Genomic DNA, 69,602 nt, shown 5'->3' on the forward strand with positions numbered 1-69,602 from the left:
CGCGAAGGTTTATTAGGTAGATAGAAAGCTTTCCGTGCCATGTGACATCGAATCCGATTTAATTACCGGAGGTTTAAAACGAAAGTAATGACGTGTTGATTAGATTTATTGATACTACATCATAATGTGTGCCATCTTAAAGACGTATTCGATTGAATACAAATGAACAATGTGCAATTTCGTTATTTTACCATGGCCAATTAATTGTTTTTCGTGCGAAGCTTTCGAACATACGCGTGAGTGGTTTAAAATGAAATAAAAAAATACACGCGTTCAAGAAAAAAAAATCGTGTAATACTTGTAATATTTATATTAGAATAAGCAATAATAGGATCTCGATACTAAAAACTGCTGTATTCATAATGTCACCACTCTGTCGACGTTTGTACTACCTACGCACTGAAACGCGAAAAACAGCGATGTAATTAATTAGTCGAATCGAATTTTTCGTTCACGAAATTGCGGTCGGCTTTATCGTAACACATGAACAGTAGACTACCGAAAATGTATTTTTACAGAAATGTATAAATACATATTTTATTCAATGCGAGTGCTTTCAGTGTTGAAGACTTTCCCTTAAAAATACTCTTTCCATAATAACTTTTCCGTTTGTTCTTTTCGTTTCGAGATACAATATATATGTAAAAACTTATGGTTTTAAAACGAAACCCCGACTTTGTGTTTGTAAATTCTACATTTCATGTCTTCTACAGATGCATTGTGAATTTCAAAGTAGAAGTTAAGTTATTAGAAGTTTTAAGAGGTATAATGAACTTGAAAATCTCTGAAAACATTTTCCACGTTGGTAAACTCTAAAAGTACTTGAAGGGCTACGAGGATAACAATAATAGTCAATATTCCTAAACTATTTAGTATAATAGTTTTAAAGTTTCAGAACTCAAAAAACTACGAGTATCAGTGTAAAGTGTTGTACACATCCTATGGGATTTGAAAATTCTTTTTTTTTTTACAAAACACTGATCTTAAATACGCCAAATGCAACATAACTATAATTATGATAAAACTTTGATTAATTGTGAACAGCAGTGGCGGATCCAGAGGGGTTAACTCACCAAATCAGGATAAATATATATTAAAAGTCAATAATTTTATGAATTAAGATTTTTTTTTTTTTTTTAAAGTATGAGGGAAAATACATAATTTATATTTTTATTCATACGAGAAATTATTAGCCTTTGATTTAAATTAATATATTATACTATTTACTATTATCTTAATTCATTATCAATTACTGACTAAAATGTTATAAAAAATATCCTTAGGTAAAACATTTTTCAACCCCCCCCCCCCCCCAAAGAAAATCCTGGATCCACTACTGGTGAATAGTTAGATAATATAATTAAGATAATTTCACCCACAAATATAGTATTCAATCGAGTAAATATCTACGGTGCAAACTAATTGGGATATATATATATATATATATATATATACATATACATATAGTTGCACGATTCAATAGTTCTAGTTTATACTCATGTTTGGTCCGTATATATTTATTAGTAGAAAATTATATCAGTTCATTTAGTGAATTTTGGTGAACAATACTACGAACAAATTGGTTGCGCATATTTGCGTCTTTTCATAAATGAAATAAATGAAATATAAATGGTAAATGAAATTACCATTAAATTGAATTGTGGATACCTGGTTATCGGTACAATATTTCTTGTGAAATAATATACTTAATTATTAACTATACTGAACTATTCAGGATAAAAAAAAATATTGCCTTAAATTATGTTTTAAATATTTTAAAAATCAACAAAGGTGATATTGTAAAAATTTATATTGAAGAAGTTATGAGTTATTTGGCTACTTAATTTTTAATAGGATAATATTTAATAAGCATTACATATTTTTTTATTCATTTATATTGACGTATTTATTTTGTTTAATTCAAATACTAATGATGGGTAAATCGTATATAATTATAAATATTTTATTAAATGAAACAGTAGCAAAATAAAGTACGAGAGATTTCGTATCGAAGATGGAGAGGAATATTGATTTGTGATCGTGATTATTAAAACGAATTTTTTACATTTTACCTCTTTCGTTACTTTGTATAGTTAACACTCATTCATATTTGTTGTATAAAACAAATAGTACAGCATCCCGAGGTCATGACCGCGGTCCCCTGACCATAACAATTTACGAAAGTATTGAGCGATTAAAACGACGATAATGTCAACGTCTATACAAATCACCATGTTTAATTGAAATTATTGAGACAACTTCATATGCGAGATAATTCATAACATTACAAGAAGGTTGTTTAAAAGTTATAAATTTCGGTAGAAATTACAGGCATTTCTGAAAACCCTTATTTAATAATATTACCTTATTTTTAAATGTTTATATTCTGGTTAAAGTTGAGAAATAGCAGAGTTGTATATCAATCGATTTGGATGGTCACCAAGTGTCCACAAGATATTGGTAAATGCCTCATAAATATTAAAATAATTTACATTGCCAGTTAGAATTTTAAGCGAGGAAGCTCAAGAATCATACAATAACGACACTAAGAAATAGAGTTTCACTTTAATTAAATGTATATAGTTAATAAGTATCAATACAAATATATTTCAATGATAATTATACATTTATGAGTATCAAAGATAATTTTTTAATTTTTACCAACTTTTTAAGTTTTTCGACCACTCTACGTCGCGGTGACGTATTTAGGGGTACGGTTATAATTTTTACCAAAATATTTTCCCAACGGATCAGTGTTGATCATTTTTTTTAAGCTGAATAAAAATTTTAATAATATCCTGTGTACGCTAAAAAAAAGTCAAGCAACATCATGATCGAATCGGTTCGTTGAAGACGAATGAAAATCCGTGAGAGAAAAAAAGTTCAACTAACGACAGGGACGGATACAGAAATTTTTCACGGGGAGATTATTTTACACAAATAGGATGAAGGTACAATAATTTGTAACGTTAGGAAAAAATTACAATTTTATAACAATTAAAGAAATAAAATTACATACAATTATTATTTTACAAATTAATATTATACTTTATTTTTATAATTCAAAGTCAAGTTTTCGCTGTTTTCCCTTAGAAAATCTATTAATTATATTTTCTTATGTTATTTTTGCTGTCAATATTTGTATCCTAATGGATATTTCAGGAGAGCCGATTTTTTCAATCTTTTTTATCCCATGTTTAACCTTAACCACGATTTAAACAGCCTTAAATAGGAAAAACTTCTTTCTGCTGTAGCGACAGAAATTGGCAATACAACTAGAACGTACAATTATTTATTGGACAGTTATTTTGATCTAAATGATTTAATGTCTCATGATCAAAATTTATATTTTTAAACTCATGATAAATAACTACCTACTAATTGGTAAATAACTAATGTTTTTTTTTTTTTTTGCAGAAATGAAACAATGACGTGCGACGGTCAACGATTTTTTTGCATTAACAAATATAACGTTTCAGTCATTTGTATAATATTATCGATTGATACAAGATATAATGCAATTATTAGTGTGCGTTTGTTTATACAAGAAATGTTAACCGATTCTGTATGATGTAGATTGTTTATATTAGTAGATAAAAAGTCAAGATTTATTAATGATCAATTAAAAAAAAATTGAAGTTTTTCTTTTTGTTACGCATGAAAAAAAAACATTTTTGAGGGATTTGTGGATGGGATTTTCATCACCTATTAGATTTATGTCCAATTAGTAATTGTGCAGTTAAAATGCCAATAACTGCGATCCCATATGCACATAAGCATCAGTGGTTCAGTGGTAGAATGCTCGCCTGCCACGCGGGCGGCCCGGGTTCGATTCCCGGCTGATGCATGCAATTTTTTCTTCTTATCACCACATAAATGTGTATATTTTTAACTATAACAATATATATAAAATATATTCATCAAATTTATTGATTTTTAATTTTGTCGCAAGGTGATCATCGGCAAATAAGCCCTTTTTATATTAAACCCGGAACAGGCGTACACGTAAAAAGTACCCATTGCGTTCCACCGACTTAGCGGAACGTCACTTATCGCGTGCCTCGACCGTGGACAAAAGCTGCGGATCAAATGCGAATTATTATAATATTTTTGTACTATGCGATGGCAATGAAAAATTCAGACAGGAGGCATTCGTATGTGCAGTCGAAGAATTACAAAAACGCACAATCGATTTCGATTGTTGTCATGGGTAGACGACAAGGTGGTACGGACCACGCTGTAATAAAAACCTGTCCCGGAAAGAGTGATTCTCAAGATGGCCGATTGATGTTTTTGGCTTTTACCATTTGTACACATCAATAAAACATTTTGTTGGCGTATGAAACCATGTTAAGAAAAAAAAAAAGAAAAAACAAACGTTACAAGATCGCTGCGCGCGTTGTTTAAGATTAACTATTAACTGTCGAGGTGTTTTCATTGTTGCATAATAAATTGGAAACACGACCACGGATTAGTGCATTGAAAAGTCTGGAAATTAACGTACCAATACATTGAAAACCGTCGCGAATCAAAAACAAAACTCCCAACCGTAAGGTTTCTTTTGAATGAAAATCCTTTCCGCGGAACAATGGATTACATAGCGGTGGAACTCGTATTGAAGTGTAATTGTTTGTTCATTACTATAGTTTTACGACAAAATGAACAACGGACGGTTGTGTTGTGCACAGTCAACAATTATTGCAACCGAAACCGGCTTTTGTCAAACGGGTATTACCCCTCTTGAACGATCATGGAGACGCCTAGTCGGGGGTGGACTGTCTAGGGAGGCAAAGGGGCGATCGTCTCCTGGGTCCTCAAATTAATTACCCGAATAGAAAATGTAATATTAAATTATAACGGTAAAATATCAATCATTTACTATTAGGATATCCGAATTCGGATGTATTGAGCACAATTAAGTAAAAATATTTATTAATTAAAATGTAATAATAATTGGTCCAGGACAACAGTGTCCGTATCGTTATAGAACCAACGGTATGGAATGCGTAACGGATGCAAGAGACAAAAAAAAGCTATGAATAACGCTGTTTTGGTATACGATCATATTATAAAATAACGTGTTTATTGTTCAAAATATTAAATATACCATTGGCGTCTTTCATAATTAATCATGCACAACTACTGCGGTGCAATCACGCCGCAGTTGTTCCGAGCACATTTAAAGCTCGTAACGCAATAATGTACCGTAATGAAAATGGCCACGTAACAACCGCCAGGGGTCCGAGCGAAAAGAAAAATAAACAAATAAATCACGATCGACGGTGTGACAAACCGTGTGATGTACGGTTGTGATGTGTTGTACATGTGATGATCAACGGTTTTCATTCCGCATCTACGTAGAACGTCGATCGACCAGGACGCAACACGCAGGGGCGGATTGAGACCCTGAAGACCCGGGTGGATATAAGTTTTACAAATTAGCGAACAAACAACTCGCGTTATATGAGCAAATATGACTCGAGGCCCAATTTCTGAAAGGCCCGGGAGGGTATGATCCAGGTCTTATTCTAACGGGCGGTACGACTCGAATTGGGTAGTAGGAAAAGTCAAAAGGGCAGTTAACTTTACGATTATGGGCACCTTACAAAAATATAATTTTCCTTATAGAATGATTGAATTTCTACTGAGTATTTGAAATTCGTGTAATTTATAAACATAACCTAGTACCTAATAAGTTATGATTATGTAATTTTACAATCTTTGCTGCTTCAATGATTGATTAATCTATGAAATTTAAATTTAAATAGTGGTATACGTATAATGCAAAAGATCCGCATTTTTATAATGTATATAATAAAGTAAATTTTAAATGTTCATAAAGTTGTAAACTTTTTTAGATGTTGACGGTTTTTCAAACTTTTAGCCCGATGCCCAAAGCAACAAACTTGGATTTTTTTAATTATTTTTCCTCATTTAGGATATCAAATTGCATTTTTTTGCCGACTTTTGGCGATTCCGGAATAAAAAAAAATAATTTTCTTCGACATAACCCACTCTACGCATAATTAATTTCCACACGTGTTCATACTCTTACAACGATCGTTGTGTGCAAGAAAATCATAAGAAAAGAAATATTAAGTACTTGCGTATTCGTTTTATCCCATGGTGTTTTAGTCTACGAAACCGCGGTAATAGCCACCTGTGCAAATGATTTAAAAAAGAACGATGTTTATCTTAACGATTTTTACGGGTTTCCACGTGTGATCCTAACGGTAAAAGCTTAAATGCATGTGCGTCTGCAATACGAGCAAGACAAGTGAACTCTCGTTGCTCTGATCGTCGTCTGCACGTTTTCATGTGGAAATCGTATCCGTCTCGTGTTCATCGCGAATAGAGAATTACCACGCGCGCAAGTTTTTCGTTGGAAAAAATTCAAATAAAAAACACGTTTGCGCGTGTTTTATGCTCGCATACGTGTGGCGGACGACGGCGTTCGATAAAAAAGACTTGTAACGGCTCATTACAACTGAAATGCAACAAGTACGGAATAGATAGTACGCGATATAAAAACAAACAACATTTTACGGGCGGTTCCGATAACGCAGCGCTGGGACTTTTTTATTTCTTTTCGCTTTAACGTACTCCCCCGTTCTGTCCCGTTCTCGCCCTGAAAAAAAAATCGTGCTGCTTACGGATTTAGAATTGTTCATCATCAACCGTGACCCGCAACAGATACGTCCACAGACTACATGCAATACTACGTATAGGAGGGTACATTTGAGGTCGATTCGAAGAACGAAAAAAATAAAAATAATAAGTAGGTGGAATCGATACGATAAAATATAAGATTAAAAATAAACACTGACGTGTTGACGTACACTTTTAGTGGAACGTCCGTTTAAAAATTGAACTCGTTTACGTTTTTTGTTTCTCAAGTGAACACGTTCGCGTTCGTTTGGCCGTACATTATTTTTATTTTATACTCGTGAATCACCTACCTGCCATTCATAACGGCAACGGGGGACCGTTACAAAAGGTGTATTTCGCTTTATATTTATAACCCGATATTAAACATATTATAATCGATATTTATCGTTTATGCATGTATAAAAAAAAAAAATTCTAAACACGTTTTAGCGACTCTGAAAATCGGTCGAATTCATCAGAAAAACGTAAACGTCGTTCGCGTTCCATTTAAAAGGAAAGCGAGTGAGTGACGTTCACAAAACATGAACGCCAACGGGCGTTATTTCCAAACGCCTCGAATCGTTTTTCGCATCACGAACAAAGTGCTCAACATCCAATACGTCTCGAAACGGAAAACACTCCTCCGTACTCGATTACGTGCGCGCGAGTGGAGAGAACAGCGAAAGGGTTCTTCGAACGTTCGAACTTTATTAATCATCCGGCGATGTTTTATTTGTTTAACGTTTCGCCCGGGAAAATAAATGTTCTGCGTACGGCGTTGCTTTCGAACACGTATAGATTACGTACAACGTCATCCGGTGAACGCGTCTGCCGAAAACGTTAATTTTGTCGTCCGATAAGGTGAAAATACCGAAAAAAAAAACAGACGTATAAACCGCGTTTGCAGTTCGAATCCCACCGAATTGCACCGGTGTAACGTGTTTAACGGAGGCGAAATGAAGAAAAATTGAACGTACGTATTGCACAGCGGAAGGAAGCGCAACAGATTTCATTGTACGCAAATAAAAATTAAAAAAAAAAATAATATATATATATATATATATATATATATAGAATCACAATACCGTTTTCAGTGACTGTCGACGGCGGTGGCAGTGAAGGCGGTGGCGGCGGTGTCGTCGGCGTGCGTCTCTGACGGAGTAGCACGGCTGTGTGCGCGCGGCGTACGTGTGCGCTACACCTGTGGTGCGAGCGACGTGCGCGCGATCGGCAACGGGCACCGGCAGCAGTCGATGATGATCCAGTCGGGACAGCCAACCGCCGGGTGCAGAGCCCGGGGACCGTGTGCGTGCGGTACGTCCGATGTGCTTAAACGTTAAGCCCGACCGATCATCGGTGGTACGTCAGGCACAAGCAGCAGCAGCGACTTAACGCGTCGAGCACTTTGACGCCCTCCCCGTCGACCGTGGCGCTCGGCGGCCGCCCATCAACGGTCGTCACCCGCCCGCACACGTCCACAGCGCGCGCTACCCCATCCGTATCACCGTGGTCGTCGTCGTACGTGGATACCGTCCCGTCCGGTGCCCGTCCAGTGCCAAGTCTCAAGCGTCCCCCCCACCACCACGGGACCACGTCTCTTTGTCTCTCGTACACGCGCGCGCGAGCCCGCCCCCGTAGGCGATAAAGCACACAGCCCTAACCTTCCGCGGCCACCTCCACACCCCTCCAGAACTCGAGATGAAGCGTTCCTCCTCCCCGTGCTCCTCGCTCGCGTCACCCTCTCTCGCCGACTTCCTTCGTTCCCGGCTCGCTTCGACCACCTAACCCACTGCGGCTTTTCGCGACCACTATAACGCCCGCCGCTGCCGGTCCGTTTCCATCAGGTCGTCCGTCGGCCCTGCCCCGTCCGCGGCCACGCTCGAACTTGTTGAATAGACAATTAATTAAAATCTTCCGTTGAAAAGTCACTACAGACGCGTACGAGGCCGCGAGTTCTGACCGCACCTCACGTCCCCTCGTTGCCGCGCGCCATGTCCCGCCCGCCCACCGTTTTATACGTAAGACCACGCCGGCGGCGCACCGGAGTTGAATCGAAAGCACTTTGTATCGCCCACCCGCATCGGAAACTGGGGAGGTAGAAGAGAAAAAAGCAATTGGCGCTCGGCGACGACTAATTTTACGACTTCCTTTCAATTTCTACTTCTTCCTTTTTATTTTCCACACAAAGATTTCGGTGAGTGTTTTTTTTTTTCTCCGTTTTTTCCCCTCCGTGAACATGACCGCCGACGGTATACATACATATGTATACGGTCCTTTTTTTATTCTCGTACCGAGCGCAATACGTCGAAAGCGCTTCGCTAAATAAACCCGGTCGCGGCGGAGAAATATATTGTACATAAATAATACACATTACGATACGACGAATTGATTTATTGCGAATCGCCGGACGAATAACTCATTCGCGTTTTACACGATTCGATATTTTATTTTCAGTCGAGTTCAACGCGCAGACGTTTGAACCACACACGCACCAGACGAAAGGTTGAGTACAATAACGTTGCGTGTGCACGAGATCAAAAGATTATTGAACGTTTTCCATTACATGATCGCAAAACGTCATTCGCTCGGAACGGAACGAAAAACCTATCGCGGGTTTCGCATATTTTCGTGTACTATTATTGTAGCGTTCTTGGACACGTGTGTCGTGAAACGATTTCCCGGAGCAAAATTTATCGCATTAGCATACCTATAAACGCGATTTTTTTTTCATTTTTTTATTTTTCTCTTCTAATCTTAACCGTTTTTCAAACCTTTTCGCGGCTCGGTTGGGAACGAAACGAGAAACGAGCGTTTTACGATTTAACTATCATGGTATACATAGATGTGCCCCCCCCCCCGAAATGTTGTAGATATGGGGCCCTATAATTTTAATCGTAAGACTAATAATTTATCAAATATACCTAAACGTTTGGTTAAGGTAGGGCCGATAAGTATAGTAGGCACCAGGGGCATAATTTAGGGGGGCAGACTATGGCAAATGCCCCACTCTAAGAAATTTTAAAAAGTCGGCAATTCTTTGTCCAATGATCAAATGCTAAAATTGGTAAATAGTACATTTTTATTTACTATTTTGTACTCAGAAATCAGACAATATTCTCTTTTAAATACATATTCACAGTTTATTAAATGTTGGGAAACACTGGCTCCTCCCCAGTTTATGACAATCGTTATTACGCGAACCTTATAAACTTTATTTTTGGTGTATTATATATTTCTATATAAGTGATCTTTATAAAATAGTTTTTGTGTTATGGATACCAAAAAAATTGAGCTCATACAGGTGCGTACTGGCCCACCGGGATACCGAAAAAATCCCAGTAGGCCCTCTCAAAAATTATAAAACCTAGGCCCCTTACCAAATATGTACCTGTAGTTTCAGTTAAATTCAGTAATTTTATTATTTTCAATAATTACAATACAATACTGATGGACAGTCGACTTCTTAACTTAGTACCCAATGGAAAATGAGTAAAACACGCAATTTTTCGAATAATTTAATTCAACGGTTCCCAATCCATGGGCCACGGTCCACTAGTGAGCCGCGAGCTGGTAGTACTAAGCCGTAAACCATATTCTATTAACATTACTTATATATATTTTGAAAATATTAAATGTCAACAAGTGAAAAAGATTCGTTGATTGAACTCTCATGTGATTAGATTCTAAAATCGTTTACCATTCTGGTTAAAATAATGGCAAAACTTACCAGCAATTTCTAAAATTTTACTTAGAAACTTGGTGGGCTATATTTCGACAACCTGTGTGTCTATGTGAACGAGCTTTTTCTACTTTTTAAAAATTAAACGTAGGAATAAATTGAATTTTGAGTGATTTAAGGCTAAAACTTTTCATTTTTAATCCCGATATTGATTCTCTCGTGGAAACAATCCAAAATTACATTAAATTGTTTAACTCTTGAATAATCTGATTCAATAATGTTCTATTTTTTGATAAATAATTGTTTTTTAATAAATAAATTGTAATAACTGTGCAAATTATACAAATATAACTATTGGTGGGCCTCAAAAATTTTCTACGTCATTAGTGGTTCGCACGACTAAAAAGTTTGGGAACCGCTGATTTAAATGATTTGCTTTTGGTAAATATGTCTGTTACCATTATTTCGATTATTAAAATTCCATTTGATTATTCCCATCACTAGTTGTAACATCACCAGCAGAATCAGTGAGTAATGTTGCTGAAGTTCGGCGGAAAAAAAACCTGTATCAGCTCGGGAATATAGTAAATTTAAATATATTGCTATTTCTTTAGGCTTATTTCCAATTTTGTTTTTTCTAATAATCTGCTTGATGCATTAACCGTTGTTATAACTAAAAAAAAATCTATTTAACGTTAAATTTGTGGGTCATAAATCTATGTATTTCTTAAAAATATCATGTAACTCCCCTTTAATAGTAAATGATCGTGAACAATTTGTTTTTGAGTAGAGAAGTTTAATGTGTAATATATATTTCACTAATGAATATTACATATATCGTAATAAATGAATGGAGAATAAATAGCCAAAATAAACAAATAAATTTTATCTCATACAAATTTTTACTAAATACTGAATATCAGGAGTTTCGTCAATGAATTTTTTATATCAGTTGTAATCAAAACTTTAGAATTTTTACTTTTAATTCTCTCGATTTTCTCTTTAAAAATACTTGTAATTTTAAATAAGTACCAACGCTAATATTATGGTTCATATTTTTTATGCTTTAATAAATAAAATAAATAATGCATTAAATAAATAGAGCATAGAGTTGACGGCTTAATTTCTGTAGTTAATATATTAAAATTTGTAAGAAACACATTTTCCGACAACGATTTGGTTTTATTTATTTTTCTCTATTTTAAAAGTTTTTCATAAGCCATTATATATCTTTCTTTTGATTTTTCAGACAATAGATTTAGTGAAACAGCATTTGTGTTTTAACCATGTATGGTGAAATTAATGGTTCACTACTATACTGATTGTCATATTTCGTATTTATGCTTCTTTGCGCGCTTCCAGTTACACCATCACTGGTTCGATTGTGTGACGTACTCGCGTCATTTACAATAAAAAAGAATACTTAACAAGGATAATTAATGAAATTATAACAAATGCTGGGACAAACGGGCCAAAAGCGCCACAGCAATATTGACAAAATAAGTAATAATAAATCAAAAAAAACAATAAAATCACATATGCTCCGAACGCGTTGTAATAATATAACAAGACGAATCGTATAAAAATAAATATAATATTTTTAACAAATATAACGGAAGATACCTTGGACAGTCTAGGGTTCGAGTGGTTATGCCCACGCGACCGTGTTCACACGTGCGACGAACGCCACAACCGGCTGAAGAATCGGTTGATCAGCGGCGTCGGTCTCGATTTACAATAACTGGCTTCTCCGCGCACGAAGATAACCGAAAGAAAATTTCGCGATTACGGGTCAGCTACGGTTCGAACAGTCGTCACACACACAAAGTTGTCCCCGGAGATGGCGATTCCACCGTGCTATGCTGCAACCACAAAAACACACGGCTGGTGGCACGGGAAAAACGACGAGTCGGACGTTCGCAAAGAAAGTGGCGGCAGAAAAAAGTTCCGGAGTAATGGCGTCCACGGACCGGTGATAATCGTATCGCGATAATGCGCCGATCGAAAATTCTTGAACATCACACGCCGACACCGTTATCGGGTGCTTCGGTGAACACGAAATAAGATAATTTGAACGGTGACGTGACACACTTGCGCGAATTTGAATTATTATATAAATGGCGCAAAACAAATTTTTCCGTAACACCCAACGCACTTGTGTGGAAAAAGTGAAAACGAAATATGTTTATATGTTTATGCGTCGTGCAAGGAGGTTGTGATATGTGTATAAGATTTAACCGAAAGTTTATGTTTTTTACGGACCGTGGTATACATTTAAGTTTTTGGTTGTGCTGGGAATACGCGCGCGGCCAGCGCTCTTGGAAATTTCCACTTTGCTACACGGTATTATAGGGATTTCCATTTTCCCTCCTCCCCCCGCACTCTTTGGGATTCCCATCTTACCGCCCGCTGGACGGATAAATATGACATTCCAACGCTTCAACCGTGGTCGAAAACCAAACTTTCGGTACAGGCGTGACAAAAATGTTATACCTAGAAAGTAGTCATGTTTTAATTTCGATTACCGTTTACCTTTGTGTTTATCATTTCGATTTCTTTATTGTATAGCACTTAAGAGTGCAACGAGAACTTTGAATGGCTGATGAAATTATCTTTTGGGATGAAAGTAATTCAACAGTTGACGATTCTATAAGTAAGAGAGCAGGTTTTGGAATCTTTCAAGAATTTCATGGAAAACTGAGTGCTCTGATTGAGTTTTCAACGCCAATAATAATACACAAAAACAGTAAGGAAATTATATATATTGAAAAAAAAGTCTTGAAAGATTCTTCCGATCTCGTCAAATATTTCCGTTCTCATAAATAACAATTATGTACTGCCACCATAATAACACACCTTCACGAAAACAAATCAATTGATCTTGAGTCATCGTTATTGATATACCTAAGTTATTTTGAGTATTATAATTTTTATTAAAAGTAAAACTTTTAAGTTTATTATTAGTGCTTTTTCATATGCAAAAATTTACATTCCAATTGTCGTTAACATTTAACACAAAGGATTTTAATGGATTTTTATTTGAAATGTACCATAATTAGTGTTTGAAAATTTCATGAAATATAAGATTGTGAAATAATTCATGAAATGTTTCATGAAATATTTCAGTATTTTAAAAAAAATTGTTTTTCTTTTAAATATGTTTCATTTTTATGTATATTTCACATTTATTAGGCAAAACAAATTAATAAGACCCATTAGTCATTAAATTCATTTAATTTTGTTTTATTTTTAATTTTTAAAGTTTGTTAAATTTTGTTTATCAAGAAAGTTACAAGTTAAGATTTAAATACAGTAGGATTTAACACTATGAAATTTCAGTATGTTAAGTTTCAAAAACTATAAGGGTTGTTAAATAATTAATGTAAATAATAGGTACTTAATATATATACCTACCATATAGGTAGTAGGCACCTACTCTATTTTTCCAAAAATAATAATTACATTAAATAACTGGATATCTAGTCACCGTACATGACCATGATTACTGTGTGTAAAGTAACGTTAAAAAGGTTTTAAATTCACGGATAAATGATAATTTTGTACCTATATTTTACTACTTAGTAGGTAATTAAAAAAGTACAACTAGTAATAAGAAAGTGAGTATCCATAGATTTAAAACCATTTTTAAGTTACCTTGTGATAAAATCATAAAATAAAACTAAAATGTATACCACATACTTGTATCAGTTGAATGAGTTGCATCAGATTTAACCTGGCTACTGTTATAAATAGGTGTACATGAGACTCAATTCTTTTGGTATTTATATTAAGTGGGTCCTAATTATATCCAGTTTCCCGGTAAGAAAAATGGACCCAGTACGCGCCTGAGCTCATAATCTATAAAAAACCGTTAAAATCGTTCCTATTCACCCCAAACTACGGTACATTATATTTGAGATACAATTTTATGTTTTTATAAAGTAGAGTATCAAATATACAAATAATAAAATTATGAGTATTTATTTATATAGGATAAGTGAATAAATAAATTACTATCTCTAATATTATTATTTAATTGAGTAAATTGAAAGTTTCATATCCTTTGTTTATTATCATGACATCATTATTCATTACTAATCCTTCCATGTCTTGTTCCGAAAAAATATTTTATTGATAGTCTATCGTCCATAAATATTAAATATCTAAATATATTGGTAACCATAATTTTTTAAATATTATGAAGTCGGCAAATTTAATCAGTTGCTCTACCCTTTCAAAAGTTAAAATGACACCTCTGGTAGGCGCCCCCTGAAATATAGGTCTGCACACGCCTACGGTGATATCCTACACCGTTAATACGTTAATAGTGTTCGTAATACTGCCGGTAAACTTGTACGGAGGAACACTTCGTGGTGCTTTAAAATCGATTTTCAATACAGTTGTACGTATATAATTTACTACGTGGACATCGATTTTCGTAAATTATGCACGTCCGCCTCGCCCCGCCCGCACAGTGGTCCAAAATAAAAGTTTGACGCGTCAAAATGAATAAAAAAAATGTTGTCTTATGAATATTTTTCGGATGATAAACTGGCTGTTTACAAAATATTGATCACAAAAATAACTTTTTGTAATATCTATATCAAAATAATTGCAGATAAGAAATGCATTATAGCAAGTAAATATGTGAACTTTGTTCATTTATCAAGTAAACGCCGAAAAGAGTGTGCCTATTATATTTTTCATATATTTTTGTGAAATTTATTTTGTTATATTTTAAAAATGAATATGGACATGAAAATTGAATGTAAGTTGTTCGAGTTTGAAAATTGCTACTGTTTTATTTATTTAATTTTATTGCAGTATTAAAACTATTGAATAATTGATGATTTTGTGAATTTAAAGAGCTCTGAATGGGAATTACCCAATTTTGCCTTTTAATAAACTATTATAGATTACAAAACAAGTTCTCAGCTTTCTAATCATGTATAATTAATCTGCCTTTAGCTGCCTTTAAGATTTAGAAATTTTATTACGATATAAAATATATTATTACTTTATCAGATAGCTTGAAAATTAAAATATTAGATATTACATTAAAATTTTATGTTCAACAAGTTATTATAAACGTATGTGTATGTGTTTTTAAGAATAAAAATAGCTTTAATTTTACAAATAATAAATTTCTAAACTTGAATTATAAAAATTCAATATAATATATTATTTCAGATAATGTTTGTGAAAAAAAATTAACGTTTAAGACACTATTTTTGAAATTAAGAAATAATGAACCTTTGTTACCTCAAACATCGATTCTAGAAATTATTTATTAGATTTTATCAAACAAAATTACGGTTCTAAGAATTGGGATACAAATTATATAAAAAAATAGAAACAGAAATCTTGAATTTTTCGCGTTCTCTGACAAAAAAATGGTCAGGTTGTAATCTAACTTTGAACATATTTATGAATAAATATAAATAATGTGGTTAGAAACAGAATTTAAACTCCCCGATATAAAAAATAATCAAATCTTAATAACTGTAGAAATGCCATCAAAAGAGTTTTCTGACTTAAAAAATAGAACAAAGAGTAAAAGAGTTAAAACCATCATTGATGGCCTAACTACACCGGATTTAACTTTTACAGATCAAACAAAATTATATATTGCAGGAAAACGTGATTGTGCAAAATTATTAAAAGAGGCAACTATAACTCCATTCAGAGCTTCTAAAATAAAATAAAAATATTAGAAACCATAATAAACTAATACGATATTCTGATGATGAAGCTCTTTATTGTTTAATTGATAAACGACTTACGAAAAATCAATATATTGGATTGCGATTAGAAGCAAAACAACGTAATGCTAATAAGTTACAAAAAAAAACTGTTACTCAATTGTCGGAAGAAGTAAAATCATTACTTCTTTTAAATTTATATAACGATAACGATTTTACATTGAATTATTACAGCCCCTCCAAAAATTCAACCAAACGTCCGTCTATGGTGTACACCAGCTATAAATTGTTCTTCAGAAAGATCTTTTTAAACCAGCAGATATTTATATATGGTATAATGAAGCATTTTTTATTGTTGCCCCCTGGTGTCAAAGTTCTAAATACGACCCTGAGTAACGCCTTGGGAAAAGTATAAAATACGTGACTGAAAACGTAGAAAATGAAAACAACTAATACTGGAGGTGTCGAGAGATCGATATTTTGTCCATTTCGTTCGCATGAAAACCAATCGGTACGTCGATGCGACGCGTTAGTTTGCACGTATCCTATCACACCCGTACAAGTTCGAAATGTGTTCATAATATTTTCGCGTTCCGTGACCAGAGTAGGGCAGAAAGACACTGCTTGTAACCGGACGACACGTTTCCTGACGAATCGACATGCGAATTGAGTTATGGAAAAAATATCATGGTCAATGACATTTTTTTAAATTAGTTTGCACTTGATCTCTTGGTTTTTTATTTTTGAAATTTTAAAATTGCGATACTGAACATTTTAGGAATATTGACTATTATCGTTTTTCCCCGCAGCCCTTCAAATGCAACACGCCGAGCAGTGGTAGCGGTTGTAGAATGGTCGACAGAGCGGTAGAGCTTAAATGTTCAGACATGTTCAATCAAAAATAATCTCTGAAAATAAGTAAGCACATAAGTAGCGTTGAATTATCGGTGAAATGCGCTACTACGCAATCGCATTAAAAACGTGAAATATTCTGCCACGTGTACCCAACCCGCATTCATACCGGTAAAAATATGAAGTTCAATCGTTTTTTTTTTTTTTTTAATAACTAATGAATAATGTTTGCAACATGTACGAGTGCATTATTTATTATATATTTCGCGTAAGAAACCGAACGCGCCAAGAACGTTTCTTTATTGGAAATAACATCAAAAACAATTAACAATAGTACGTATATTATATTATATACGAATAGTATATTCACGGAACGAATGGACCGTACTGTTGTCGGGTGGTTTCCTTTTTATTTATTTTATTATTATTATCTTTTTCGATAACTTGGTGTTTGCAGTACCTCGTCGGGGTCGATTGGGTCGCCGAATATGTTGAATGTCGTGCGCTAGCGAATAAAAAATAATAATGAAATGCAAATCGTAAATGTAATAACATCGCGACGATGATTATTTATTCAATTATTTATTAACGGCATTAATGCAATCCGGTACGCACGTGACGATCGTCGACGTGTAACGGATAACATTAAGTTGACCGTCCAAATGGACTCGGCAACAGCTGAATATACTCGACCGTTTATTGCACACAGAATTCGGCCGACAAAAATGGAGAGATTACATCCACACTTCGGTTGAATTCGCCAAAATTATACAACACGCACACATGTATTACAATTAAGGTTTCGAACCTTTTAAATTGTGTTTATTTTTACGAGGTCTCGGGGACTTGACCTCGATGTGTGATTTTATGCTACGGAACAGAGTTACCTTGTATAAAATACTCGAAACTACGTATAACTATGATTGAGAATTTATTAAACATATATTTTATTATATTTACGATACAGCTGGGGTGTAGATGAAGTCCGTGGGTATGGTTGACGATGACAGGTCCTCCGATGTTATTGAGGCACTCAATTTTCTGGGTCACACACCACTATTACCGCGTTCAGATCGGACATCATCTAGACGCACAACGAAACCTTAGTCGAAAATCACACGTCGATTCCACTTGCCATTCCTCACACTCAACACATTAGCCGTTCTTTACTTAAAGACAAATGTACGATGTTGATAGACGACAATCGTTACACAGTCAATCAGACCCGTCTGACTTATATGCTTAAGGCCCACGAAGGACTTGATCCGACACGTGTCGGACACGTGAATGTAAGTATAGTATAGTACTAGACACGTTATCACCAGTCTAATGATTTCCTCGAGTAAAAGTGAACAAAAGTATTCAACGAATGTTCATAAACTCGAACGCGTATTTTAAATAGTTTTGAAAAGGGGAAAATTCTCCCAAGCGCCAACATTTTAGAAGCACGTTAAGATTCGTTTTGGTTTTCATGCCTAATGGCTAGTTTTACTGTAAAAACCGTACTTAAAATTAAACTGTTTAGTCTGTTCTGACTATAGGCGTGTACAGACCTGTATTTCAGTGGGTGTATACTATTCTTTTGGGCCCTATCTTAACAAAACGTGTAACATATCTTTAATTTTTTATTTAATACTGTGCTATATTAGTCTCAATGAATATTGTTTCCTTGAATCTCGTACATTTTTCTTAGATAGCTTTAACTATTTTTGTATTTTTGTAGTTCCTGTCACTGAATGTACTCTAACTGTAAAATTATCATAATACATTTTTACACTAAAATGTAGAACATTTTGTTTTATTCTGTCTATTATGAGAAATCAAATATTTTTTACCAAATATTTTAGAATAAATTACATTTAATTTGAACAACATCAGTTAAAATACAGGCCCCATACTCTTAGACTTAAATTATAAGGCCCCATTTACAATATTTCAGGGAGTACCCGAGCACATCCGGCACCCCCCCCCCGTCCGCACACCTATAATTCTGACACACTTCAGCGAATGAGGAAAAATCAAATTAAACAACCATAAGATTATTAATTCGATAATATTGATAGATTTTGCGTAGAATATAATCTAATCTGGTTATTAAGCTATGGACGCGATTTAAAATTTAAACTTGTAATCTGTCAGATTGTGACTGCGACTGAGTATTCAAATATAAGTTACATCTTAATTTAGTATTAGTGTTTCTTTTTTTTCTTTGTTGGTGGGAAGGTGGAAGGGCAGTAAAATATTTGCCCTTGGGTGGCATTTATCTAAATGCGGCAATTCCTGCAGTAGTCGGCGTATACCTGACGTGAACATGGTTACCGCACTGTAATTTACATATATATATATACGAGTGCATACGACGTGCACCGTGGTCAGAACGCTAAAACTGTTTATTACACTGCGAAACAGCGTGCACTGAGCTGATCAACTGCAAAAGTTTTCACAACGAAATCATGTTCACGATGTACACAGTGAGTGTGCTCCGAGTGTCGGTAACACAATATTATATTAAATAACGTTTTATTCCTCTTCTCCTTTTTACGAGCAACCACTTTAATTAACTCGTTGAATATATCGACAGTTTTCTCGACATTTTCAAGGGGGAAAAATAAAAAACTACCAAGAGAAAATCGAAATATATTTCATTCGCACAACACATTATGATATTCTGGACGTGGACGTACGATAACGTTATTGTTTTTGAAACGTTCACGTTACTGAATCTGATTTGAACATTCGCGTTCGAACGTATTGCTCTATGCCGTTAAAATTGAAACGCATTAGGTCAACATGAACTACACGGTTGTTTTCGTTTATTATTGTATTCATTAGCCAAGCTAACATTGGGAGTCGTAGGTTCATGAGAAAAAAAACATTTAATTCGATGTACCTGTTTACCAGATAATTTCTTTTATAATCAACGCCGGTGGGAGGTTTGGTGGGGCCCGGGACAGATTATTTTCACGAGGCCTTAGAATTTTTTTATGAAGCCAAGAAACTCGTATTTTTCTGACGCCCCAGTTGTAAAAATATTTTCTCTTGATAAGGATAATTTACCATCAAAGCGTCACCAATAAATGAATGTGTATTACTGTTATTCTTTTATATTACAATATAGATACCTACTAAACATAATACCGAAGTTAAACATTAAAATATCATACACATTTTTACATGCCAGGGGGCATTTATTATTTAATTTTAATAAAAAAAAATAAAGGCTTACAAATTATTGAAACCCACGAAAAGCACGGACTCGGGTGCAGGGTCCTGGGTAGCTACCCCTTCTGTCCCATTCCTCGCTGTTTATTATTCATATCTATATTCGTAAATTGCAGCAACCCGGTGGTTAGGTGGTTATATCGTCAATAATTTAACCTAACCTAACCGTTGCTATCGTATTTTGTTGACTACTAGGCGATTCCTCCCCATGAACTTCATTAGATTATTATAAATTATAAACGTTACTTTTACTACATTGATGTTCTTTCCACGAACAGTATAGCCATAATCAAATCGATTCTTAATTTTATTCATTAGATAGGTTTAAAAATTTAATTGTATGAGCTTCACACGTTTTATGAATATTTCTGTTACCACATTTATGATTACTTCCCATGATAATTGGAATATTGTATTATTATATAATTATATGTGATTTTGTCTATAGGTTTGAATAATTGGAATTTATTAATTTATGTGAAAATTTAAATTCAAGTAAAAAATAAATGAAAAACGTGAACATGTATATTTCGTTATTATTCCATACAATGATTACAATGATTATTATACATTTCTACTTAAAATTATTACGCATCACAAGTGTTATTATTATTCTCGTCATATTATTATTTTTGTCATTATACGATGCCATTATACGGTATCGTATTATATACATACCTACTTCTAGGCTACATTAGCAGTTGAGTCACTCAATGATGTGGAGGAAATTTTAATTTAGTAATAGCTGTACTAGCTGATTGTTACCCAACACAAAGACACGATCTGTAATAATTTAAGTTTAAGACTATAATATATGCCAATGTACACGGCACATTATATTATTATATTATATTATATATAATATATTATAATATATATTATATTCATTATTCAATTTGAACAGCAAAACTATGATATTGATGAAAATGTGATTTTACCGTAACAATGTTTTGTTTTTCCCTTGCTCCGCTACAAAAATGACAATTACACAACAATCAATTCAAAATTCGATCGCACAGAGATTTTACTTACAGTAAATTGATATCGATTAATTTAATACGAGAACAAAAAAAGAAAAAACGTCTACCGCCCGTGTGCCTGACTACCAAATGAAATTATGTCGACGAAAATACGGTCCTGTTAACAATCCCCTGTAGGAATAGATTTACAAGTTATTACTGTACGTACTTAAATATATTGAAATATTCGATTCAACGTTAAGCATCTGCGATAGGCCGAACATCACGTTTGCGATTTTATTCCAACACTGCAATCGGTTTATGTGTAGTCGCGACCCACGGGCTTAATCAATTCGCATTCGGTTACTAAGGAGATTGCCGCGAGTCTATCCGTTTCAATAATACAATATCGAAGTCGTAAATCCTACACGACGCTCTACATTTATATAGGTACACATACGTTTGGAGACGTATTTACGGAGTAGAGAGGGAGAGTTCCCGAGTCCTCGAACCTCACATCGGTATCGAAAAATAAACACATAAAAATATATGCTTACGGACGAGTTGAAATGTATATTATAATTTATAATATTATACTGTTTATATTTCAAGGTTTCAGTCGAAAAATATTAAAAAAATTGGTTCAGAAGTCAAAAATGAATTAACACGTATAAGTACAATGGACACTCATTCATATTATGTTTTAGATCATGTATTTATATTTTACTAGCTGAATAACCCGGCTTTGCATGGTGTACATTCTGACTGGGGAATAGTTTTAAATGGATTATTACCTTACACTATTTAAAGTTGGTTATAAAACAAATAAAACAACATTTTAAACGAACCGGTATGGTAGTTTTGATTGTACGCTGAATTTCCCGGTTTTTCACCATGGAACCGTCTTTACCGGTGCAAATAGTTTTTAAAATTTCTTCTTATTGCGCGCTTCTTGAATATTCAAGAGACCACTATGTCAAATTTTAAGTTCATACATTTTGTCAATACATCGTAAAAATCCTTTTTTGTGAGGTCTCTACATCATAAAACAAAACAACTTAACAAATTTCATAGTCATAACTTAAGTGTTTCCAGCTAGACGACTTTTTTTCATATTTACCATTTTTCGTTTTTACTACTAAAAGAGTTAAATTTTGGGAAAACCTTTCTTATTGCATATCTAGAGTATTAGTGGAAGCACTATATCAACCACTATTGCAAGTTCGTACAATCTGTCATTTTTCATATGTAGCGATGATCAGTGAGTGAGTGGTATTTAGTTTTTATATACCCATAGGTACATAGATTATGTTATAAATTATATCAGAGAAATAATGATAAAAAAGGGTTTTACTCGTTATCGTTGTTACACTTCTTTGATAAAAATTGATGTTTAATTATAATATTATAAACTCCTTTACTTAATTTTTAGAAAAATTTCAAATCCCTCTGCCTCCGGAAAATATTTAAAAAATATTCCACATATTTATTATATTATTATACATATTTATGTATAATATATGCAATATAATGTATATGCTGTATATTTAACTATAATTACCTGATGCGTATTTCATGCATATTAAAATACGAATATTTTAGTATTTTACAAAATTGAAAAATTGATTAATTACTAACATTGCAGAAAATAAGTATATCGTCTGATTATTACTTCGGATACTCATTTTAACATTTGTACAATTTTAGAGTAATTTTACGCGATAAAACTTTTAACTGCAGTCAGGTTAAATAAGAAATATTAATTAAATTATTTAAATATTAATAAAGAATGTTTTACGCATTCAATATTCATTAGTCATTTTCTGAGCAGCTGACTATAGCTGTTTCAATATTTTATGCTCTAAAATAAATATTTAAGATTTATTAAGAAGAACGTTGAACGCAATCTTAAGTGAAATACATCCATTGGATATATATCATATTTTTATTATTATTATTTTTTTTTTAATAATATAATAAAGAAGATCTGGGAGGAACAACGAATATCGCAGTTATGTAGGTACACGTAGAATGATATAAATAGGCATCCATGATCTGGATCAGGTGAAATTCCGTTTTTCGTATTTCAATTGTTTGAAAGATTACGATTCCTAAGCTTACGTACTTCGGCATTAAGATTTTCGACTGATAAACTATTGTCTTTTAGACAAAACGAATTGCGGTCTTCCAGAAATAACCGAGGGGTTTTTTCCCCGGCGGGCGACTACTACAATATTTGTATTGTAAAAATAAAACGTCGGTTGTCGAAAGTATTAATTTGCGAGAGTGGCGCATGCTTGTACGATACGATGCGGTATTTCGAACGTATTTCCGTGACGTAAAACGAAGTTGAACACACTTAGGTTTGATTATTTCTGTTAAAAAATATTTCACCGTGTACGTCTCGACGCGGAGCGACTCGCGCAAATTGCATTTGTACGACGACGACGGCTTATATTACGCGCAATACGATTGCAGTTCGTAAAACAAAAGGACGAATAATATAATACAATTATCCTGGACCGCAGGCAGTGGTCGACGTAATATTATTACCGGAGACACGTCGTGTTGCGAACACACCGCGGCACTGTTTTCAATGCACGTGTAAATCGAATCGCAGTGGTGCAATGAATAGAGCGCGGATTTGTATGCATTTTAAACCCAACCAGATATGCGCTGAAAACACTTTAACGTGTGCACGTCCTATATGCACTGATGTATTGAAATACGCATTAGGAAAATAATATGCGCGCTCGAAAAAAATACGAAAAAATTTAATTGTTGAATATTAAATAAAAATAATAATCGAATAAAAAAATATTACCAACGTGTTGTCCGAACGGAACGCAATATTTTATCGCGCGACGCCCGGTTTTATTGTTATTAATTGATTTCCGATCGGAAGACGTTTGCAACGGGATCATTACAGATGAATTCCCCCACTCCCGAGCTCTTTCAGCGACCTCGTTATTTTTTATTCGTCGCAATGACTTTTCGACGGAGGAAAAAAGCCGTTTCGCACGTGTAAACCGTAAAAGTTTGCTTCGTGTTGTTTTTTTTTTTCACTCGCGATTCGCGCGACGTACAACGGACACAGTAGACGTAGGTGTTTTTCGTATGCACACGTACTCGCGTATGATTTTATCGTTTCCGCGCGTTATTAAAATACGTCAAAAAGTCGGGAAAATCACGATCCCCGTTTGGAATCACGTCGCCGACCCTTTCCGCATTGTTTCTCTCCCTCATCCTGTTCGTCTCGTCACGGCCGGTTGTCCGCTCAAAAAAAAAAAAAAAAAAAAAAAAACAATGCGCCGCGCGGTCGCCGCCGCCAGTCCGGACGGAGCCGTTCTCTCGGTCGGAACGACGGCCCAAGTCACGTACACGTACCCCGCGGTAGTGCAACGTTCTGGTACATATTTTGGCAATTAATCACTGGGCGCGGCGATTGTCATCGTTGGAAAGTTCGGGTGCCCATCAATCAAAAACCGTGAAACTCGACGTTGCAGCGGGGGCGTATACGTGTGCGGGGCGAGAAATAAAGGGATACGTGGGCAGAGACAGAGAGAAAGGGATGCGGACATGGAAGATAAAATGGATAAAGTGCATTAAACGTGTACGAAATATCACATATGTATAAGCGTTTCTCGAAAACGGCTACTCCCAAAAATACACACGTAGGAGAAGACAGCGCACATGTATATTTATTATATAAATGCGTGCGCGTTAATCGTTTTACTATGACGTTACGTCTCGTATTGTAATAATATATGTAACGGCGCGCGCGTGCAGCGTTTGCATGTTGTTTATGCATGCACACCGTATAGCTGTGTATGGGGATAAGAGAGTATCTTCTTGAATATAATGCGTGCGGCGTTCAATCACAACAGTAAGATAAACCACGTCGGACGTTTCACGATTCGCGAACGGGTCGCGTGCCTATTTGCGTCTTCGGACAGCTATTGTACGGATCAGCGTTTCCCAAACTCTTGTTTAGGTCGGCCGAGTAATTAATATTTTTCCCCTTCGTGACCCACCAAAATATTTTACATTTATCATTGTGTAAAAAACAATTGAATGTCCGCATATTATTTTATAATAAAATCGAAACGTTCATTTGTTACTGTATACTAGTTGATAATCTCAATAATCAATAATCTTAATTATCATTTATGTCGTAAATAATAGTTATTGGTGTTAATGAATTTATTTTCACTAAAAAGTTCAAATCATCAAACGAAATGATGAATAACAAATTTAATATGAGAATTTTATTAAATTCTGCGACCCGGTATTATATTTTCGTGGCCCGGTAGTGGGTCGTGATCCACTATTTGGGAAACGCCGATATAGATCCGTAAATATATCATCCGAAACCCTAATACAATTCGTACGATTGGTAACAACAGTTTTAACGTGGTCGTCGATTCGAATAGAACCGTACTACATCGTGCTGAAAAGGCGGGTTCGGTGAAATGTCTGTAGAATTTTACGCTTCTCGATTGCGGCCTCGCAAGAAATACGTCTATAATATGGATTTATGCTCGTCCGTCATAAAAATCCCAATCTTTATAACTCTAGGAAAATAATTTCGTTTTCCTATTGATTACTCGACGTCTTCAAATGTTTTTTTTTCACTTGAAACCGCGAACAAATGACCTCCAGATTTTCCATTATGCATATGACAGTTACTCTTTTCCCCTACATAACGTAGACCCGGTACCGATTGAAGAGTAAAATAATTCATTTTTCCCGTACAATATATTGCATGAAAATAAAAGTAAACCTTATTCGATCGACAATAGTAATACGGTCCACAATAAGTGGTCACCTATATATTATAGATAGTTTAAAGGCGCACAACATTTGTTTTATATTTTCTCTCGATTTTATTGATTAAAAATTGTTAGCCATATATTTCCAAGTCACGTTGGTCTGCAGAATAAAAATCATATATTTCAAAGCTTAACGTCAGCGATAAACTACGTAGAAATAGTAGTGAGAGACAGAAAATAAAATATCATTATTTTCAGAGTCTTGAAACCCGTAGAAAGGATTCCTTATTATTCTGCAGATAGGGAAAAGTGTACAGCAGGCCATGAAACGTCTTCGTATACGTTTAATACATATATTTATATGTATACGTTTTATGTAGGTGACCGTATACTTTGTAACATATCGTTAATGATTGTACATAGAAAGGAATGAAAAAACCTGTTAAAGTAATAATACAATTAATTATTAATTTTTTTTTTCGGAAAGATTTTATTTATTTAACTATCGCGATTGTTGCAGTCCGTTGCACTTGATTAAATAATCAATTTACGTCATCATTAAAAGATAATTGATTAAATCTACCAACCGTAACGACCTATAATTATTGTTATAGTATTATATCTAATTCAAAGTATACTATAAATCAAAATAAGTTGTTACTGACGGGTACACGGCGACAGGATGTGGCCGAGGTATTGTTAAGGGCGCACGTTTCGTCGCAGCTAGCAGTGTGGAGATTATATTGAATAACTATTGTTTATTTGAAATTTCAAACAACGTGGTAAATTTTTGAATATGTGATCTCAGTCGAAACTTGGTTTGGCCCGACACTCATCAAGTTAGTATGGTGAGCTAGATAAATAACACAGTTTATATTTTGAACTAATATAAAGTGTAATAAGCAGTGTTATAAATAATTTTCATCAATCGAGACAAAATTCATGAATTCAGGCTATTTTTAATCTTTTTTATTCGTGTTATTATTTTTTTCTTTCCTAAAAATCATAATTAAATTAAAATTTTTCTTCTAGGTAATAATATATAATGCATAACAATAATGTATAATACTATAAACATTTTAACAAAGTTTTAGATTAAAACTAGTTTTCAAAGTCAAACTTTAATCTAGTTATCTTAGTTATTTCATCATAAGCTTTATAAGTATAAAAATGACTTATAAACATTAAATTATTGAAAAAATAAAATAAAAATCGTTTAAGGCTTAAACAATTTAAGGGTATTTTATAGGTTTTATAGGGCGTCAACAACCGGATCTTATAGTTAACATACTAACTACATAGTTGACTATATTAACAATATAGTTACCGACAAAAAACACGTTGATAAAATAGATAAAATTGTTATTCGTTAAATTTGTTAAATTATTTGCGTAAAACTGCCGTATACGTTACATGCCTTATGAATCGTTTTGTTAACTCGTAGTATTGCATTTTTTCGATAAACATCACGTTTGCATTTTTGTCACGCGCCATAAAAACCCTATAATTTATTTAAAGAGGTGCACAAAAATGAAATTTAATTTAGCAGAAAAATTAGCAGTACCGGATACAACAATGTGCAATAATGTACTGCGTGTACATAATATAATACGCGGACAACAATGGTCCTCGAAACCATATTCAATCAAGTCGAAGAAACGAAAGCAATTAGATTGAGCTTTCAAACAACGTGAGTGCATTCCCATAATAATAATAATAATAATAATAAATTGTGATCGAGAACGACATCAATTATTTACGAACGAGTGGATTAAACTGCGTGATAGAAAAAACAACCGCTCGTGTAATGACGTAGCAGCAATATACACCGTGATAATGATCAGGTATGATATATAGATACACGTGGGTGTAAAAATCCTAATAGGTTTGTGTGCACAGTTCAACCATTGTTATTTTACGCACAATAATGTATTCTTAATTGCTCTATATAGTAATTAGTGTACGAAAACACGTGTTTTACTGGGCTTACCTAGTAGTGCACCGGACCGAATCACGTACGAAAAATATAGCGATCTACAGACATGTAACTGTATCTCACTGATCCACAAATCCGGTCAGATATGATCAGGGATCGAATTTGTGGTCGAAGGTGAGGTAGAGGTCATAAGCGTGTTCAGACTTTGGTGACTGAGGGGGCATAACACATTTTTAAATCATTAGACTTATATATTTTTTTTCTTATAAAAACTATGATTTATTTATTTTTTATGTTGAAAAACTTGCAATGATAGGAATATTATTTGATTAAGACCAAAAAGTACTATTAGTGTGACTAAACAATTAAAATACATATATAATACTACTGTACTATACTCTACTGGTACTGCTGATACTGAGTACAGTCCTAGCGATTTTTTTATATCCTGGTATGATTTTGAGAAAGTAGAGTACGCTGGGGAGGGCTGTACCCACTCAACCCCTCCTGTAAACACGCTTATAATAGGGGTCGTAGAGGGACGTAACCCAATTATTTTTTCAATAACTATAACGTATTCTTGCTAATGAGGCATGACCGGATACGTTCTTTTTTTTTTGAAGAGAGCTGGAAGCAGTGATTTTCCTTCTGTGTTCACACGCGTCGTAGCACGGCAGCAATTATTTTGAAGTATTTTCGTTCCAACGTACCAATCGATCGCAAGCAAAGCTATAAGGAATCCAAAGACAGTTCGAAGTTCGTCGAATCTACTCTGAGTAGAATTTCTTACTTCTTTTATTTTATCTTTTTTAATTGATACGCAATAACGCCCCCCCTTTAGTTTCTCCAAATTTCATTTTTTTTTTTTTTATGCTACATTACTAATAATCATTGTAATATCGTAGAATTATGTTTTGAATCTTTAAGATATTACAACATTTTTTAAAAAAAATAGAAGCTTTCAAATCAACACCGTAGAACTGTATGATAAATATGTAATGGTACGTTATTGGCGTAAATTAACGTTGATTTACTAATCTCGAGTTCGTGCAAACAACGTATCATCCATATTTCCGGTGCAAATCACATGTGTATTGTACATATGTTTTCGGTGTGAATCGACGCATAAGCACTAGGAGCATTTGCTCACCCACCTCGCCGAGATTTTTTCTTTATCACTTCACGAAATCCGTTCAAGTTAAGTTCCATAATCATGCCTGCAATGATTATTACGCGTATCATGCATTCCCCCCGAATACGGTCAGGTGGATAATATTGTAATTGTGACCGTTTCCGTGTTTTAATCGTATGCAATGAAGAAAAATTTAACGTCACTAGTCAATAATCAATAATCCGTGCAAATAGTTTATTTTTTTATCACATTTCATACACTTCGTGGACGACACGGTCGTTCGGGTTTCATATCGATTAAAATATTTTATGTTTTCCGAACGGTGAACGTTTCAGCCGTCTATACATCGAAATTAAATATATTTTGCCGTCCCCTGAAAATATCATCTCGAATAGCTAACTAGCAAAACGTGTAACGAACGCTCTCAGAGTCGCCTTTGAACAGGTATGAACGGTACGGCAATCGAACGTTGTCACGCGAAAATATAAAAAAAAAAAAATCCGTGGCCGAAGTGTGCGCGAAAAGTTGTCGCGCGCACAACACGCGTCCAATTACCGCGTCCCATTACTGCACTCCGTTGTTACACCCGCATACGAGTTGTTTCCGCAAATTATACGGTTTTCGCGTTTCCATTGTTCGATTCGTGACAATACGCGACGCACAAACGTTACTTTGTGTGATCCTGTGAGCGTTCCCAAAAGGATTTCGACGCCGTCTATTATCGACAAAAGGAGACGACGATGGTTTTGTGTAGTACAACGCAACGCCGCAGTTTTTCGGATAATCGATTCAATCGTGTTCTCGGTGGGCGGCGCGAGAACGCAGAAAAACAATTATTTTCGGCTTGGAGACGGTCCAACGCAACAGCCTTGGATTTCATAGACTCTCCCGTGTATTCCCAATTTCTATATATAATGTTTATTAAACGAGTTCATAGTTCGTACCGTAAACCACACTGATAGCAATCCTACGGGGGTAGGGGTGAATGGGGCGAGTGCCTTAGAATGTACAAAGTATTATGGATTTAAGGGGCGTCATGAAAATGAATGATAATAAGAAATACTAGGTGTTTTTTTATTTTAGATAGGTAAGCATTCTTTTTTTTTTTTTTTTTACTGAAATATCTCAGATGAGTACCTATCAAATTGTACAATATATATTATTAAATATGAAATTGTGTAAATAATTTGTTACATGCCTACATGATAAATATTATTGTAGGATACAATATTATTGATAAATTAAAAATGATCGTTGAAGTAGGTATCAAATACCATAGTCCATTTTTTATTACCTGTGAATCATAATTAACAGAATTCGAATTTCATATAATTGAAAACACCTTAAAATATGCCCTATCCTAAAAATATTAAAAAAAAAAAAAAGAAAAATGAAAAAAAAATTTAAATCGAAATTAAATTAAATTAATATATTTTACTGACAGTTAATTTTTTTTTTTTTTTGAATTATTATTTACAATATAACCTTATGAACAAATACATTAATAAAAAAAATTAAATGTCCTGTTAAAAATTTAAAAAAATTGAGACAAAAAAAAATGTGGGCATTTTTATATAAATAATATTTATGATATATTCTAAATAAAACATTATATTATTATATGTATTGGCAAATTTAGGCATCAAAACTTCAAAAATGATACTAAAAATTTAAAATACTTTAAATATACAAAAATGTCAATTTTGGAGTTCCTGTTGTTTAAAACAAATTTATGTCTTCCTTTGCTATTTTTATCAATACCCTATAACAATAAGCAAATGCTATAAAATTCGAACCCTTAATAATATTCATTGTTAATGAAAATTATTGCAGTATTACCCAAATATATAAATATATAATATATATGTGTTAAAATAAATTCATAATAAATTTTACTCATTTCTAATAACAAATCAATTCGACTGCATTTGAATAATTCAATAAACAAACCTTAAGGTATACAATTGCCTAAGTAATTACTTATTATGACAATTGTATATACACAATACCTAATCAGAAACGCAGAATTTAATTTGTTAATATTGTTGAAAAGTTTGCTTAACTTAAATCATGGAAAAATTTCTTTATTTAATGTAACATATTATTTAGCCTAGACAATAAAATGTCAATTTTTAAATAACATAAAAACAAAATAAATATGGCTATGATAATAATAATAATAGAAATAAATATATAGGTACCTTAATAATTAAATATTAAAAATAAATTAGGAAAATTATACTCTAAAAAATGGAGGAGTGGAGGGCGATTTTGTTACCCTAGGGCGTTACCCTAGATTTGTTATGATGGCACTGACTAGGTACACTTGCATAATCTTCACGATCAATTTTCATCTCTATTCCGATCAAACAATAGCCAATTTTTTTTTTTTTTTTAACTGCGGAGAATGGTCTAGATTGTTTGTTCTTAATTCTTTTGGAAAAGTTTAATCTTATATTTTAAACTAAAAATATTTTGCGTTAGATTATTTATGAGTTTATTTACGAGTTGCTGAGTATTTCACATCGTTGGGTATCCGAAAGTTGTGGAAATTATTTGTCTTTTTCTTTTCAATATGTTTTTATTACAATTATTATGAAGATGGTTCACTCGGAACGTCGGATGGCACTGCATAGGCGTATCCACGTACAGGCACTATGCGAATGAAAAATTATCCTCTATAAAATGTAATTAATTGTTGTGCATTATTACATTTTTTTTGCATTCCACACATTTCATTTGATTTCTTATATTTTACTAACGATATTTGAGAACCTTTTTCTTCTCGCTCTCACATATTTTTCATTATATTGCGTGGCTCGAGATCGTAACTCTCTTATCGCTAGCCATCTCGGATATAATAGTATTTATTAATATATTTAAGTATATAGAGTAAGGACGAATAAATATTCACAAAGAACACGTTATATAATTTCTAACTTTTATATAAGTGATCGGTCGATTATAAATTCCACCAGAATTAAACAGGTAAAAATAATGTTTACGGTAAATTACGCCCAGAAAAAAATTAAGATACAAAAATAAATTTGAAAATTCTGCTTGTCCGAGATGATTTTAGATTATTTTGAAGTTTTTTTTAAATAAATTCTGAGCTAAAAGACCATAGATTAACACAATTTTCAGATTATTTATCAAATAATTATATTAGTAATGACGCAATTTTCCTCTAAATATATAGATTGCTGCTACAGCAGTTTTGAACAGAACGACTAATGCTTGTAAGTAATTTCATTCCCATTTTAATAAAAAAATTAACTCTATTCATCATCATATTTTTATATTTTCAAATACATTTTAGTGATTTCAATTTGAAAATAACATAAAAATAAATTATATAAGTATAGAAATTCAAAATAAAAATAAAAAAATACAAAAATAATAAAATATCCATTGATGATTTTGTAAAAAATGTGGCTCATTTTAGAGATACTGAAAAAAAATAAATAATATATTTAATATATAAAATATTTATTAATTATGTTAGTAAATATGTACTTATTAATTATAAATTTTTTTTCGGTTGAGATTTACATGTACCTACCTTATTTTATCTGAAATTTATTTTCATTTACATGCGAGCAAGTGATTACATTACGTTTAGGTATATTTTAGAAATGCCTTAAATTCTGCAAATGTATTTCGATTACATCTAATTGAAATATTTCTCACTATTTATGTAACTATTTGTATGTAAACCAAACGAAATGATTTTTTTTTTTATGTGTACCGGGCTACAAACAGGAATAATAATTTAAAAAAATATTCCATGGTCTATTATGATTGAAAATTTTTTAAAAATTTTCTGTTGTAATAGAGAATCGTGTGATTTAAACAGGTTATGAAATGTGTGTATCCCATTGTCTACTTCTCCGGAAGGGGAGGGGCGTTTTGTTAAAAAATTATAAACGATTGTAAAAATGAATTACATTACGCGAATGGCTTGTGCATAATGACCTATGATGCATATTGAGTCTGTTCACGTAAGACAAATTGTTCCGCGTTTCGACAGGTCGAACAGTGTTATAGTTATTGTGTAATAGTTATTGGAGTCACTGCGCATATAAACGTTATCGTGCTACAAACAGACCACATTCTATAATGTACAATGTTCTCCGTGTGTGTGTGTCTATTTGAGTGGCGTTTTACTGCCATTTTTAATGCCCGATTAAGTTCAGGACCCGAGGACTTTTCTTGAAAAAAAAATTTTACGGCAAAAAATGTTTGAGTGAATTCACTATTCTTCGCGCTTAAAATGATTTGTAATATGATAGAAACGATAAGTCTGCACTTCTTATAATCTTCTACAATAGAACATTATGTTTTGTCTGATAATATTTCTTTTAATGTCCGGATCCTATGAAGTTAACTGTTGATCGTATTGTTAAGGGCCGCATTTAATTTTGCTATACTATTTTTTTCGTTTTGAAAGTTTTTCTTCTGGAAAATAATTAATACAAAAGACGAGATTCACGAAGCAGGGTAAGATACAGGTGTGAGTGAATGGTATTGCTGTATTGGTCTTTTAAACTTGAAATCAATGTACCATCGCTCTCGAAAAAACGATTCTGAGTGAAAGAAGTCGAGTGGATCAATTTATACTTTTAAAGATGGTCTATTAACTAGTAGAATCAAATTTCTTTGAATTTTCTCATGAACTTTTAATGTTCAAACTTTGGCGAAAATGTACTTAAAATTTGGGAAAATCGAAAACTTCAAGTTTCTATAAACAGCACATAGGTACCTAAAAGTATTTCGAAACAATGGCATTTCTTAACTAAATAACTAATATTTTTTAACGGAAATTGGTTTAAATATCTAATTTTGTAAACATTTATTTTGTAACACTTGTAAACCATTTTAGATAGTTTCAAATCATTTTTTTTTTTTTCGTTACAAATAAAATTATATAAACAATCTTGTATACAATTTACAAACTTTTAGTAAGAAAATTTAAAATACTATGAATTTTTTACTACAAAAATGTAGTGGATTTACGTAATTTTATCAGTTTGTTAAAATTTGATATTTAAACGCTCGTCATTATTTTTTTTTTAATATGCTTAATTATTTTTCTTTACCCAGTAATAAATATATAATGAGCAACTTAGTATAATATTTTCATGATTTATTGTCAACCCAAAATGATTTTATTCTATAAAAAGCTCAAAAAAAAAAAATAAATAAATAATATCAATTGATATTTATGTCATCCATAAAAATAGTGTTATTCAGTGAAAATTTCATATCTGTACGGTTATTATTTTTTGAGTTACGAAAAAAATAAAAATTCAATTTTTTAAAAATCGGTACACCGTAAATTTTACCGTATATTTATAACTTTTTGTCAGTTTTTCGCAATTATTAAGAAAACTGTTGAGAAATTCGAAAAATGAATCCCCGAAAGAGCAAACTTATATCTATTTCCGATCTTTTACTCTATTTGATAATGATCGGAGCACATTTTTTGGTCGAAATCGTGTACGCAGACCCAAAAAAGAAAACACACATCATGGTTGAACTAATACATTTCTCGTTTCACTCAAAATCTAAAACAATGAGCTGCGTGTTATTATCGAGTATAGTCATACATGATTATTATGGAGCCGTGATATAAGAATATTTCAAGAGTAGCAAACAAACATTATTGATACGCATTAAAATATTATTAAAAACCACTCGAATCAGTTTACCACGTAGTGGCAAGAAAACCGTCAGACCCACACATCTACATGTGTAATATTTAAACAGTTCGACCTGTAATTTCGGCATTTTGCCACCGGTTTTCGGAGCCCACGTTTTACCACACCGCACACTACACTTGCTACGCTCAATTATAGGTAAACGAAGGTAATACTGGTACGTACATCGTTGGCATACTGTATCGAAAACATTTATCGGCTATCCGTACACAACCGTGGGTGCCTACATCGTTGAATTAATATAATATACACTGTGCAATATTCATAAAATTCCACAGCATGTATAGTTTAAAAGCGTTAGGCGATTTCCTGTTACACGGTGATTTTACCGCCACGCCCGTGGATTTTTTTAGACGATTCTCACTGTGTGGCGTTATAACATAATATTTCCATACGCACGATCAAATCCGTATAATATACTCGTAATGCGCCGAAAAAAAGTTGAAAAAAAGAAAGTGGAAAATTAGTATTAAGAAAATCTTATGAACTCTAACGGTACTGTACGTACGATATACTTACTAATATATGCGAATGGTCCACGAGTTAAATATATCCTTTTCAATACTATGAAGTAAACCGATCAAATGTCAATGTCATACGATACACATATTTTTGATCACGCCTGCGCCGAGTGTTAGGTTTTCGACCGCGGTTGAAGCATTATTTTTTCGTCCAGCGAGTGGTGAAGTGAAAATCCCAAAGAGTGCTGGGCCGCGATTTCCAAAAACCTGAAATGTTCTTACAAAACGTAAACTTTTGGTTAAATCTTGTAATCATACTGTAATCTCATTGCCTAAACGATGCATAAACATTTAAACATAATTTGTTTTCACTGTTCGTGCACAAGCGCGTTGAGCGTTACACGGGTAATAACATTTCGTCCATTTTCGTATAACAGTCTGTTGTTGCACAGGTCCCTGCATTACCTATCGGTCTTGGGCGAAACGCGGAAAACGTCACCCACGACTGAAATAGCTTACTTCCTCGCCCTTGCCACACAATATACTTTTTATATTATGCAAATACATCTGTAAAAAGAAAAAAAAATGTTTGTTACAATATTATGACGGTAACGTATCGTTTTAAGTCATTGAGATACCGCGGTGGCACCTAACCACTAATTCGGGCGCGGGCCCCGCATTGATTTTTTTTCGAACAGAATCAAAATCGTGCGCAGAACGGGCAACGTCTCGTTTCCTTTCCGCAGTATGGCAAGTGCTCCAGTGGGGTCCCCGAAAAATGTATTCCCCGGAAACTGAGGGTCCGGCCAGATCATAGGCGCGCGAAGAGTTCAGATCAGGTGCAAATAACATTAATGCCAATTATTTTTCTTAACGGTTAACAGATTTTTTTCCGTCAAACTAACTCCCCCCCCCCCCCCCCAAAGTAAACACCACGAGTTCCCATGGTAATTTTTTGAGTTTGAAAAACCTATGCATTTTGGTATATTTTTCACCGATTAACGATGATATTTTTATTCTTCTTTCCCACAAGAACATTCTCAGCAACGCCATGACATTTTTATAAAAAAATAGTTTACGCGAATATGCAACAGCCACAGCCAACGCCACTGTACGACAATGAAACTATTGAAATTGAAGATGGTCGTGGGATCTATCAGTGAACTGCGTCATTATGACAGGAAACCCTGGTTATTTAAAAATGTTCGACCATCAACTGTATTTATATATATGTAAATACATTTTTTTAAAAACAAATTATTATTAATATTTTAAGAGTATACTTTGATACAGATAGACCTAATCAAACCACAAAACTGATTAACTTGATGATTTAACACACTTTTAAGTTCTGAGTGAAGCGAAAGATTTAATGGTTTTACAATGATGTTCGATTATTTTTTATTTATTTTTTTTGTAGATCCTTTTTCAGATAGAAATACTGGTCTAAAAGTTTTATCTGGAAACATTTTTAGATTTGATATCGGCATGTGGGGGTACAGAGATAATTTTTCTAAAAACTGCCGAAAAACTGAGTAAAAACGATAAAATTGCGTTGTAAACGAGACTTTCACTTTTCATATTCTAAGTATTAAGTCATAACTCCAAAAGTAATAACTAGAAACTTGAAACTTTTACCTTATATCAAAGACACTTTTTTTCATATTTGACATATTTAACTTAAAAAAAAAAAGTATTAACCAATTTTTGTTTAACTTTGAAAATACTTCATTTTTTGAAAGTTTTTATGGAATTATATTTTTATTTTTGAATATTGAAACATATAAATTTAATAACACCTAACTTATATACTTACCTAACGGTATTGAAAAATCATCAGTTACAATTTTATTATATAAGTGTTTAAATAAATAATTATATCATAACTTTAAACTTTTATTAAAAAAAAAATGGTCCATTCAATCAGATTGAACCTTTTTATAGAGGTAGAACAACATGTTTTTAATATTTGGTTAAAAAAAATGTCTCTTTCGTCAAACAAGAAAATTTTAAACAGGTCGATGAAAAACCAACCAACAATTAGACAATTAAAAATAGAAAAATATTTAAACAGTATTATCATATTCTGAAGCTTTAATCAAAATCGTTTTACTAAAGAAATGAGTTATCATTACTTTAAAACTCAATACACCCATTACCATTAACCAATCCGAGGACCGAAGGGACGAAGGACCAACTTCCGCCACCATTATGTTATCCGATTTTCACTAACTTATCTTGTACAGAGCATATATGGTGACCCAACTAGGAAAAGTAAAACAACGTTTACAATTAACTGTAGATATCAACAGTTAAAAGAAGTCAGTTAAGATAAGTACTCGTATATATGAGTTGGGTAATAATATATACGAATACTTCAGAACACCGGTCACCAAACTGTAGGTACTAAAACTACATTTCATTATTAATTATCATTAAATATAAAAAGTATAAAAAAATGTACATAGTATTCGATGGTAAATATTTTCACCCACCAAATTTCATGTTTGAGCACTGTCCATAGTTTGTTTAACTTTGAAAATTGTATTAAAACTATTTTTAGTTATTGCTTAAAATATGTTTTGTATGTTTACAATAAATTAATATTATACCAGTAATTAATATAATAATTTTTTCCGAAATTTGATTTATAAAGCCGCGCTAATTTTAAGGAGGCTGGCTTTGTTATTTAAAGGTCTCCCTTATCTTTGTTGTTTATATCTTTATTATTATTCTGTTACTTTGATCCTTTATGTTGTTTATATCATTCATCACTATTTGAAATATTTTGCATCACATATTCAGATATATATTTTAACTGTCGAGCTGAACAGTTAATAAAAGCTCTCTTCTTTTTTTTAAAAAAAAGCCCTACATGTTCGGTCATCATTATTTTTTGAGCACCTTGCATACCAAGTCAACGCAGCCCTATATGAAGTTATAATATGATACGTGCGTATGAACAGTGTCTCGAGAACTTCGCGGTGAAGAATTAAATGTGATTAATCAGTATTACAGGCTTTAATCGTGTCCTTATTTCGTAATAGGCATAAGATTTTTCTTCGTACGACTAGTGAATTATTATAATGTAACTTTTGACGATACATAATCAGGACCGTGCACGAAGGGGGGAGGGATTATAACCCTCACCCCGTTGAAGATATGTTTACATACATTTTCACTAAGAATGTACCTTAGTCCTCATTTCATAAAAATTAAACAGACTTAAAAATTCATATTTAATCGTCTATTCTCATTTTAACAGTGCCAATTTTCTCGATTCGACGTATTTTTCTATTTGAATATTTCAGTCATTTTTCGCCTACTGTCGATTATCTACAATGACGACAGCCATCGATAGAACGGATTTTCATCGAAAAGTCAACTGTTCAAGCTGTTCAGGCATCTGTTGACACATCTATTGATTTTCGATCCCGATATCTTCGATCGTGGATATTCTAACGTATATTTATTTTTATTGACTTTTTACACCTGATCGGCCAAAACCGACGGGTTTTAAAATACGTGCGTGCGCGCGTTACAGAGGTACACCCAATCGGTGCGCGGATGACGACGACGACGACAACGTTTTATTAAAGGCGTTTAATGACTTTTGGCGGCACGGTCTATTAGATTCCCAGCATTTCAAAGGGATGGAAGCCGTAGCGGCGAGAGAGTCGTGTGCACGGCAACGCAACGCGGAGGGATCGGGTGGACCGCGCCCTCGCAACGTTATGAAATATTCATCTTTCGCATTCCGCCCCAGGTTTTATGTGTGCGTACGTTTTACACGCGTACGCACGCACAGCGGATTATACGAGCATTCCAGGGATTATTCTAGTACGTGACTGTGTACGACGCTGCATCGCTCTCTCTCTCGTCCTTTTCCTGTACAGATATTAAACGGTGTTCTCGTCGTCGTCGTCGTCCTCTCTTCCTTCGTTATTATCGCATATAACGCGAAACGTACGAATGAACGCGGATCGTTTACGGGTTAACCAGGGCGCGAGGATAAAAATTATTACGTACAATACGAGAAAAATTATTTGGGCCGCAGCATTCTTAGCCCGCGGTAACGCGAATAAATAAAATTAATAATTTCTCTCCGGGTCCAATATATAAATTTATATGTATAACAGAAAGCGATCGTGGGCGAAATTGAAAATTTTACGCGCTCATAGTATTATATTATACTCTTTTCAGTTCACAATGTATGTGCAATGCAATACGACATGGACGCGATATCCGTCGCGATTTTCAGCAATAGTTCGGTGTGGTACGCGTCTACTGATATCGGATGTTTGAAAAGTTCATATTGAAATCGTATCAAAGCTAACACGGCAATACGAACATAAAAAAAAAACGTTTGTTTGTTTTTTTAAACATCTTACACATTAATCCGGGGGCTTGAAATTCGCAATTTTTCGTACTGCATTCTAAATTTTTACGAAAAAAAAAAAAGTTTTTAGCCTGTCTCTTCACCTTTACTTCAGCCGTCTGGAAATCAGTTCGAATGTAACTTCCATAAAGAACAAAGATGATGTAATTTTCTAGTCCGATATTCTGCGATATTTTTTGGCGTGACCAACTGTTTTTGTCCCTCAGACGATTAAAATTTCATTAGGTACACATGTTCACATTTTGATGTACACACTTTACCTTTTGTACTACATAAAGTGCGTCATCAGATCCTGATTTAAAATTGTTTAGGCCCGGGACAAAAAGAAAAAGTTGACCTATATTTATGAATTGTAATTTAAATTATAATTAGTAAATATAATAATCAGTCAATACTTAATAGTAAATAAAACTATATTAGAATATAGGTACTTTTTTTTACAAAATCTTCGTAGTTAAAAAAAAAAATCTTAAAATAAATTAAACAGTAAGTAATCGAATGTAGATAATACAAAATCTTTAGAATTAAAAAAAAAATGTTTAGCCTTTTTTTTTCAAATGCATCAATTACTTCATCGAAATTAATGCTTGCGTTGGTATTATTTTCAATAGATAAGATTCCTAGGGTATCCAAAATTGCTTGGCCCAGAGATGACATTAATTTATTTTTAATTCTTTTGGGAACTGAAAAGGATCTTTCACCAGTACAATTAGTTTTGAAATGTACGAGATATTTGTATATTTTTAATAAATTTAATTTGGTCAAATTTAGTAATTATTATATTTTTATCATTTGTATATATAATAATTAAACTAGAATTTTAAGGATTAATTAATATTAATAGAGTAATTAAATCCAGTAGGTGGGCTCCTGATCAGCTTGGGCCCTGGACAAATACCCATAGTATCTTTGCGTAAATAGGGCCCTGAGCGTCGTAGTAACCACAATTTGAAACATATAATACATTCATAAGTTTATAAGTTTTAAACCACACACTGACAGATTATATGATTAAAAAAATATCGTATAGTTTCAGTATTATTTATGATTTTTTTTTTACATCGATACGAATTAAAATATAAAAAAAATAATGACCGATTTAGGTAACGGGATGATAATACTTTTCCTCTGACTAATTATGTTTTTATAAACGAGTTCTTGTACTAATATTATTCAGGAGTCAAGACAATTACCAATTTTCTCGAAAAAAATATAAAACAAATTACAATTATGTCCGGTCACCATTATACGTGGTACCTATGTAAGGCTATGGTTTTCGCTGAAAATATGGAACAATCGTCGTTCGTGGATGTGTTTTTCAATTACGATTTCATTATCGAACAAAGAACACTTTTACTACACCCGGCATGCAAGGCCGTATGTAGAAATTTTTTTCGGGAGGGGTCCCAAACATGTATATTGTAATTTTATTGAATTTAGTTTTTACCTTTTGATATTTGTTTAAAAATAAGACAGAAAATGATTTAATCTTCTTTTGTTAAAATTAATATATTTTCACATGATATTATGATATAAAATTAAAAGCAGTCAATGATTAATTGGAGCTTAAGTCATTTTTGACTGAAAATATTTATGTTGGTATTAAAAATAAATAAGTATTTTAAAAATTCGTAAAATATTGAAAAAATTTCGGGGGGGTCCAGACACCCTGAACCTCACCCCCAGATACGGCCTTGCCGGCATGAGATAATACGCACCAACATCACCGAGCTATACTAATAATAAACAAGTCTAGGCAAATTAACTAATTTTTTTCAACTCGTCAAGTTAATATAAAAAAACATAAGTTAAGTGAAAAGATAAATGTTTCTTCTCTTTTAATTAACTTTTAAGAGTTACATGTTAATTAGAAAAAAAACTTAAGTTACTTTTATTCACATAAAATTAATAATGATACCTTTTACTTAAACTAACAAATAACAAAACATAGGTATTAGTCTTACTCAGTGGCGTATTTTGGGTGATTTTTCGGGGGATGTCCAACATTTAATGAACTTCACAAACGAAAATTTTAGAACTACAGTAGATTTCCGCTTATTACGATGCCGTACACAGCGATATTCCTGTTAAAACGATTCCTAGTTATATATTTGGTCGATTTTATATCTCACGAAGATAATGTTTTCGTCATCCGCATACAACGAGTTTCGGATATAACGATCTGATTCTTTAGGTCCCTTATAGATCGTATTTACTGATGTGAAGAAGTATCGAACTAACTTTTTTTAAATAACTAGAAATTAACAAGTAATTTGTAATTTAAGACCATTACATGGTATAATAGACATGTTGGAGGTTATTACTTGATACTAATCACTGAGATTTATTCTAAAAATTACCTTTTATAATATTGTACAGATACAAAGATATTAAAATATATTGTAAAATTACAATAAATTACAATATTATTATTATTTTTATTTATTACTAGAGATCTAAGTGCCTCTTATTTAAAATACGTTCGTCAATCACTTTATTGACATCAATATTAACTTCTCTGTGGATAGCTAAGCTATTTTATTGTCACAATATTGGCCTAGTTATATTTTTTTTGTTTACTTCGTAGTGCCGTTTATTTTATTATTAAATAAAAGCATTATAAAATAAACGATAAAATCAATATAATATAAGGCCTTTATTTTTTTTTAAAGTCGAGGGGTGTCCAGACATGGAGGACACCCCCCAAAATACGCCACTGGTCTTATTATTTAAAAAAAATTGATTTTATTAACTTATATTAATTGCTGTGGGTACGTTTTCATACGTTTTTTTTTTTTTTAATTTTACTTCGGTAATACTCACTAAATTGTTTTAATCAATTTCTACATTAGAATATATTTAAATTACACGTATAAAATACATAATATTATATGTTATTCAATTAACAGTAAATAATATTACTAGATACCTATCTATCTAGATTACAATTGTTAAATTGTTAAACTTCAAATGTAAACTGCTATAGCCGCCTTCATAATGCTATAAATCATAGTATAATACAGCCTATAAATACGTAGTGATATTGAAAGCACTCGTTATTCATAAATCCAATTCAACATATTGAGCATAAATATTTATACGAAAGGTGTAATGACTAGGGCATTATTGGAAAAACAATGCGGACACCGGAAGCCGGTCCACTTACGGGGCGAAACACATTTTTTTTACACGCGTACTATAGCACTGTAATATATTGATGGATTCGGATCCGACTAAAAACTGCAATAACTCTGCGCAGCAGAGGATCGTATGCTAAACAGCGAAACGATACTTACATACCAGACGCTCGGATGGTCCTCGGACGACTACTTGTCACTGAAATCAAATAGAAAACTGAAGAGAATAATCTACGAAGTACATCGAAAAGCACTTTAACGTTCAAGCGAGACGTTGCGCGCGAGCCATTGGACGTGTGCGATACAGCTAGATGATGGAATATTGTCGAGCCGTTAACAATTATACTATCGGAAGATGAAATACCGTACTCGATAAACCGAAATTGTTTTTAGGGCATTTTATTTATTTTTATTTTTACCCACCGACACTTTAAATCGGTATATTTTTATTCGTTTATCAAACTACGTTAACTGTATTAACGTACACTGTTTTAAAAATATTTTAACTCGACGAGGAAAAAACAAACAATAATTTCTAATGCAAATAAAAACACGGTAGATAAACTATTGCAACGCAATAAATATTAAGCAATAATGATACTCAATTACGTTTTTCCATTTTTTATTTTAGCCATTCGAGAGATAAATAAATAATGCAGTTCGAGTAGACCATCAATTTTAAACGCACCCCATATATTAATTTTTTTTTGTTTTTCCGCAGCAAAAAAACATACTCCAAGTTATGAGTACTTATCGTGTGGAATACGTTGCAAGATGATTTAGTAATAATTATCTAATTTGTAATTTATAATATAAATGTTAACTGACTTTGATACTATGATATAGAAAAAAAACAATACATTTACCTAAACTGTATTTTCCTTGACAAATGTCTATACATTTAATATTAAAACATTTAGTAACACTTGATCTTGGAAAAACAAGTAAAAAATTATACCAAATTTGTGACCATGTTACTTCTAACTAACCAAATTAAATATAACTCAATTTAAACATAAAATAAACCTTTTTATTATTAAAACCAATACAAATTATTTATAAACTATACCTTAAAGTTGTTTATAATGTAATAAATATCAAATCATCATAAATTCACTCAATTTCAAATGAATTTCCATGTTCAATTCGTCGAAGTAATATTTCTGAAACTTCATTCTGAGTTAATGTAACTGGTTTAAAATTAGGTTCAAAACATAGAACTCTGCAAGCTTCCAATAACCTACAGATAATTATAATTTAATTTATGGTAACTATATAGTGAAACATTAAACTTGCAAAAATAAGACAACAATTTAATTAGTAAGTCTGGTGTAAATATTTCTTACCGATCAATATAAATACTAGGTTTAGCAGTATATTTTGAAAATATAGGAAGAAGTTTATATCGTACATCACACAGAAGATGTTGTGCCCCGCCCTTGTTGAACATATTAGCCAACAAAATATCGTTAAAAATAAACTGAAATAATTAATTATATTATAGGTAATATCTCGCAAATTTTTTAATTTATATGTATGTGTATATATATGTAATACTATTACTAACCGTTGATAATTTGGAAGCTAATATTGGCCAACATTTATTGAACAAAGAAATCGGAATACTTTTATTTAATGTATTTAAATTTTTTGTAAATGTTTCATACATAATCCAACCGCTATCTGTAATACTGTACTTGCTTTCATCAGTTATGGAACTCATTATATGCCATCTAAAAATAATATTTAACACTCATTACTGGATTTATTTAAATTTATATTTTATTGTTATTAAATAATAATTTTGTTATTTTAGTGTAAATAATAAGTATATTCATAACTATGAATTACAAAGTATAATTTAAACACTAGTTTTCAAATAAATATTGTAGAAAATAATTACTTTCCCATGATAATAATTATTATAATCAAACTTTGTACATAAATATTATTTAAAATTAGAGGGTAACTTAAAAAATAATTAAGTTATTTAATCAAAAATGATTGAAAATTATAATAAATACCTAATTTTATTTGTTTCTGAGCGAAGCAGGAATGCATTTTATTATTTAATTTATGAATATTTTAAAACTGGATCAAATTAAATATCTAATCGTACATGGGATTAATATTTAATAATTTTATTTTACATAGATGATCTATATTTTCAAATTTATTGAAACTAATGATACTTCAAAGATATGCATACTTATCACGTTTATATTGTTTTGCACTTCGTTTAACTTCAGTCATGATATCTTCGCATTGAATATTTAATAAATTATCAATACTCAAATTGTATGATCTAATGGAATCATCAAATACTGTTTCTGCAGTTTCCAATACATCTGTCCGTTCACTTTCACTCCTTGTTCTAACTTCAATTTCTAATTCACATTTATAGTTCAATAAAGACAAAAAGTGCTAGAAGAAAAACCAAAAATAAATACAAACAGTTAAATTAATAAATATTTACTATTATTAAACTAATATTTTTTATTTTTTTTTTTTCAATCTATTTCAACTAAATAGAGATTTTATGAATTAGAATTTCGATTAATCTCCCTCCTTTAAACATGAAAGCTTGTGTTGGAGAAAGGAAATTATATTAGTAAAAAAATATAAAATAATATTGAATAATATAATAATAAAATATTAAAATAATCATATAATACTAACAATCTAATCAATTAATTAAGAAAAAAAGAAAAAAAATTACAACTCTTTTAGCATAGTATAATATAGACTTAATATAACATTACCTACAATTAAAATAAATAAATAAAAATAAAAACCAAACAAATTTTATATACATAAAGCATTTTTCTCCAATTCCAGAAATAAATATTTATATACTATATATTTAATATTCATAGTTTCATTCATTATTATATTGTTCTATTTTAATTATTTTTTTAAATAAAATTAAATGTTATATTTATTATGTTAACATTTATTGTTTTCAAACCATCTCATAATTAATAAACTGATTTTCTGTCCATATAAGAAAAAATTGGAGCATATATCAATACTTATATATTGAAATGTTTGGCCTTGATCCTTATTAATTATAATAGCAAATGAAACGACACATTGTAAAGAGATACAATACCGAACCGGAGAAATAAAAATAGAACATAGTATAAGAAATATCCATATTATTTAAAATAAATGTAAATTATGAGTTTACAAACCATATTAGTTCCCCAATTATATAATATGTATGAAATATAATGTAGTGTACATAAAATTTCTGTTAAATATTCATAGGATTGATTTTCATCTCCAATAATTTTTTGTTTAAATTCTTCCAAGAGATCAGTTTGCAATTTTAAAAATTGAAGCCTTTAAAAATAAGTAAATAATAAATAGTTAAAATACTTTTAAAAAATTAAAAGTATTTTATGTGCGTTATTTCTCATTACTATGAGTTTATAAATATTCTTACTTATGTCTTGGTTGGCGAAGTATATTGTATCGATCACTCATGGTGTTTAACAATGTTAAAAAGCTATCTGCACATGCTGTCATACAATAATGACTATCAACAACTAAGACCTTCCACTGATCTTTATTCTGTAGAATATCATCCATTTTTATATAAGCATCTAATATAGTCAAATTAAAAATTAAAAATACATTTGATAATAGTTAAATTGATAAATATTTCTTACATTTTCGCTCCATATTAATCCATTTAAAAAATATATGTGCTTGAGTTAAAACTTCAGTAACACTTGGATAATCATTGGGATAATTATAAACTTTTCTTAGCTCATGTTCAAATGCCAGCGTTTCATCTACAATATGAGAAAAAACCACATCTTCTAGTTGAAAATGTGATAAATCTGTATCAAGTTTAATTACAACAGACTGCAACAGTCCTATTATAAACTCATGCTGTAGAATCAAAAATAGAAACAAAAAAAAATAACCACAAGCAACGAAATAAACCAATAAAAGATTAACTACTTGAGAATCAGCTAGTCTTTTGTCATTTTCTTTATATACTGGACCCAACCAATCCATCATAAATTCTCTATAGTCTCTGATCCAACTTAATATTCTAGATAAAAACCATTCAGGTTTATCTGGTCTGTTGGTTTGTTTTTTTCCAGTAAAATGAAAAAAAAATCTCTTTCTAAAAGGTACTATTAACTTGGTGATTGGAATGCTTATATGAGTAAAATGTTCCATCAACAATGATGTTTGTGATTGTTCATTTATATCAATATAATCATTTTTACTGGCAAAGTGAGTGAAGGACATTCAATTGAAAATGTTATCATTTTACATGATATTATAATAAAAATTATATTTTCAAAAGGATACGGAAGTTGAACCTTTATCAAAAAACTGGCTAAACGTTGAAAGCTTTGTTTTAAGTTATCTAATTTAGCATTATCGTTTGGTTCAGTCATTGTAAATGGCCAATTAATTTGTTTTAATATAATTTCAAAATCCCTAAAAAAAATAAACAGGATTTAAGAACTATATATACTATAATAATATCTGAAAATTGTTTCTTACTCTGAAAAATATCGTTCAAGTATACAGTGCCAATAATTTATCACTTTGTTTATGAAGGAAACTAAATGTTTACAAGGCATCGTATTCATAACAAGACTTAATTCACATAAAGCTTGATACGACATAACAGCTTCATTATCACGTCTACTCATCAAATTCGTTCTTATTTTATTACTAAGGATCGTACGATAAAAACCATCAAAATCATTCTACATTGTGTAGGTCAGTATTAAAGAAAAACCAAAACCGTACCTTTCAGACGACACACATTGAAGACAAGAGAAGTATATCATTCGGTTGCATTTGAATTTCAAATCTTCTATTAACTTTTGAAACACGCTCCTGACATTCTCAGTTTCTTGCTTAAACTTTGCGTACTTCGATTTTAATAGTTCTACATCTGTTCTCAGCGAAACCACTGCTTGTCGTTGGTCGCGCACTTGGCTCAGGAGTTTGGCCATACACGAATTCCCTCCGAGCACTCGGGACTTGATCTGGAAACAACAGTATTTCGCACATTATTACGCGCATTCCGCGAAAACCCCGTGGCCACGGTACGCTCACTTGCTCGGTAACGTCACGATTTTGCTTCAGAAGAACCAGTCGGTATTCCGTGCATCTGTCGATCAAGTTGTCGAAGTTGTCGCCCAACTCTTCGTTGATCGTCACCAACGTTGTCGAATGTTCGGACATCCCGGACCGTTTGCTCGTTCCACAGCGGATGCAAACAAGGAGTTTTTGATAAAATTTTTTCTAGGAGCCTCGAGTCATCGCGACCGTGCAAAATCGGTGATCGGAAAACCAAAATTCGAAAACTTTTCCGAAGGGCTCGGGAAGTCGACGAAGGGACCGAAGACAGTATAAAAGTTTTGAATACAAGATCCGTTGATAGCGCGTATCAGTCGTGCACGCCGTGTTGTACACGTGTTACTACGTTTTGTCCCACGGGGCACCTGGTCCGAAACGTACACAGTCCCATGGACGCACAGTGATCTGAAATCGAATCTAGGTGGAAAAATTATTTTATCACAATAATCAAATTAAAATAGGTCCCAGATACTGGAAAAAATTTTTAAAAAAAAAGAAATATTTGTTTACACCCGTTGAATGGTATTGTATACATTTTTTAATTTAAAAATTAACTTTTTCGTAATAAATGATATTATTACAATTTTTTTGTTTATGTTTTAATTTTATTCCGCTTTGATCTTTCCGTAGTTTATTTTGGGTCTTTCTATAATTTTTTTTTGTCCTAATATTGGTAATTTTAGTTTAGGCTTAAACCACTCACTATTAGCCTGGTTAAATCTTATATGATTTCGTTAACTTTTAGACCAAAGTCTTTATAAGAACTTTAAAATGATTTGTTCAACTAATTTTGTGTATTGTGGCTCCCATGGTTCAGTTTTGTATCGAACCTTCAAAATTTCAAGTAGATATCTTCTTGATTTTATAGAGTGAGGGTTCAATGGACCTCTATTTTTTAATAATGTATATAAATCATCGTAAGAATAATAACGAAAATTAGAATTATTAAAAATCAAGTTTTCGTCAATATCTGAGTTATCGACATTTCTATTAGAACTAGCTACAAAAAAAAAATAAATAAATAAATAATTAAAAATATAGACGCAAATGGACACAAACCAAATTTTCAAATCGAATAAAGTAAAACATGTACTGTAGTATCTATACATTAGTTAACGATTATTTTTGGTTATTTTTTAATTATTCAATTTGAAATATAAGTATTACCTTTTTTTTTTTTTTTTACTATTTTTCCAACTATATTTTATACCTAACATCATAAAAAAATATATTATAGTTATTGAACACTTATCTTGGTTTTCGAAATCCATTTCCCATACGAAAATAAGTAAAAATATAAAATATAACTAATTAATACGAGTGGAATGAACGACAGAACTCGAATTAGTATAATCGATAAGGTATAATAACAACAGATATGAAAATAATCTTAATTTTCTAATAGGCCTGGTGGCCTAACACACTTAATATTATCTGAGGTATCTACTATATTTATGTTATGTAGGATATAAATGTTGGGATTTTGTAAAACAATATTAATATCAACGTGTTTAATTAAAAGTGTACTTTTTTCCACCTAAATTGGATTTCAGGCGAAATAATTAAATTAATATCATTTTCCCGGTCGCGGGGTCATTGACTGTTACGGCAATAAAACAATCAACAATATGATTCGTACAGCCCACACCGAATTTATTTATTTTTTTCTTTTCGTCTCGCATCCACTCGCGTCGCCGTTCTCGGTCGACTCTCCGAACCGTTGAGGTTTTCGTTGGATTTCATTCGCTTTTCAAACAGAAATCGAAACGTTTGTCGCTCGTCGACGACATGCACGTCAACGCGGCACGTGCTGTAATCGTACCGTACGTCAACCGCTCAAATACGCGCTCTAAAGGTTCGCGCACACTGCAGCGGTAGCGGTAGCGATTACCGTTGGTGGTGGCGATATCGCTAGCCCGCACACACTGCAGCGTTAGCGGTAGCGGTACCGGCAGGGCCGGATTAACCTAAGTGCAAAAGAAGCATTTGCTCCAGGGCGGCAAATTTAGTGGGGCAGCATAAATAAAATAGCTTCAAAAAAATTATTTAAAATCGTCATTAATACAAGAAACAATGTCCAATTTATCAATTTTATGCATAGAATCTGATTTGGTTGAGGAAATGAAGTGATAAGAACTAGCATAAAAACTTGTAACTATTAAATCCATAAAAAAATATAATTAAAAAAAAATAAAAAATTTATAATATATACGTAGTTATATAGTAATAGTTTTGTTTTTTTTTTTTAAATTGGCGTTAATATTAAAAATTACTTTAATTATTATCTATATATTTTGAACCAATTTATTAATATTATAATTGTATTTTGTCAGTATTTTCCATTAGTTTAAAAAAATTCCTTGCAAAATTATTCTGTGTCATTTAACATATACTTATTTATACTTTTTAGTTTAAGTAGATTGATTATTATATTAGGTACCTATATTTTACCAGGATTTTTTTTTTCGATCTCACTTAAACCTTATTTCTTTGAGGGGGAGGGGAGGGGCAAACATTATTTGCTCCAAGGCGGCATCGGCCCTTAATCCGGCACTGGGTACCGGTGGCGATTTTACAGCTTGCACAAACTGCGGTGGTAGCGATGACTGGTGGATTTTTAATTAACCATTTAAACTATCGTAAATACAAATTGTATTGCGGCGATTTTCCAATGTTGTATAATTTACAATAACATAAATAAATGGTTTTGTTTAGATATTTTAGAGTGGTAGATAATTATAACTATATTATTTATCAATTATAATTATTAATAAAATATGTAGATGAATGCTAAATGTTAATTTCACATAACTATAGGTACATAGCTTTTCGTTATCTTGTATACGGTAATAACTAGGGGTCTCGTTTTTGTACGTGAATATGAATGTACGTGTCCACGTATACCGTGATCACGTGAATGAAACAAAATAAATCACGTATGGTTAATACACGTGAATTAACCAAAGCTTAATCACGTGAACACGTATCGGAATCATATTCACGAGAAAACGTGAATTAGTATATTCACGTGAACAGGCATTTATCGAAAACTTGATTGTAAAAGAAAATAGTCATTTATAGAACAAAAAGATTTTGTTAACTTTGTTAATAATGCCTACATGGTGGTCATATATTGCATTACAAAAACCGATTTTAGGTACTGTTTATTTAGTTGTATTTTATTTGAAAATGTATTTATAATTTTACTGATTAACTTCGCGCTTATTTATCTTTATTGAACTTATTGAACTCGTAGTGCCCGTTGCGTGTGTGTTTTATCTGGTAGTTGGATAGGTAGTGACTATATCGATATCTTGAATATAATATGATATTAAACACTTTAGTGTACGACGCTTTTAGTTTGCGTGCAATCATTAAGTGATCGTATTCATTAAAAAAATTAAGTTTTCTCGCAAAATGGTGAAAAGAAAAAGTTGGGTATGGGATTATATAAAATCATGTATTCACGTAATTATCCAATTCACGGATTCACGTAAATATAATAATTCACAGATTCACGTGAATATAATAATTCACGGATTCACGTAAATATAACAATTCACAGATTCACGTGAATAAAATTATAAATACACGTGAAATTTTAAGCAACGGGTTATAAAAATTGAACCTTTATTTCACGTAAACACGTGAAAACGTATGCACGTGAAATAAGGAGCTCTAGTAATAACTAATAAGTAATAAAATGCTATTTGAAATACTGGCATTGATTTTAATTGACGACGAATTTCAAGTGAAGTATCAAAAACCGCTGGGCGGTAGCGGTAAAATTCGAGCATGCAGCGGTTTCTGTAAAAACCGCGTCGCGATATTATTACCGCACCCGATTTACCGCTGCAAAATGTGTGTTCTCTAATCACAATACATGGGATACAATTTTACCGCTGCAGTGTGTGCGGACCTTAACGTGTCGGTCGGCGGCTCGTGCAAACGGTCCGAATAGGATTTGAACAACGCGCCGTCGTCGCACAAACAGTGTAACACAAATATCTGTAACTGACCGCTGGAATTCGCAGCGGATAAAAAGAAAGAATTGATCGTCAACAGATTATTGCTCTTACAGGCGCATGATTATTGTACTAGCGATCATAGGCGTGCGCGGACCTTAATTTCAGGTGGAGCCTACAATATTTTCGGGCTACCGCGTAGGTATATTTAACAATTTATCATGTACAAATGGTTGGATAAAAAAAAAAAAAAACTTTATTTTTATTTTGTATGGTGGTATACTGGTCCCGATGAATATGTTTTCCTTGAGTCACGTATATTTTTCTCGGATAGGTAGCTTTAATTATTTGTGATTTGTTCTTTTGTTGTCAGTTTTTGTCATATATTTATTTTACATTAATCAATAGATAACATAACGACAAAAATTAAATTTTAACAGTTAATTGCAAATTAAATTATATAAAATACAAGTTTATTAGTACTTTACACAAGTGTAGTACTCACTTCTGAATTTCATTACGTGCGAATTACGTCAAACCAAGTATAATTTTTATTTTTATATGCTGATCATTTTATTTACTGGTATTGACTCATTAATTTTTGTGCTTTCATTTTAGATTTATGTCAAAAAGTTGAATGCTTATTATAATTTATTTAAATTTTAATTTCTCTTGATTTGGGAAAAATGAAGTGATAGTATCTCAATTTGTTTTAATTGATCAAGTACATATTTTGGTTCGCAATATCTTTCTATTTCAAGCGTTGAGTACATACTTCAAACATAGTATTTTTTCCATATTACTTACATTCTGTCAATTTAATCATTAAATAAACCTTTTAAAAATATAAAACAAATGGTTTTAAAAATCATTTATTAACAATAAAAAATATTGGTATATAAAATAAATCTTTAACAAACATAATTAGCAATCTTAAGAATTAAAATTTAAGATAAATAATATATGTAGGTTAACTTACAACGTATTGAGATAATATTATATAACCAAATACAAAATCCAATAATTGAAAAATTTCGTGTACAATTTATTTTTATAAAAAAGTATGTTTTTAAAGACTTATTTTTCTACTGATGAAATAACTTTTCTAGCCGCTTCATCGAGATCTGAAGCAAATTGAATAAGCAAGCCAGATTCTTCCAAGAGCTTCTTACCAGCAGAAACATTTGTGCCTAAAAAAAAATTTCAAAATAAAACATAATATGACCTATTCCAAGTACAATATTTCTGTAATTTGAATGATCTAAATTTTACATAACTTATAATTTAAATAAGACATTTTATAGACAACTTTAATAACAAAAACTAACCTTCTAGCCTTACGACCAAGGGTATTTTTAAATTCAACTTCTTCGAAGCATTTATTAAGCCTTTAGAAATTGTTGCACAGTTTACAATGCCGCCAAAAACATTAACCAAAATTGCTTTCACCGATGAATCTAAAAATTAACTTTTAATTAATAAGATCAATTTAAGTAGAACAAATAAATATTTTACCCAATGTCAACAGTTTAAAAGCTTCATAAACTTGATTTTCATTTACATTTCCACCAACATCTAAAAAGTTTGCTGGCTCACCTCCACGTAATTTGATTATGTCCATAGTAGCCATCGCAAGACCAGCACCATTCACTTTATTTACATAGTGTAAATAATAATCAATTTAAGTTTTAATGTTAATTAATTTAATTATCTTACCCAAGCATCCAATATTACCATCCATACCAATGTAATTTAAGTTATGTTTATTGGCCATAACTTCACGGGGATCTGATTCACTGGTATCGTCCAATTCAAATACTTGTTGGTGTCTAAACTGACTGTTATCGTCAAATTGAATTTTAGCATCAACACACACAACTTTATTATCAGTGGTTTCAACTAATGGATTAATTTCTATTTGAACTGCATCAACTGACAAAAAGAAATCCCATAATCTTTTTATTTCATTGGCAGCCTATCAATAGTAGGTAAGAAAAATAAATTTTTATATTTATATTATAAAATGTAAGTATAATTGTGTGCGCAATACTTGCCATATTAGCTAATGGTCCATCAAAATTTAAAAATTTAGCTACATCTAGAGCTACTTCATCAGAGATACCTTCATAAATATCAATCGGAATTTTTTTAATTAATTCAGGCGAATTAACAGCAACATCTTCTATGTCCATTCCTCCAGCTGGAGATGCTATGAGTACTGGACCATTTTCATTTCTGCAAATATAAATGTTTATACTTAACAATATGAAATACATATTGAACATAACATATGTGGACATTTAAGAAATCCAATTGTGTTTTACATCAATTAATTCAAGACTATTACTCACCTATCCATTAAAATACAGAAATAAGTTTCCCTTTTAATATTGACAGACTCTGCAACCATAACCTTGTTCACTAATATTCCATCTTTGGGTGTTTGTTTAGTGATTAATTTAAAGCCCAGCATATTCTTTAGTAGATCATGAATCTTTGATCTCCTGAAATAATAAGTAAAATAGTGGTCAAAATTAAATTATAAAATTCATTGTTAAAGTTATTAAAAGCAAAAAAAATAAATAAATAATTCAGCGCTAATTTTTTATTTTGGAAGGCTATTTTTAATAAGAATAGTGTTTGAAATCTGAGAATGTTTCAGAATAAATTTAATTTATATCAATAACTGTACTTTTTTTGAAATAATAGTATATAATTATTCCTTAAAAATGTTAAGTATTACATAACAAGTTATTAGACAAGAGAAATAATTAATATCCAACTAAATAGCAGTGGTGAAATAATAAATTTGAATAGAAAAATAATTAAAATGTCACAAAAATTTAAATTTACTAGAAAGAAAAATATTTATGTAATTTGGCGACAAGTCAATTCAATTACAAAGCCCTTTTGGTTATATAACATTTCCTTATACACTTATCAAACAGTACAGTGAGATATTTTATACCTTGACTTGGAGTGAATTAATAACAACTTAAAATTTTTGGTAGGCTTAAGGTTAACTTAAAAATATATGTTGAACTGTTAAGAAATTTTAAAATATATGAATAGTGTATTTCTTACTCTTTTGTGACATGAACACCACCTTTGAATCCATTACTAAAATGACCTTTTCCTCGACCTCCAGCTAATACTTGAGCTTTTAATACATATTCATCGACATCTAAATAAGAGTAGAACAATTTTGTAAATTTATAGTGTACATACATAAAACTTGTGAAGTCTTAGATCAAATTATTTTAACATAAATACATACTAAAAGTTTTTAGTAAATTATTTGTTTCATCAGCATTTTCAATGATTTTAAACTTTTGAACTGTAACTCCATGTTGACTTAATAAATCTTTGCTGTGACATTCTAACAAGTTCAACTGCCTAGCTTGAATATTCTACAAAAATAATATAATATTAGTGTTTAAAATTACAGCTATATGATTAACATGTACCTTTAATTGAATAAATGTCTTAGGAAATTTGTTTTTTATTACATGTTTCATGAATCGAGACATATTTTAAGTCTGTAAAAATAGTACATGATTAAATACAAAAATTTATTTTTAAAATGTTACACTAGTGTATGAAAATAATACAGTTCCAAATTACATCCAAGTCACAGGATTATTGAAACTATATTTTAAATAATTTAAAAGAAAAAAAAATCGAATACTGTCAGCGCATAATGTACAGAATAGTTTACAAATATAATGGTTCACAGTGTAAGAAACTGAAACTTATTTTAAAACTTTGAAAACGTCTTCATCGAATTGTTGAGATGGTTTCGTGGCAAATATCAACGAACCAATGGCATTTAATCAAGGTTAGTAAACAGAGCCAATAGAATGAACGAGTGAAAATATGTTCAGCCATTACATGGCAATATTTGTATAAGGTCACGGGTACAATACCTTGTTGCTTAACAAATGGACGGATATCGCATAGGTCTTAACAGCGTACGAAAAAAACGACTCCGACAGGCAGCCTATCTACGACGTGCTCCGGCCCGGATAATAGGTATAATATTATTAATGGTTTTATCAAAAAAATAAATAAAAATGTCGCGCCGGATCACTGCTCGGAACGTAGCTTCGCACTCACCTTTTCCAATTAACTGATCAGCCTTACGAAAGAGTTGCAGTGTACGTCGGCGGCGTGTAGGATCGCTTGTGCCAACGCAGGTACGTACGGCAAAAAAAAAAAAAAAAGACGCGTATCGAACGCGGAAGACGGAACACGAGCGTGTGCAACAATAATAATAGTAATAGAAAACTGTTGGTTTTTTAATTTTTTTCGTCTTATCAGCGGGTCCAAGAACATTGCCCGACCGCTGATAATACTTTGTACGGTGCAGTGCAGCTGTCGAGACACATTAATCGTTGCATAGTTATCGTATCCGATAACGTTGCAACGAATCGTCGATATTAGATCGTCGGATTAGACGCTATAGTACTCTGCACGGTCCGTGATCTTCGGTACCGGACTGAAAATTTAAAATAATCTGTTGTAGTGGACCGCCGGTCCGAACCAACGTGTTCCAATTTCTTTTTCCACCGGATCGCATCGAAAATGAAATGCATATTTTGATAGAGCGGACAAACGATTCGAACCTCATTCTTCGTGTAAATTCGTTTTCATTTTTGTTCCGAACGTCCGTAGCGGCGTACGATGTACGGGAAACAAATAATAACGTTATTCGCGATCGATTGGGATCCGGCGACGTTGGATGCACGATTGTAAATCTACACACAATAGCCAATTGACGTTCATCGAGATCGAGGCGGCGTACGATTAACGATCGTCACTTATCATTTTGATCTTGGTTGATACGTCGCGTCGTTCCTCTGTGCATACGCTTTATTGACGTACACCGGAGTACAGCAACCGTGATACGTACCCATACGTCGGTCGTGACGTTCGCACGTTTTGTCATTTGAGGGCACAAGGGCGCCCATACGGGGAGGGGGCAAGGGAGGGACATTTCTCCCCGCTGGAAAATGTCAAAAATCTTGGAAAATTGTTTACTATGATCGGAAAATATTTATTTAAATAGAATTTAAAAATTTAATTTAATTTATGAAAATCTATAATTTGTTTATGAAAAATCTATTTATTTAGCTTGGAAAATCAGGTTATCAGCTATAAATAACAATACGCTTTTTCGTTTCTATTCTATGGATGATAATTATCAATTCTTAAAATATTGTGCATTTCCAGAAATACGGTATGTATATGTGTGTGCGCGTGTGTGTGTACACAACCATAATATTTATATAATATTTGTAAATCAATATTTTAATAAATATAACTAATGTTTTAAGTGTCCAATTTATATTATTAATTAAATAAAAATTTCAATAAATTACTTTTATGGTAAATTGGTTAAATAATTATTATCTTATAGTCTTCCAGTTTGATATATATATAATGTAATAGTATAATGTAAAATTGTAAGCCCATTCCTATATCGTGGGTCATTCCTATTTTTGAATAGATTGATTAATTAAAATGTTGTCCTTCCCCTTGAGAATTTTTCCTATGAGCGCCCTTGTGAGGGTATCTCCAGTATTTTTCCATTGGATTATGTTTTTATTTGTGATTTTTTTTTTTATCGCTATCCCGATTTCGACCGGAAAGCTTATGCTGATCACAACTGTTACACGTTTTTTCCTTGGTTAGTCCGTCACGTTAGATCGTCGATCCGGATACCCGATCAGTTTTGGAGACGACAGTGTACCGTCGCGCACGCCGGACAATTCGACGACCGCAGCTTGTGTGCTTTAAGCCGTCTCCGCGGACTTGGTTCTTCTCTGTCGGTGCCACATAATTATGCTTTTTCTTCTTGTGATATACGAGTATATATAAATATATATGTTAACCCATATTTTCTTTTTTTCTTAATGAACATTATTAGTCGATTACTTCTCACTCTTTGTTTAGACTCCATCGTCGAGAGGCATACAGCCCCGGGTCACTGATACTACTGAATTGGTATATTTTTTAATTTGAAATAATTTTACTATTGCTCTCAAAAAAAAGGTTCTGAGTGAAAATGATCGGATAGGATCAGTTTATATTTCTGAAGATGATACATTTAATATAGTATAACCATCTTTCTTATTATTTCTTAATGTATAGGTTGAACTTTTTATATATATTTTTTATGTACCTTGAGAGGTAAGTAAATTAATCTAAAATTAGGGGGGGAGGGAAATAAAAATAAAAAGATACGAAATCATAAAAGCCTCCTCTCTCGCATAGTATGGTTTGGTACTCAATTATCAACGCCCGTGCCTTTTATATATAATATACAATGGTATGGATAATATAAATAATAATATAAATAACGATAATAATCTTATCGTCCCAAATAATATTTCACGTTATAGTAGGTATACATACATAGGCGTGCACATGGGGGTGTCGAGTGTACCCGAGCACCCCATGAAACGTTGTAAAATGGACCCTACATTCGGCAAGTCTCAGGGAAAGAATTCCGTATTTTAACCGATGTCCCTCGAATTAATTCAAATGTATTCTAAAATATTTAGTAAAAATTAAATGGCGTCTAGTAAATAAAATAAAATAAAATTTTCTAAACGTTCGAGCAAAAACTTATTACGATAGTACAACAGTTAAATTTACTACAAAAATAGTTTCAAGGAAAACATATTCGTTGGGACTTGTAAACTATAATATTAAATAAAAAATTTAAGTTATGATTATTTAATTATTTATACGTTATAATCTATACATTTGACGCATTTCGTTAAGATAGGGCCCACAATTATAATAGGCACCCACCGAAATACAGTTCTGCTCACGCCTATGTATACATACATATATATATATACAGAGCCGTACCTAGAAGGTGCGAGAGGTGCGTGTGCACCGGGCGCCAAACCCATTTTTATAATCTAAGTAATATTACTGAAAATTCAATATATTAATTATGTTAAAGGCTCTCTCCCTGTTTACATATTATCATCTTTAGGAGTGTTAGTACATTGTACATTGATAAAAATGTTTAATGTGAAAAATATGGTAAATCTGACGAATCTGTCCCCGGCTCTCCAATAATGTTAGGTAGACTTTTTATAAGTAGAAAACTATTTGGTAAAAGTGGTGAGGGCGCTAGTAATGATTCTAAGCACCGGGCGCTGATTATGCTAGGTACGGCACTGTATACATATATTCACTTTTACCTGTATGGCTGCCCGACGACGGTAACGATTGTAAAGCTTATATTTCACGGATAGTGTCTTGAATCACGAAAACGGATAAATACTGAATTCGTACGAAAAAAAAAATTGACTTTAGTTAGTTAACTCGATACAAGAATTTTAATTACGTCAACACATAAAATACATATATTTCTTGATATTAAAATTCAGAAAGCAGTGTTAAATTCATTTAGGACGATAAATTTGATTTTAGTCTAATTTACACCATCTGGGCCATCTAAGAGCGATTCAAATAAAATATTAATATAAATATTAGTATTAAGGCACATTGCTATAGATATAGATGTTCACTTGTTTACAAATATTTTTCGTTCAAAACATGATAAACTTAAATAATATCAAAATCGTTTTTAATTATACTCAACAGATTTTCTTTTTTTTTTTACGTTATTGTTCGTTACAACCATATAATTTACTACTCAACGGTTATTTATGTTAATTTTTTTATGAAGTTAAATTGTAAATTTACTATCTAGATCAGTGGTCGGCCCAAATTACAGTTGTATATATATCTCAACTTACGTTTTTCAGTAAATCAGTATGGCATGACGTTCTGACATTTTTTTTCAATCTTATTTACTTTCGTATTAACGACTTACGTCGGGTATTTGAAGTGTCATAATAATACTACAGCTGTTTTTCACAGTCCATAAAAGTTTGTAAAAGTTAATGTAATAATACGACTTTCTGGTAGTTTATATGTCCCTATAATGGGTATAAATATAGAATAATTATGAAATATTAAATAACGAGAAAATCTCCTTTGGTAAAAAATTATAATGATAAATTAAGTTATAGTTAATAATAAAATGCAAATAGAATTTTCTTTAGTATTTTTAATTTCATTCTAAATGAGAACATCCTTTGGTTAAAATTACATAATCAAAAGTAATAATAATATAAAATAAATCATTGAGTATGGAATAACAAAACACAGTTTCATATGTCATTTATACATGAATGAATTTGACATTTTGAACACGAGATCATAGTTTTTTTTGAACAAGTAGAATATTTGCAAATGCTTCGTTGGTAAATTCACGATTGCAAATTATTTTAATCGGATTTGAAATTTGATTAAACCCAGTTTATGAGGCAATAAACATTTTTTAAAATTTACAAACCAGTTTTTTGGGATAGATTCTATAGCATATTTTTCATTTGTAAATTTTACAACGTACCAACTACCAGAAGCCGACATTTTCTAAATTTAAATATTTCAAATATTTTAGAATAATAAGAAAATATTATATAAATACTTTAATTAATAATAAGTAACAATTAATAATTTTATTTACAACAAATATATAAATACTAAAAAATACTATAAAATACACATAAATACTATAATATATGCATTTTATAATGGTCAGGTGTAATTGTTTATACTTGATTATTAGTTTCTTTTGGTACAGTATTTAATATTTAATCGGAATGACGGAGTAGAGTAAACAAATTTAAGATTACACACTTTAAATAATAATATATTATATACTAGGTATATAGTATATATTTTGTATTAAAAACAATATTACTTACCAAATGTTTAAAATTATGCTACCCGTACTCATTGATGAAACTACATATAGATAAAGGTGTGATTTCACACGGGCCTCGGCATAAGAGCCTCCAACGATTTAACATGGAAAATTATAAACATTAAAATTTAAAAAGTTAAACTAAAAACCTCATAAAATTTTATTTTTAGTTTTTTCCTTTCCATATTTTTGTAAGTAAACCATTGCATAATTAGTTATGGAAGTTCAGAATAATAGTAATCTAGCATGATAAATTAGTTATATACAACTTATTAACATATAATATGAAGATGGGTAGGTATTTTTGCATTTATTCGTATTAAATAAAATATCCGGGGAAAAAGGAGTTATATCTGTACTAATGGAAAATAATAATTTTATTACATAAATAAATTATCGGTTATAACTTGTAACCTGTTGACATTTAATTCGGCAGAATCAACCAATCAAATCGAATCTTTTAAAACATTATTTATATTTCAACTCGAAACATTATCCAGTGCTTTTTATTTAACTAAATTGTTAGTCATTGAAAATAAAAATCTTATGACAAGCTTCCCGGAATTACTAAAGACATTTTATTTATTTCTCACTTTACCAGTAAATGTAGCCAGTGCTAGGAAATCGTTTTCAAAGCTGAAGTTAATAAAAAGCTACCTCAGAAACACGTCTAAGTGGTTTGGCCATGATACAGTGCCGTATATTCCAGTAAACACTATGAGCTAGTGCTTAAGGTGGCAAATAATTTTTAATATTACATTTTTACTATATGTAACTAAAACTAAAATAAATGCAACTAATTATAAAATGTTTTATTATAATAAAGCCGATGGGTACTAGGCACTAACTATTTAATTTTAAATATAATTTAAAAATGAACTATTTAAACATTTTTTACTTCGATGTTTTTTATCATTATATTTTATATCATATTTTTATAATTAAGTTTTTCATATGAATGTATTCATTTTTATAACAGCCGTATATTTTTATTTCCCATCATTAAAATTTTTAGTAATAAATGAAACAACTATAATTATATGCTTTAATAACATTTATTTGTATAGAAAAATATTTATAATAAAAGGCGGCAATTTATTTAGCGGCACAATGGTTAAATCCGGCACTGCCATCTATTGAAAACGAATGTGCAAAAAAATTAAATATGTAGGCATTGATCAATACTTTTGCATAAAAACCGGGAATTTTCTTTTAGACTACTTTTTCAACTTTCCTCAATATTACGATTATTATTTTTGTATATGATATATAAAATTGTTTTATTTTGAAAGACTGAAATGCTATCTGGTGTATTATATCATGATTAATTATTACTAAATTTGTACTTAAGAAGAGTTTAAAAATACAATATTAAAATATTTGATATTAATTGTATAATATTTAAATTTTTAGAAATTATCCAGGTTAACAAGAAGTTAGTTAATATTATGTGGATTATTAATATTAAATTTTTTCTAATTATTTAATTTGTATTGTTACAAATAACATGAAAATAAAACTTGAACTTTATATTAATATAAAGTTTGAGTTTTTACTATTTCAAAACGTCATACATAATCAATAAGAAAGATAATTTTATTAAAACAAACATTTCCTACTCTTTTTTAACACTGGGAATATTCCCGGAAACTTTTCTCAGACATGTTTATGATTTTAATTTCCTGTCAAAGTGCCCATTCCTACGTATAGATAACTTTTGTATTGAGAGGGATCATTTGCAAACAAATCATTATTTTTTTTTTACGTTTCTAATGCTCTCACACTAATAACATTTTTTTATAACATTTAAAAAAAGTTCTAGGAGGATCTGACCTTGTATACGCCACTGGTTATCTCAATATATTAAAAGTTTTATAAAAAGTATATTACTCAATGATGTGTTTGTTTTGTCCCGGTTTTGCCTTATAAATGTACGGCAACTTTACGTTGTAATGAAAGTGCCGGTTACTCTGAATATCACCAAAATGAAAGTCAAATAATAAGTAGAAAATAAAGTAAAAGGAAATGAAGGTGATATTGAATATGTGTTAAGTGAAAAAGTGGTTAAAATAATAGATAACAAAAATGTAAAAAGTGACGGGAGTTTATTTTTAATTTCCTTAGTACCATTAAAACTCGTGGGTACAAATGAAAATAATGAAAATGTATTCTTGGGAAAATAGCAAATGATCATCAACGCGTTATTGTCGGCCTATTAAATTTAAAATGAAACAATTTATTTGATTAAAGATGAAGTACAATAAATAGAAAATGAAATAAAACTGCTCCTATCCAGAAAAAATAACTTCTACATAATTAAATATCGTTAAATAAAACTGTCGTCACTTTAAATAACTTGCGCTTACGTATACTAAACGGATAACTATCGACTAATTCAATAAAATTATTATTGGATAAATTGTGGAATTTATTTGTCAGAAAATTGTTGTAATATTATTAATAGATCCCGGAATTATATGCATTTGCATATTTTTATATATTAAACTAAAAAGTAGCTAGATAAGACAGAAATTCGAATCCTAACCTAAAGTGTTGGTATACGAAATTAAATTTGGCATATTTTTGCATATTTGGAATATTTCAAATTATTATGCATATTTTAGCATTTTTCTGAAATATAATGCATATATAGAAAGAAATATTATGAAGTTATTAATATTATTTATTAGCACATGTCCATCGTAAATTCCGAGAATCGTGCAGTTATATAATTTGATTTTTGTGTTATAATAAGATAAGATAAAGTTTGCTAAAAGTATCATACCAATACGATAGTAACTCTCCATCTAACTTTAAAAATATTATAAAAATCCGCTTGATTTGTTTAAATTGATTTTCATTGGTGAATTTTTGTTTAGATGAGTGAGTGTTAAAATAAAATTTAATTTCAATACAACATACAGTTCCATACAATTCAATAAAATATATAAAATACAGTTGATATATTTTAAAGTATATTTTTTGTTAAATATTAATTATTTTATGAATTGCATACATTTTAAAATTAAATTCATTTAATAAATAATAAACGTGTATTTTTGTTTGCATATTTTCGCATATTGTTGCATATTTTGGAAGCATATTTGAATGATAACCATTGCATAAATGCATGCATATTTCGTACGTTTTTAGTGCATATAATTCTGGGCCCTAATTATTAACAATAATAATACGGTAACGCACTAACGTGTCACTCTTTTTCCAACTAATGAGTGATTAAATTGAAGGTATATACGCGATGAACTTGTACCGATAACGCCATGGTCTACAGGCGGATTCCCATGGCACGCGACTTGACGAGCCACGAGTTTACCCGATCCGACCAGAGCTCTTTCAAAATTAATCCACCGAATTTTTCAATTTAAATTACTTTTGCTAAAATGACTGTGCTCTAGATCAGACGCGATTTAACTGCGTATTTTGTAACGTGCGGTAATTGAAAAAAAAAAATTACTCGAAAAACCGAATTTAAGGTTGGGCTTCATATAATCCCAAAAATTCTAAAACTTCATCGTTGGACCATTCCATGTTTTATTATTATTATTTTTTTAATTTAGTTCAATTATAATCAAACATTACTAATAATAATATCAGACTTGGGTAAAATACTTTTTAAAAGTATTTAGAATAAATACTCGAATACTTACAAAAAATATGATAGTATTCCGAATATGTATTCAAATACTTTATAAAAATTGTATTCCGAATACATTATTTAGAATACTTCAAAAGTATTCCGAATACTTTTAAAATACTTCTAGTTTTAAATACTATAAAAATAATAAATATCTACTCAACAGAAATATTTGAAATCGCAGACTAAATATATGTTATTTTATTGTACTTTTATAATACATAACTTATAGTTTATGGATTACAATAATAATAAATTCCTGATTTTAGCTTATACAAGATTCGACGGAGAAGTAATAAAATCATTTAAAAAATAGACGATTTGACGGTATTCAAAATACAGTATTCAGAATACTTGTTATAAGTATTCAAAATACTTTATTGAATACTTTCAAAAAAAGTATTTAAAAAGTATTCGAAATACTTAAAAATTATTCTGAATACAGTATTCCGAATATTGTATTCGAAATATTACCCAAGTCTAAATAATATTATATAATATATTAATAATCAAATATTTCAAATTTAAAAAACCAAAAAAATGTATAGCAATGTCGAATGTGTAATACAAAATGCGCACATGTAATAAAATAGAAATCCGCTATACATTACAGGCTCGTCGAATTGCGCGTTTGCGGGAACGCTGTTTAAACGCGCGGAGCTCGTTTCCTTCGGTGCGCAGACAACGGGCTGACAATTTTCGGATAGCCACGAGCCTCGCCGAGCTGTACCGCGTCTAGGCGACAAAGGCGTTCCCACGGCGCATGCCGTCGTGATTGACTCGTGAATCCCGCCTTAAGATAAGCTATAATCAAGTACAATCGTCGTCGCCCTCATTACCAACGAGTTCTTGGGAAAAAATGTATATTACTTTGCTAAAAATAAACGAATACAAAATACTCATACACCGTTCAAAATTTGTAACGATAAAATCAATTTTAAAAAATACGTAATATTATTGTATTACAATGTAATGTAATAATAAATATTAATCAACAATAACATATAATATAGGTAATGTAATATTATAACACAAAAACCAATATTCAACAAAATGTTGCCGCCCTATGCGGTCGCATAGTCTTAAATCTGCCCCTGTATGTGTGGGACAATCATGTACAGAAAATTACTTGTGGTGATGAGAAAAATTGTGTCAAGCTTAATAACTTCAATATAATATATAATCAATATCGTCTGTGCAATTAATGAATTTCTATAATTCTACTTGACTCATTTGTAAGTCTTTACATCTATACTTATTTAAAGTATTTATTATTTATAATGTTTAAGGGATATAAAAGTAGGTATGCACCGAATAGCTCATTTCCAAAATTTTGGAAAGTGCGCATACCATATAATAAAAATTATGATCGCAAAAACTCGCGTAAACCTAAAAATCTACTCAAAAAATATTCAAATGATAACTTTGTAGAAAATGTGAACTTTAAAACAATTTAACGAATCTCTAGACTTTTATCGTTTAATGGCTGAATACTTATATTATAACATATTGCAGATAAATGTCTATATTTGGATAAAACGTTTTAGGATTCGTGAAAACAGAATACCTTTAATGATAAAGTTAATAACGTATCTACTACAGAGACGGTTTGAACATTTACATCTTACCGGAGCAGTATGATTTAAACCACCCCACCTACCTAGAAAAAATTGTTCTGGCTTCCCTCTTATCATATTAAAACTACTTAAACGCTAAAACGTAAATTATGTATCTTCAAGTATGTTTAAAAATATACTGGTATGCCTTCCAAATTTTAATATATTTAAACAAAATGTACATAAAAAAATTTTTTACCGGGGCACCACCCCGGTAGAAAGTACTTACAAGCCGCTTCTGATCTACTAAATAGTTTTAAATTTGTCTGTAGTTGACAATAAGTATATATTATCGTGGTCGCCATTATATATTTTTTTATTCACTTTTTGCATATATACTCACGGAGAGTGACAAATTAATTTTATTTTGTCGTGTACCATTGCACAATCGCGAATAAAATTTACAAATTTGTAACATCATATGTTGAGGTAAGTGAATAAACTTTATAAACTTTATTTTATATTGAATAATTATTTCAAAATATTGTACATTAATTAAATTTAGGTACCTACTATTTTATTATACTAAATTATGTGCATGGTTTTTTATAATCTATTTTATTGGAAAAAAATTATTGATTGACCGTTTATAAAACGTTGTATAGGCCGCAATTACTATAGATACAAATATTATATATCTGTTATAAAGCTAGTGGGAGTTTGTACTTAACATAAAGGTACTTCTTAAAAAGCAGTTTGAATATCAGCAATATTGTTGAGTATATCTATTGAATATATACATGTCACATTAAAAACAATTTTAGAAAACTAATTTTAGTTGAGAATTAGTTATTTTTTATACTTATGAAATACCTATACAATTACATGAAATAATTTATTATAAAATTTTTAGTTAAAAATTGTATTTTTTTTCTATTCAAAATCATTAATAATCATTATAACTTTTTATACTTAAACATAAATTATACTAGATCTACTGCTTTTAAAATTAATTTATTTTAACTGTTTTTGAATTCAAAAAAATAATAATAATAATTTTTATTATTTTATTACAAAAAAACTTGTAAAAAATCTACTTACATGTAGTGATAAGATACATGTCATAGTGTAATATAATATAATATGATACATCAATTTCTAAATTAAAGAATACTTTTTAAATATTAATATTTTAAAACAAGAAATTTATTAAAATATCAATATGTTCATTTTACAATTATTATTAAATACCTACCTATATATTTTAACCATATAATATATGTATATATATATATATATATATAATGCACTAAAAATTATAATGTCTGCAGTAAAATATTATGTAGATAAAATAATAAATAATTGGGTTATAAGTTATACTAATTCTATAATTATACCTAACATCTATAATATGGTAAATACTATCAGTAATTAGTCATTATTATATAATTAAATAAAATTACAATATGAGACAGTAAAAAAAAACATATTTATTATAATAATAATATACATTCAATATAATTTACAATTGTATATCCGTTTATCTAAATATTACAAGTATGCCTTAAATTTAAATTGATCTATCAAGTCAAACAAAATACACAAATTAATACATATTTATTAAATTGTATTTCAAACCATACGTATATGTGTGAAAATATTTTCAATTTTTACCTAAATTATTATTAGTTAAAACAATAAATATTACCAATGAAACAAATCAATATGGACATATGAAGTTTACATTATTTTGACATATAATTATTAATACAAAATAAAACACATGCGCTGTATAATTTCATTACAATTTTTACTGTGTATCGAAAATATAATGTAAATTATTTTAGATGAGTCATTGCTTTGATATAACGCGTTATAAATATGTATCTACAATTTAAAACATTTTTCAACAAAAATTTATTGATTCCGTATTATATTTATAAATATATAGATAAAAAATTATACTGATAAATGTATATATATATAATATAAACAATTATTTTTCAATTATAGCTTGAAAGGAACGTAGTTACTTTTTTATTAAAAATCAAAATAATTTCTTTACAATTTTATTTAAGCAATGTAAAATGTAAATTCGTTACATTTAAATAATAAATAGTGAATAAAGTAACTTACTAATTTTTAAAGTAATTAACACGAAAATGAGAACAAATAAATACAAATTACCATACATAAGTATAAATCAAATTAAATAATATTCAATTCAAATAAACTATAGTTTTTTATGTTTATTAATAAATACTTATATATATTTTTTTTTAATTCAAAAATCATGAAATAAAAATAATATAATCGAACACGTAGGATTATATAATATTATATTATACACATATTTATATACCTAATTATTAGCAATTAATAGTTATATTTAAAATCAATGGAACAATTTACATTTTTCCTTAAAAAATTCATGCTAAAAATATTCAGTAATTAAATACATTAAAATACTTATTTAAACATTGTGCAGTAGCACTGGAAGTTTATGTAAGGCATTTAAAATTATTTTCTTTTATTAACTTATATATATTTTAGATGAGCGTTACAACATAACAACACATTAGTTTATTGATTAAGTCATATGTTCAGATAAATCATTAGAATCATTAATGAGTAGTACTTTAGTGTAATATTTTAATTTACCTGATATATATCGACTCCTCTTCGCATATTTAATTAAGTCATGACGTTTATACATATGGAACTTTAAATTGTTTAAATATGAAAATCTTCCATCACATATATTACACGCATATTTTCGTTTACCAATGTGTGATGCATAATGTTTTGATAAGTATGATTTTTTTTTGAACAGCTTATTGCATTCGGGACATTGATATCGAATGTATGGTTCATGTGTGCGCTCATGTAGATCAAATTGCTCTTGAGTATTAAATTGTTCTGTACACAATGGACAACAATACTGTAAAATTTTTGATTCGTCAGGCTTACTATGTAAATTGTCAGAAGATTGTATGTTTGGAACCTCAAAAATGGGCGAATTCGTGTCCTTTTTAGTGGGTTCTATTGAATCAGATGAATCACTAGAGACTAGTACTATATTATAATTTTTTGGTATATTTCGTTCATAACGAGTACAATTATTATAATCAATTCGATTATGATGCATTTTCAGATGATGATTTAAAATGTAGACTGAATTAAATTTTTTATGACATATACTGCACATGTATTCTCGTTTAATGCCGTGTAATGTATGATGTTTGAATAAGTTTTCTTCTTCTTTGAACAACTTATTGCATATGGGACATTGATACCGAATGTATGGGTCATGTGTGGGCTCATGTCGAACTAATTGCTCTCGAGAACTAAATTGTTCTGTACAGTATTGACAGCAATACTGTAAAGCACTTGATTCTTCAGGCTTACTACTTTGATTCAACTCATTATCTATAGCGGTTGGATGTTGATGTCCGCGCTCATGTATATCTAATTGATCTTGATGAGTAAAGCGGTTTGAACAGTATTGACAAGCATACGGTGTAGCGGCTACGAATTCTTCATACTTTTTTGAATAATGACTCCACTTATCATCAGATGAATCATCAGCATCATCAGTTACTAATACTTTTTTGTAATGCTGTGGTAAACTTAGCTCATAACGAATGTAATTTGAAAAATCAGTCTGATCATGACGTTTTTTCAGATGTTTCCTTAAAGTGCTAAATAATAAACAATTTTTTTCACATATATTGCACCTGAATCTTCGTCTATCGGTGTGTGATTCCCAATGTTTAAATAATTTTATTTCTTTTTTGAACAGTTTTTTGCAATTGGGACATTCATAACGAATATACGGTTCATGTGAGCGCTCATGTAAATCCAATTGTTGTTGAGAACTAAATCTTCCTTC

General features: G+C 31.2%; 4 protein-coding genes and 1 non-coding gene across 9 annotated transcripts in view; 1 reads left to right on the top strand and 4 right to left on the bottom strand.

Moving 5' to 3' along the window:
* The window catches only part of LOC112689903 (synaptic vesicular amine transporter), a 26,924-nt gene extending 18,882 nt beyond the window's left edge, over positions 1-8,042 (bottom strand). Inside the window, exon 1 of one of the 2 annotated variants that reach the window (XM_025563782.1) lies at positions 7,734-8,042. The gene's annotated coding sequence lies outside the window, so the exon portion shown is untranslated. The remainder of the gene's footprint in view (positions 1-7,733) is intronic. The other variant, XM_025563791.1, reaches the window with a different exon arrangement.
* On the top strand, positions 3,777-3,847 carry Trnag-gcc. Its single transcript has one exon. It is a non-coding gene; the product is annotated as a tRNA-Gly (tRNA).
* Positions 8,043-34,139: 26,097 nt separating the features above from the next.
* Positions 34,140-48,029, bottom strand: LOC112689916 (RAD50-interacting protein 1). Of its 3 annotated transcripts, none has more exons than XM_025563801.1 (12): positions 47,714-48,029; positions 47,402-47,643; positions 47,150-47,323; positions 46,952-47,083; positions 46,294-46,865; positions 46,068-46,227; positions 45,814-45,964; positions 44,829-45,043; positions 44,187-44,352; positions 43,966-44,099; positions 43,689-43,859; positions 34,140-35,650 (listed from the first exon to the last, which is right to left on the bottom strand). In XM_025563801.1, exons 1-11 carry the CDS (start codon positions 47,840-47,842, stop codon positions 43,733-43,735), a joined length of 2,202 nt encoding a protein of 733 aa, XP_025419586.1. In that variant the 5' UTR covers positions 47,843-48,029; the 3' UTR covers positions 34,140-35,650; positions 43,689-43,732. The 3 variants fall into 3 exon arrangements, with proteins under 3 accessions (XP_025419586.1, XP_025419591.1, XP_025419598.1); XM_025563806.1 differs by lacking the exon at positions 34,140-35,650 and adding an exon at positions 42,631-42,818; XM_025563813.1 differs by lacking the exon at positions 34,140-35,650 and having other exon boundaries at positions 43,733-43,859; positions 46,294-46,519; positions 46,592-46,865; positions 47,714-47,842.
* A 4,673-nt stretch (positions 48,030-52,702) lies between these two features.
* LOC112689858 (succinate--CoA ligase [GDP-forming] subunit beta, mitochondrial) lies at positions 52,703-56,032 on the bottom strand. 2 transcript variants are annotated; one of them, XM_025563732.1, is made up of 10 exons: positions 55,819-56,032; positions 55,170-55,241; positions 54,980-55,112; positions 54,787-54,886; positions 54,054-54,206; positions 53,757-53,937; positions 53,419-53,677; positions 53,218-53,352; positions 53,031-53,159; positions 52,703-52,892 (listed from the first exon to the last, which is right to left on the bottom strand). In XM_025563732.1, exons 2-10 carry the CDS (start codon positions 55,230-55,232, stop codon positions 52,780-52,782), a joined length of 1,266 nt encoding a protein of 421 aa, XP_025419517.1. In that variant the 5' UTR covers positions 55,233-55,241; positions 55,819-56,032; the 3' UTR covers positions 52,703-52,779. The 2 variants fall into 2 exon arrangements, with proteins under 2 accessions (XP_025419517.1, XP_025419523.1); XM_025563738.1 differs by lacking the exon at positions 55,819-56,032 and adding an exon at positions 55,629-55,812.
* Positions 56,033-68,224: 12,192 nt separating this feature from the next.
* LOC112690186 (zinc finger protein 567-like) lies at positions 68,225-69,593 on the bottom strand (the record flags this gene model as incomplete). The annotated part of the gene is made up of 1 exon (XM_025564143.1): positions 68,225-69,593. A coding segment is annotated over one exon (1,293 nt), but the record flags the coding sequence as incomplete, so codon positions are not given.
* Positions 69,594-69,602: the final 9 nt, after the last annotated feature.

Source organism: Sipha flava, unplaced genomic scaffold (assembly GCF_003268045.1).
Source record: "Sipha flava isolate LNK unplaced genomic scaffold, YSA_version1 113_pilon_pilon, whole genome shotgun sequence".
Lineage (NCBI taxonomy): Eukaryota > Metazoa > Arthropoda > Insecta > Hemiptera > Aphididae > Sipha > Sipha flava.

Coding starts and splice junctions, on each gene's coding strand:
- LOC112689916 (XM_025563801.1), bottom strand. CDS start 47,842: ATGTCCGAACATTCGACAACGTTGGTGACGATCAACGAAGAGTTGGGC. Junction 47,084..47,149: donor CTTGAACGATATTTTTCAGA/GTAAGAAACAAT, acceptor TATTTTTTTTAG/GGATTTTGAAATTATATTAA. Junction 45,044..45,813: donor ATAATTGGGGAACTAATATG/GTTTGTAAACTC, acceptor TTTTTCTTCTAG/CACTTTTTGTCTTTATTGAA.
- LOC112689858 (XM_025563732.1), bottom strand. CDS start 55,232: ATGTCTCGATTCATGAAACATGTAATAAAAAACAAATTTCCTAAGACA. Junction 53,353..53,418: donor TGGTAATATTGGATGCTTGG/GTAAGATAATTA, acceptor ATGTAAATAAAG/TGAATGGTGCTGGTCTTGCG. Junction 53,160..53,217: donor TTTTAAACTGTTGACATTGG/GTAAAATATTTA, acceptor GTTAATTTTTAG/ATTCATCGGTGAAAGCAATT.